This window comes from Lactuca saligna, chromosome 3, assembly GCF_052625555.1.
Source record: "Lactuca saligna cultivar CGN05327 chromosome 3, ASM5262555v1, whole genome shotgun sequence".
Lineage (NCBI taxonomy): Eukaryota > Viridiplantae > Streptophyta > Magnoliopsida > Asterales > Asteraceae > Lactuca > Lactuca saligna.
The window spans coordinates 181,198,992-181,271,080 of record NC_136419.1 but is presented as its reverse complement, the minus strand read 5'-3'; the positions used below and the strand labels follow the sequence as shown (position 1 = coordinate 181,271,080).

Genomic DNA, 72,089 nt, shown 5'->3' with positions numbered 1-72,089 from the left:
ACCACTACGAACTTCATTATCTTCCAAGCTTCAAATCACAACACCAAGGCCAGATCTTTGCTTAAAAACGGATATGGTGGCTAGGGTTCGATGTTCTGGATGAGGGGAGCTGTAAAGGAACCCTAAGGAAGAGAATGAGGTGCTTAAATAGTGCACAAAGTCCCGGATTTAGGGTTTCCCTCTTCAGACCGGACTCGCCGAGTCCATTCTCCGACTCGCCGAGTCGGTCACTTACTCCTCGACCCGGATCCCGCTCGGACTCGCCGAGTTCCTCCTTGGACATGACGAGTTGGCCCTCTAACTTAGGGTTTTCATTCCTTTCTTGGCCTTTCTAATTTTGGGTGTTACAACTCTCCCCCACTTAAACTAAACTTCATCCTCGAAGTTTCTTGTCGGCCAATCGCACTGCAATTTGCTTTCAACACTCTGTTAGGTAGACCTAACATCCGCTAACTACCTTCGCTGGCCTTCCGCTCGATCATTCTGACTAACATTAATCCTTGCGGATAATAATCTTTGGTCAACCCTGACCCTGAACATTCTGGAAACACAACTTACTCAACCGACAATCCTTCTGGTACTCTCCGAGTACTGCAACTGATCCCATAGGGGTTCACCCCCTCTTTCCTTGTGCTTTTTCTTGCCTTCCCAAAGCAATGTTCCATAACCAAGTATTTCCTTTGTCACTATGAAGGTCCTATCCTTCACTAAATCCATTACTCCCGCTACCTCCAGTACGGGTCATTACCGCCAGTATCCACTGGGCATTTCTCTCTACAATGATTTGGTGTCGAGCACCCCACGATCAACTAACTGAATTCCACCATAGATTGCTTACCAGCACTGCTACTGACTGAAAATTTCTGCTATACCTTATCTGCCTTCCGGATAAACCGAGACCACCCTGGTCCCTACCAATCTATCAATATCTGGATTACCGGATCCCACCGGTCGCTAGCCCCAACACAACTCCTAGTCGCTCCCAGCGACTTTCGAAGAAACTTCGACTACCTATAACTACTCAATCTATTCTGCCATTCTGGCACTACAATCCTAGGATCCTCGATCCCCTATCTTGACACTAAGGTCCTTACCAGGTCCCACCTGTGCTACTAAAACTCACGGGCCTCACGCACGGGTCTCACCCGCCTCTATCCTTCTAGTATCACTTGTTTAACCACTCTCGCGCGGGTCTCACCCAACCATACTACTGAGCAACCCTGCTCCCTGGTCTCACCTATACTGCTACTCTCATACAGGCCTCGACCACGGGTCTCACCCAACTACATCCTGGAGCGGCCTCTCCCAAGGTTTCACCTCTTTATGGGCTATGCAGGCAGCTCCATACTATTCTCATCCACTACCCATTCCTGATCCCAATCTGATCACTAGGAGATAAGGGCCTCTCCCCAACTCTGCTAATGAAGCTACTATGGAATGCTACGGCTTACCCGTAGTCTTACAATGTAACGCCCGTAGATCCGGGCTACTCAATTTAGAGGCAATAAGTGTCGAAAATGACTTTTTGGCAAAATATTATTTAGAATAAATAATCTTAACCAAGTTGTAGTATATGTTACAAGGTTTCCGTACATATAAAGACCGACGAAATATGAGTTATAACGAAGAAGTTATGACCCGTCGAAGTTTAGCGATGGAACCAACACGGCATCGCGAAGACGTAAATAGTAAGTTTATGATAGAGCGGCTTTTAGCCTTGGTAATCTAAATGAAAGTCGTAGAATATGTTAACTTGAGAACGTCCATAAAAAGAAATCCCAAATCTGACTTCGTATGAGGAAGTTATGATTTTTCGAAGTTTCGTCTTAGCAGTGTACAGCCCGAAGTTCAAGTATTAGATCGAGCGGTTTTGTGACAATCGTCAATCTTGAGTCAAGTCAAGTCATCAAGTCAAACCGGTCAACTTGATTAATCCTTGTGTATTAGGGTTTGTGTTATGTTCATACTGTATAACTTGCTATATTAATGGGAAAACATCACTTGGGAAAAGTCTTGTGTTAAAATTTCCTAAGCCTTAATGCTAATCAATGAACTAAACTGATAAAAACCATGTTGCATACTCATCGGGAGTGTGTAGGACCCTTAATCATGACTTAACGGGGCTCAAGAACCTTGCATTGCGGGGCCAAACACTCACAATTGTCACACATGGAACCTCTCTCAATCGTTTTCACTCTATCTCTCTATGACAAATCTCTCCCAAATCTCTCCAAGTATGTGAAATCTCTCCTAAATCTCTCAAAGTATGTGAAACCTCTCTCAAATATCTCTTTGTATGAGAAATCTCTCCAAGAATGTCAAATCTCTCCCAAATCTCTCCAAGTATGAGAAATCTCTCCCAAATATCTGTCAAAAAGTTCCCGTAACTTTTTAGAATCATTCGGGTCATTCTGACCCTTAACTATGTCAAAAACAGCTTAAAACGGGGTAAAAACGAGAAAAATGGACCTTAGAAATCGAAACCCTTCTCAAGGAGCCGAAGCTCCTTAAGGCCGAGACCTAGGATCGAGAGTACCAGACCGAACCGAGCCTCTGTTGGTTGAACCCGGAGGACCGAACCGAGCCTCTATTGGTTGAACCCGAAGGACCAAACCCCTGTAGCTGAGACCGAGCCTCGGTCTCTGTCGCCTCTCTGCTTCTGTTCGCCTCCCGCCTCTCTGCTCTCTCTTCTCTTCTCTCGGTCTCTGTCTCCTTCTCTCCTCTCCGTCTCTTCGCGCCTCTCTGTTCTCTCTTCTCCCCTCTCGGTTTCTGCTCCCTCTCTCTTCCCCTCTCGGTTTCTGCCCTCTCTCCTCTCGGTTTCAGCATCAGAAGGCCGAACCTCGGCCAGAATTTGGAATATTGTCACTTTTAGCCCATTTTTGATATTTTTAACATTTTAAGCCCGTTTTTCGTGATTTTAAAGCGGGATTTTCTCCAGAAATTATATTTTAATATAATAAACCCTAAATATTCATAATTTAAATATATTTTGATGAAAATCATTATCTAATTAATAAAGATCTAATGGGGGATTTATTTAAGGTAGAGTGTTGACCTTGCTTTAACTTATGTCACAAGCAACCACCCCACACCCACTGTATGACCAGCCACACCTCCCCACCTTACCTAGGTCACTCAATGTCCCTTACGCTCAATTTACACTCATTCCCACGTTTTTAGAGCTGGAACAAACATCCACGCTCCTCATTTCTCTCATTTGCTCTCATTTCACTAAGTATCAAACACCACTTTTCTCTCAAACTTTTTCTACACCAATTTCCAGATTCAAGGCTGATTTTCAAGTGTTCTTCCACTCTTAGTAAGTATAATTCATCCTCCTTATGATTATTTCACTTCATTCTACTCAAATCATTGATTTCTTACACAAACTCCATAACTATGATGTTAGATTCTCGAAAATCTTCAAGGCATCTCCAAGTGTTTTTGAGTTAAACACTTCCATTCTTCAACAATCATCTACTGAAATCACTTAATGTGAGTTCATACCCCTATATTTTCATGTTTTCTCAAGTTTTTAAGGGGGGGAATACAAGTTAAAACACCAAGAACATAACTAAAATTTTCTAACAGCCTTCATCAGAAAAATTCAACTCCATTCACAGACTGTTGGGCATCTTAAACATTTTTGTTTGCAAAACTGTACAAGGTGCAAATACTTCAAGTTCTTATCTTTAAAATGACTACTTGCACATCTCCATACGAGTTTTCTACAATTTATGGTGATTTTTATAAAACTGCCTATCATTTCAAACAACAATCTGGACCAGTCTGTGATTATGGACCTTTTCACCCAAGTTGGAGGTCATTAAAAATCGTGATAAAAATTATGAGTAAACTAGACACATTTTTTGAACTCTCAAAATTTACAGATCTAGTTTTCGACTTCGTATGATTTTTCTATGATTTTTCCAAAACAGTGCAGAATGGCTAAAGTTAGCCAACAACATGTAAATATCATAACACTTTGTATTATGTTGAGCAAAGTGTATAATCATAAGTTCTAATTATTGAATGTGTTTCTTCGTTAGTTTATCATCATGAACTGAAACTAAGTCATTCATAATAAATATTATTCATTCATTTTAGAACACTTATATTAAACTATAAAAAGTATAGTTTAATAAATTCATAACACTAATACATTTCCATAAAAGAGTTCTTACATATTACAAACGTTTTAGATAGAATATAATAGGTATAGTTTATGATATATTGTATAACACACTCGTACTAAAAGAGTACATTCATACAGAAAAGGTTTACACTCACACACATTATACGTAAACTTGTTACCCTAAATTGTGAGACATTCTCTCTTTCCGTACGTCCGAGTGCGGAATATAATTCATGGTAGTTATAATCAGAGTCTCCTGGAGGAAGAACGTGATACTTGTATATAGATCTATATTGGGTTTGACACCCCACACCTTGCTGCTAGCTACAGTGGGACCTGCAGGTCTACGGGTGACAAATGTCATTTCATTTTCGCGACGCCTGAGAAACGTCGTGGCAGGTTCACATAGTCATAGTATGATTATAGCGACTCACATAGGGAGATAACAATTCATAAAGTTTAGGGGATTTCATAAAACCTAAGTAGGTTTTAGGTTGATTTAAATTCACTTTTTATATCAATTCAAACTTATGACATTTCTACTAAGTAATAATGATTTCTTATACATTTTGGTCTTTGGTCATAAGGCTACATTATACGGATTTTAAGGAAAATATCTGATTTTTCTAAAACAAACGCGACATTTACATGAGAAAAGACTTCTATTAAGTTTTATAGCAAAAACTTATGAACTCACCAACCTTTGTGTTGACACTTTTCAAACAACTTGTATTCTCAGGAAATCACTAAACAGGCAATCAAGTGCTTTTGAGGATGGGACGTTAAGGCGTCAAACTTTTCATATTTTGTCAACATATTGTAATTGATTTTGAAACATGTAATTCATACAAGTGATGTAACTTTTTCAATTATATATATGTTGGTTGTGTTTGCTTAAATTACTATTGAAATTGTGGTTATGATACTATACATGAAGTCCTCCACCCCTGGACGTTTCCGACATCCTTTGTTTGGGGGTGTGACAAGTTTTTAGCCGACACAACCTAAACGAGAATCGAAGATGTCGTTATTATTAGTGTAACGATAAAAAGACAGACGAAAATGGACATCAGATGAAGAAGTTATGAGATTTTAACAGACCAATCTTGTCCCGGCCTGTTAAAGATATAACTTTAAAAATAAAGTCAAAATTAGCCGACGGAGTCTAAACGAAAGTTGTAGAGTACGTCTCCACCTACGCGTGGATATAAAGAACGTAAAAATTTGAGTTCGTATGAATGAGTTACAAATTATAATAGCATATTTACGTATTAAAATAAAGTATAAATCATATATACGTACACATATATATACATATGTATATATCATTAGAAAGGTATCGATGATGCGGTCATTATAAGACTAATGTTGAGTTCTTTCAAAATTATTTTAGTACAAATATCAATAAATCCATTTAAAACAGTATTATAGAGGGGTGTTTAGTTGTTTATATAACTAAAAGGTCATTAAGTAATTATGGAGGGTAGTTTTTGAAAATTCAATTAGCATAAATAAGAGTTTTGGGCTCTCATATTTCTTGCACCATTCTCTTGTTTCAAGAGTCTTTCTCTCCTTATCCCCCGAGCATTTCGGTCCCTCGTGATTCGACTTCTCTTTCTGTAGTTTTTAGTATAGTAAGGTGAGCGCTGAAGCGCTGCATGAATCTCTTTTAGAAAGATTCAGCGACGAAGTTCTGCCCCTGCAGAGACCGACTGCTAGCTAAAATCCCCTTGTAAGTAAGTTATGCTTACCCTATTTTAATATAGCTTATATTTAAAATTAATATTATTATTATGAACTTATAATAAATATTTGAGTTATTATTATGACTTATATAAGTGTCGTTATAATATCTTTTTAACTACTCGCGGTATGGGGAATCTGGTTTAAAGGGCCGTATAGGTTGTTGAATTTCAGAAGTGCTATACGCCAAAATGGTCCTGCCCTCCGGTGTTTTATGTCTGGCCCCTGTCTGTACATAGTGGTTGGAAAGTATTGTTTAAACGCTTATATAATAATAATAATAAGACTAATAATTAGTCACGGTAAATATTAGACTAAAATCTAGTGGTAATAATACTAGGTTTCGTCGAAGGAAATTATTTTAAAGTAAACAAAACGTTGTCCGAGTACCGAGTCACCACCTTCTCAGGTGAGTACATAGTTACTTTCATTTTACACATAGATATGAAATATTTTATATAAACTACGTGCTATGTGTGCATATTATCTGAATACTTGTTGTCTATGCTGGATGAACGTTTTTTTATACATGTTTTAAATGATTTAAACTGTATACGTATTATATATATATATATATACAAATATGTGGGCATGGCATGGGTAGATGAATGATGAGAGATAAAAGATGATGTGAGTAAATATTGGCAGCTATAGACTTAGTGTATAACAAATAACATCGACATCTATGGACTTAGTGCCTATTGGACAAACACTAGTAGCTATGGACTTAGTACCTGTTAGGAATTGGTAGCTATGAACTTAATACCTATTAGATAAACACTGGTAGCTATGGATTTAGCACCCAACAGCTATGGAATTAGTGCTTTACGAACGAGCATTGGCAGCTATGGATTTAGTGCCAGTCCTATAACTCTGGAAGCAAAGGACTTCAGAATGAACGAATGCGGGATAGATGACTCTTAGGATAGATCTTTAAGAGTAAAGAAGATAATGGGGATGGGTAATTGTGTTGATTGTTTAAACATAATAATTATATTATTGTGGGTTGAAAACCCTATGTACTCACCAGGTTTCCCAACCTGACCCACTCAGTTTATTTATATTACAGGTGTTGAGATGAAGTCACATTACACTGAGAGATTAAAGAGACGTAGATCACTAGTGTAAATAAATGTAAGTTTTGTTTATGCTTATGTTTCTGTATTGACGATGACATCCCAAATGTTTTAAAACGAATTAAATATACTTTTCTTCGGAAATGTTTTGATAACGTATTTATCATGTTTTACTGGGAACAAATTCCGCAACATTTTTATTAAAAGAGGTACTCTGATTTTTATAAAGCATAAACAAAATCGGTCTTTTCTGGCTGTGAAAATGGGGATGTCACATACAACACCTTCCATTTCTGACTGCTAGTGAATGCTACGGCTTCCCCGTAGTTTTATAACACCTTCCATCTCTGACCGCTGCTGGAGGAAGATGCGACTCTCTCGCCGCTCTACCATGCTCTACATGTTGCCTCTGCCACTGTCTACTAACATGAAAGCATCCCATGCTATCTGTCCTCAAGCTCTTCATTCCGACTCACTTGAGTCCTACAGATGATCCTCCAACATGAATTCCTAACCATGTACTAACCATCACCATTATACGCACTAACTGATGGGGAGTTTCTCAAACTCCCAACCCTTAACTCCTCAATCCATCAAACGTTGTACTACTTATTTTCCTTCTCAGAGATCGCGTACTCATTCTGGATCTGCGTGCTCTTACCCTTGTACACTCGGGGGATTCTCCCCCACTTCGATCCTGCTTACACCTCGCTGCTCAATGCTTGAAAAGAAATCCCAATCCTTGATACCATTCCATAATCAATCTGCTGAGGAACCCCAAGCTTACCATAACTAGGGATCTAACCAGTCCATTTCTAAAACTGTACAACTCCGAACTAGCGAGACATACCAAGTCCCTCCCAGGCATGCTACAGTTACTGCATCCTAAGTAACCTTCTCCAATAGAGTACATCTTAACTACCATTCAAATATCCAAGGTATGCAGATAACATATAACTTGATCACAAGCAAGCCGCATAAAATTAAAATACTCATACCGATAATGATGCAGAACCATACCAATATAATCATGCACAAATAAAAGAACTATAAACGGAAGTCGCATACCTGCAACGTCCGATGTTGCTCGTGTCTCCAAGGTAGTCATCTGAAAAGCCTTGCCTCCTACCACAGGGGCCTCTGCACGGCCCTGACGGCCATCTGTGATCCTCAAAGTTGCAGGGGCATGTGCCATCACCCGTCCTGCCGGAAGCAAACTGGGGCACTGGGCCTTCTTGTGGCCCCGCTGATTGCAGTGAAAACATATAAAGTCTGATCCCTGTGTGGTGGTAACAATATAATCCCTGCTAAAATGACCAGTCCGACCGCACTTGAAGCAGCCAAATTCACCACTACTACCACTCCTGCATGCGCCCCCGTGCGCCCTGCCACATTTCCCGTACCGGCTGCGGTCCTGACAATCCCTCAATCTCGAATCCGATCCCTTGGGCCTTTTGCCCGAGCCTGTGGCTACCTGAACCTCATCCGACTTCCTCTTCCGAATCTGCTCCAAATCAATCTCTCTCTCTCTCTCTCTCTCTCTCTCTAGCCCGAGAGATCATATCTTCCAGCGTCTTACAGCCGGACTTGCTCACGAACTCCCTGATGTCAGCCCTCGACATCTCGTGATATCGGGCCTTCTTCATCTCCTCATCCGCGACATACTGCAGAACAAGAAGGGCCCTCTCCCTGAACTTGGCGGTGATCTCCGCCACAGTCTCGGTGAAAACTCAATAATCGGTGAAAACTCAGCCCTTAACCTGGCTGAAAAATCACTCCATGTCAGCGTGTCCAATGCGGCATCATCACCAATTGCATGACCAACCTCCTCCCACCAATCCCTCGCTATGTCCTTCAGAAGACAGGAAGCGAGTCTGACCTTCTCCCCCTCGGGGCACCGGCTCGTATGGAACTCGTTGGCAACATCAGCCAACCACCTGCTGCTAGCAATGGGGTCCCTAGCCCCATGATAATTTGGTGCCCCGCAAGCCCTTAACTCTCGGAATGTCAAAGTACACGCTCCCATCAAAGCCATCATCTTGGTACGGAAGGCTCCCAACCTCTCATCCAAGATCTCCAGTATGCTCTCCTTGATCGTGCCAAATATTACAGGAGTCTGGTCTAGTATGTTGTGCGTAACCTTAGCTGATATCAATTCCCTCATCCGCTCCTCGAGCTGCTCGACTCCTGAACCCGAGCCTGATCCCTCTCCGGCGCCTGATCCGCCCACTGGTCTCTCTCGCAATGTCACCATGTTGCAAATATAATACATCCACTTATCAAAATACTTATCACTATTGTGAGACCAAACACACGCACTACCAGTTTCCCGGTCTCGTCTCGGCCTTTCCCGAATCGAGTACGGATCCTCTGCTTTCAGTAGTACGGGCCCATACTACCTTCCACATTTATCCGTACTTTCCTCAAGAACTGCTTCGACTCCACCAGGCCCCTTTTCCACTACTACTGCTCCCAGCACTACCTCATCCTAGGCTTGCCCTAGGGAAACCTCTGACTCAAACCAAACCAGTCCTCAGCCGCTGAAGGCCTCCTTGTGATGCCAATTAGCCATCACCTGGATACCATCACATGTGACGAGGCTCAGATAATCCTTCGAGTAAAAGACTCGTCCCTACAACGGTTGGACTCAAACAAGAGCTGCGCAATAGGGCCAAATCCAGCACTCTGAGATTATTCAACCCTTATCACATGTGACGTGCGTATCCACCTAATGGCTAGCTCCCATCACTCAAAGTCCCACAATGCACAAAGTTAGCATCATTCAGACAAGGGGAAATCTAACCATAACATACTCAAGCAATCATAATCTCATATCAGGAATCTGTACTAGCATGCAACACAAACTCATAAACTCAGGCATAACCTAAACATGCTATCTTACTACTGTCTAACCAGCACTATCATTCAGCTCAAAAGCACATATAACAGGCACATAAGGCATCCTCCCTAGATACTTAGTCCTAATCTAGCATGTTGTTCTATTAGCCGATAATCATAACATAACTTGCATGGGTATTTTGGGGTACTTACTTGAGCTCGGCTGATTGCATGCACCACACCCTTTTCTCTTATCAAAATTCTTTTCTTTCTGAATTATTTTCGCTTTTCTAAAACTGTTTCATTTCTAAAAACTCTTTTTTACAAAACTGTCTTTTCATTCTGAAAACTTTTAGACCAATCCCTTAGTTTGAGTCCAGACACACCCGAGAGTATGTCCGAATCCCTCAAACCAAGGCTTTGATACCAACTTGTAACGTCTCAATTTCAAGACTAAAATTTTCTTTTATAAAACATTACTTAAAACACATTTATCTATCCATAACATAATCAGAGTATTAATTCCAAAACGTATTTTCATTATCAGAGTAAAACATTCCCAGGCTGTCTAATCTATGGTGTGTGCCATGCGATCACCCCGAGCTCTTCCCTCTGCTACCGGAAGTAACTGAAACCAAAACTGAAAACCATAAGCACGAAGCTTAGTGAGTTCCCCAACCTACCACATACCATGCATAACCACATACTGCACATATTGGGCCACGTCCGCTATTCTGGGCCTCTCCCCTACCTCGGGCCTCGTCCGCTACAACGGCCCTGCCGCTCTAGGCCCTGCCAGGCTTCGAGCCCCGCTCGGACACAAATCTGTTTTACTTAGGCCTCGCCTGCCCCTGGGCCTCGCCCGCTAGCATATACTAACACATAAGCATATCACAACACATAAGCTAACATGTACTAATAAATCATGTCTTGAGGCCTCACCTATCTTGGGCCTCGCCCTTGTCCTGCTACTGAAGAGTCATGGAACCCCGTCCATGCTCCTACTGATAGTGAGATACGGGCCCAGCCCATACTCACTCTTTCCCTAACTTGGGCCTCGCCCATGTTCTGCTGCTAATGAGATGTGGGACACCATCCACACTCTGCTATTGGTGAGATACGGGACCTCGCCCACACTCACCTCCCTACCAGGCACATACATGTATCACACAGACGACAAGTATAAACTATCATATAAACCATTCCTTGGGCACCCGCCCGCTATCAATGGACCTTGGTCCTAAATATCATACTGGCATAAAGTGCCTAGGGCTAACCCCTGGGTCTTCCTACTCATATCTACATGGGCCGACATTGTGGCCTTAGACCCATTCACACAAAGGGAAACTCACCTGCACTTGCTGAAACCCCTCTGCGGCTGCCCGACAAACTCTTCTAAACTGCAGCTCCACTAGCTCCCCGAGCTATCAATACTAATATAACACTTAGTCTAACTGATAGTTTCATTTTATTTACTTTTTTTTATAGTTTATTTTAACATATTTCATTCATAATTTAGATAATTTCCATGCATATTTTCCTTTTTGTTATTTTATGGCCAATTTCGGGTACTTTCCAGTTTTGTGAGCTTTATTGCAGATTTCATGGAGACTAGTGGAGAGGGAATGTTCGAGATGTATGGAAAGCAATTGGAATAAGAGGACGTCGAGGATTTTGGGCTTGATGGGTAGTGGAGATGATGCATGGAGTGATCTTGATGATTATTTGAAGGCTTGGAGAGAAATAAACTTTAAATTTTCAAGATGCGGGGGAATATTCAAGCCTACGTAGATTATTAATCGGGCGAGTTCACGAGCTTTGGAGGATTTGGAGAGGTCAAATTGGGCTTAAAATGAAGAAAAACTTGAAGAAAATGGGCTAGGAGGTGATTGGATTCGATCTGGGCCAAGTGGGCTAAGCTATGGAGGCCCAAAACCTAAAAGATGCTACATCCAGGGACCACCCGCGCAACAGCATGCGGGTCGCGCAACCTCCTGCATGGGCAGTTTCGGAAATTCTTCTTTTGAGCTATTTGAGGAAGGTTGGTGCCCATCTTTTGCATACTCTTGGACATCCGATTTTTGGAGATTCTCTCTGGAGTTTTGAAGACTTCTGAAGGCCAAGAACACTTAAAGAACATCATCTTTTTACATCTTGATTCTTACTTAATGTTTGATATAATCTTCTCTAACTTTGTTTCTTTGAGTTTAGCCATGCTTGGCTAAACTAATCTTGGTTGACTTTTTGTTGAATCCTTTGAACTTTTGTTGAATGTTGAAGAATCCATGAACTTGTTCTTAAATCTTTATGGAGATGTTTTGTGTTTTAACATCTTATCACTACTTGTATGTTTTATCTCATGAGTTTAAATGTGTTTGTGGTGATTAGTTGACTAATTTCTTGATTAAGTAAAGGATCCTCAAATTAGCAAGCAACAAATGATTTTTGTGTTGTTTTTGCTTCACACAATCATGAAAACATTTCCTCCAACATGGTGGTGAAAGCATTTGACCCTCTTGGTAGGGCTGTGCATGGGTCGGTTTGGGTCGGTTTTGGACCCCAACCCAACCCAACCCAACCCGTAAATGATCGGCTTCTGGTTTTCAGAACCCAATAGGGTCGGTTTCTGGTCGGTTCAGTTTCTCGGTTTCTGATATCGGTTTGGGTGGTTTCTCGGTTACTTGGGTTCAACCCATACACTTACAGTTTCTGGGTTTAAATCCATGGGTTTTGGGTTTGAACCAATTTTCCAGAAATGTAACAATTAGTTAAATAATTAAAAAAACACCTAAGCTTCTTTTATATATATATATATATATATATATATATATATATATATATATATATATATATATATATATAACATAAAATAATCAGTAAAAAGCATCGGTTTGCGGGTTTGCTGGGTCGGTTTCTCGGTTTTAAAGAGGGGTCGGTTTCTCGGGTTGTTGGGTCGGTTTCTAGGGGCAAAACCGAAACTGAACCCGAAAAGTCGGTTTTTACAAATTTAAAACCCACACCATCGGTTTTGATTCGGTTTCGGTTTTTTCGGTTTCGGTTTCGTTGGTTTTTGTCGGTTTCTCGGTTTTTTGGTTCGAGTTTGCTCACCCCTACCTCTTGGATTTGGTGACTTTTTGGTTCTTAATGCTAGTTGACTTTCACTAATTACATGCTTGATGGAAATTGTGACTTTGACTAAGGAAATTGCTATGAGCTTCTCTAACCATTTTAACAACTAATAAAAGTCTAGGTAATCTCAAGCTTCTTGGATTACTATAGCCAAATTGAGGATTTAAATCAAAGTATTGCACCATTAGATTCTAATGATATGATCATCAGAAGTTAAAGTGAGGAAACTTTAAGTCAACCATCTCTCCCTTATTGATTTTACATCAAACTCTTATTTTTATTGCAATTGTCTATTTAAATCATAGTTAATTCTAGTTTGTTTCAAGTATTTCAAAACATCAAAACCCCCATTTTTAATTTATTGTCATATTCCAAGTATTTTTACAAAGAGATTTTTCATAGAGTTATAAATTGAACCAATCTCCGTGGATTCGATCCCTTTACTACTATACACTATTTTAGTTTGTATTATTTAGGGTTATTATTTTTGTTGGCCTCGACAACCACCACTAACTGTCCTCCGAAAGTGAACTAAGTCAACTTTGGTCAAAGTCAAAGTCCTGGTCAAAGTCAACCTTCTAGGTCAACCCTACTCGCCGAGTCTGCCTACTGACTCGCCGAGTTCATATGCTCAAAGTCATTCCATTCGCGCACTCGCCGATTCAACCCATGACTCGCCGAGTCCACCGATTTTCGAGTCCTGTCCTGTCCAACTCACCGAGTCTCTACTCGACTCACTGATTCGAGTCTTAACTCGAAGGGTTTGGGATTTCGCGACCTGACTCGTCGAGTCCAAGAATAGACTCGCCGAGTCCAAGGCAAACTTCAACAGACTCATCGAGTTGTTCATCCAACTCGTCGAGTTCCTCCTAATCTTCATACTACTCGTCGAGTCCACTCGAAGGACTCACCGATTCTATTCAGTCCTTCATGCATTCAGAGGCTTTGTGAGTCATGCAGGGACTCCAAACTGTAGATCCACTCTTCCAAGGCCTATTCCTCACGTAAAGTTGCAAACTTTACGTGTAGCTAAGGAGATCTAGGCCCAAAACACTCCATACTCGGGTTTAAGACAACCATGCTTCACCAACACCCCCAAGACTGATACTTTATGACTCTCTAGGCCAGAATACACTTAGATCTGAAGTAGCAACATCAGATCTGGACTTCTAACTCCAATTGGCTCTAGGACATGGCATAAAAGCCCCAAATCTCATGACAAAAAGGAAACTATGAGCAAAGGAGTGAAGGTAATGATTTCTTACATTCAAATGCTCTGAAAAGTCACACCAACTCTGGATCCAAGGCTTCCTCTTGCACTACTATGAACTTCATTCTCTTCCAAGCTTCAAATAACAACGCCAATGCTAGATCTTTGCTAAAAAACGGATATGGTGGCTAGGGTTCGATGTTATGGATGAGGGGAGTTGTAAAGGAACCCAAAGGAAGAGAATGATGTGCTTAAATAGTGCACAAAGTCCCGGATTTAGGGTTTCCCTCTTCAGACCGGACTCGCCGAGTCCATTCTCCGACTCGCCGAGTCGGTCACTTACTCCTCAACCCGGATCCCGCTCGGACTCGCCGAGTTCCTCCTTGGACTCGACAAGTTGGCCCTCTAACTTCGGGTTTTCATTCCTTTATTGGCCTTTCTAATTTTGGGTGTTACATAAAGTCAAGAATTAACAATTTAAATACTACATTCACAGTGCAATAAAGCCTATTAATTAAATCGTTTTGAATTTAATGCAAAACAATTATAAAAAATAATGGATTTTTACAAATTTATACAATAAAAAAATAAATATATTCATAAGAAAATTAAAAAAAATTATAGATAAATCATTCATATTTTAACACATAACAAAAAATTCACAGCAAAATGCAGTAAATTCACAGTTTAAACACAAATTCATAGTTTAATGCAGTCAGTTCATATTTTTAAACACAAAATCACAGTTTAATATAAAAAAACTCACAGTTTGATATAGTGAAATTCACAATTTAAATAAATATTCACAGCTTAATGCACTTAATTCAAAGTTTAAAATACAAAAAACATAGTTTAATACGTAAAATTTATAGTTTATTACAATAAATTTACAGTTTAATACAAAAAATATAAATTCACAAAAATAATATCGATTTAAGACTCTTAATACAGACAATTCACAGTTTAATATACAAATTCACAGCTTAATATAATAAATTCATAATTTAAGACAAAAAAAATTATATTTATAGTCATATTTTCAAATTAAAACTTATATTTAAGAGTTAATATATGAAGACATTTATATGTATTAAATAGTGAATTTAATATATAAAGTCGTGAATAAAATTTACAACGTAACACACAATTCATAGTTTAGTATACAAAATTAATCAGATACATGTGTGCACCATATAAATTCACAGTTTAATAGAGTTTTGAAGAACTCTCATTCACAGTTTTATAATCAGTTTAGGACTCTCGTTCATTGTATTTATAACATAAAAACATATTAATTCACACATTCACAGTAACTAACTTAAATAGAACTAAACAATAGTTGAAACATGAAAACATCACAATTCAAAGCTTAAAAAAATTTAAATTCATATTATTTGAGAAAACACTAACATAGTAACACACATTTTAAATTCAATTCACAACTTAACAACAATAAAACATAAAGTGAATAAAAATTTGATGCAAACATTATAAAAACAACATAATAAACATGGATTAACAACTTAATAGTAGAAAAAACTATGTTTAACAAAAGTAAACAATAAATGAGAGATTAGAACATTAAATTACAACTTAACAGAAAGAATAAAAAAAAACTATGTTTAACATACCTGATGCAAATATGGTTTTGTTTTACTAAAGATCAGATAGAAAAAGATGGAGTTAAGTTGGCGGTGCTACACCAGAGCGGCAAGGCAGTAGTTGTGGTGGCCGTTGACATCGATCTCAAATCTAGTCCGTCAATCTCGTCATAAATTGTAGATCTGAAGGCATAAATCATAGATCCATAAGCTAAAATCATAGATCTGCTGTCGGAAATCATAAATCTAACGTCGGAGATCATAGATCTGGACGGAACCACTTCAGATCTGTTGAAAACAAAGGATTTTGGAGGTTGAAGACATACATCTAAGGTTGGTAGAGGTGGTGGTGGACCAGATCTGGTGGTCTTTCATGGAGATCGAGAAAAAAAAAGATAGAGGACACCAAATCTGATGTAGATCTGGTGGTGTTTCACCAAAAAAAAATGAGGAGAAAAAGATGATGCTGGAATATGATGTGGACAATAGCCGAAATTGACGTCGGTATGTGGTGGCGATGGTAGGTGGCGGCGTTGGTAGGTGGCAGCAATGGTGGTAGTTGATGATGATAGATAGAGGGTGTGTGTTTGAGCTGAGTGGGAGTGTTTGAATGCAAAAAAAAAAAAATAATAATAATAACTGAGATCTTATTTTGTAGTTTAAGTTAGAGGTTCTTAGGGTTCTTAACCTTTAGGGGTTCTCATTTGAACTTTTACATAATATATATATATATATATATATATATATATATATATATATATATATATATATATATATATATATATATATATATATATGGGAAAAAGGAATATACATTACAATCCCACCTAAGATTAGATACTAAACCTCTTGAAAATACATTGTTTTACTATATAAAGATTACGGTTAATAGATTCACGATTAATATTTCAAGATGTAAATTCAAGATCGACACAATAGGGTTTAGGGTTTAGGGTTTAGGGTTTAGGTTTATGTTTAGGGTTTAGGGTTAGGGTTTAGGGTTTGGTGTTTAGATTTAGGGTTTAGGCTTTAGCTTTAGTGTTTAGGGTTTAAATTTAGGGTCTAGGTTTAGGTTTAGGGTTTACTAATGTTCACTTGGATGAAGTAATAAACGACAATTGAGGAAAGAAAACAGAGATGATAAAACGATAATGAAAGAAAGAAATGTTGTGGAGAACGATATATTTACCAAGTGAAACCAACCCGAATATATTTAGCATGTTAAAACGACATATTTTAGAGGTTTAATACTTAAGTTTAGCTGGGGCTGTAATGTATATTCCTTATCCCCTATATATATATATATATATATATATATATATATATATATATATATATATATATAAATTTTTTTCTACTGTGATTAAATAAAAAATAAAAACTGTAATAAGCAATTTTTATTTTTATTTAACGCGTTAATGGACATCCGCTAACAAATCATCACCTAATTGTAGAAAATCTAAGTAGTTATTCTCCCAGATCCATGAGATTGGGGAGAAAATTTCTATTGCGTTAAGAATCGAAACAAAGAATGGAGAGTGGAGGGTTTAGTGCGGAAGATCTATCAACAATCGGTGGAATAGCGACCGTGTCGCTACTGCATTCCTTCATCCCAACTCATTGGCTCCCTTTCTCCGTTGTTGGACGTGCTCAAAAATGGACCCTCTCTCGTACCCTTCTCGTCAGTACGTTTCTTTCCTTCTGTAATTTGATCAGATCTAGCAAAAGGTTCGATCTGATATTTCTACCTCTGTAATTGCGTATACAAATGTATAATTATCTCGTTAACAGTAAAAAGAGGGGCGGGGGGAAATTAGAAAAGGGTTTCAGTTTTCTAGAAGTTCGATGAGAATGGTAAACCAATAATCACTCCGAGGGATGATTGTTTACTCTATAAGCTATTGTGGAGGGTTAGATTTTTATTTTGTGGGAAATGTGGCTGTTGGATTAAATTAGGGTTTACTTATAATCATACGTAGCTAATTCATATCTAAAGTTAGAAATAAGCTTGTTTGATACTACCTGTGAGATTTGCAACTTGGAGAGAATTTGAGAGAATGTTCCCTGTGTGTTATCGAATCATACCTTTGATATGGATCTACTACTATGTTTTTTGTTTTTGGCTTTTTGCAGCTGCATTTGGAGCAGTTTTGCATGTGTTATCCACATCCCTTTTGGGAATCACTGCAATTACAATATCAAACACGATTGCTGGAGAAGAAACTGTTCATAAACTTGCATCACTTCTTCTTGTTTTTCTTGGTGGAAGCTACATAATATTGTTCATGCGTGGAAAAGGAGGCCACACACATTCACACAATCAACCAATGGAAAAAATGGCAGTTGCTGGACTTGTTCTTGTTCCTGCTTTGTCTCCTTGTGCCACTACACTCCCTGTGTTTCTTGCTGTTGGAAACTCCTCTTCCATGATGGTTCTTGCTATTATTGTCTTGCTTTTCAGGTAATTTTAGATCATGTTTTATTTTTTCTGGATAAAAAAAATGTTATTTATTAATTAATTTATGTATTTGCAGCACTGTAACTGTGATGACGTCATTGGTGGCTTTATCATTCTATGGAGCAAGCAAGCTCAAGTTTCACTGGATGGAACGATACGATAAGCTTCTTGTGGGAACTGTGCTCTGTTTGGTTGGAATATTGACACTTCTCTTTCATCATCATGACCATGATCATGCGCATCACCATCACCATTCACATATACATACATAAGAGCGTTTGGATTGGAAGCTGTTCTCACTATGAGCATCATTGTTACCGTTTTAACCCTGACGTTTTATAATATTTTCATCAAGCTTTTAGTACTATTGCAAAGCTTTTGCACCTTCAAATATTTTATGCTGTTTGTAGTCCCTTAGTTTTCTGGCTTATTGTTTTTGTTGTTTGCTATATAATAACTCTCATGTATCCATGTAAAAAGTTCCTTAATATCTAATAATTCTATTACAATCATGTTGCTTGGTGCTTTGAATTTGAGGATGTGTAGTGTTTGGTACATGGGCAAGGCAAAACTTTTTAGGGTTATTTTGGATGATGAGGATTAGAAGGATATTTATGTCTTTTGCACATATAGAGATTTGCACATATAGAGATTAAGACTAAGAGCAAGTCTAGGGTACCACAACCAAATATGTATATTAAAATATATGCAAAATACACTAGTTGAAATATATGGCAAGATGTAACATGAACCCAACAAAATATGCTGTGTAAGGATCATGCACAAGAACATCTTCATAAAAAAAGATTTTTTTATGGAGCTTATTAACACATAAATAAAAATAGAAGGAAAAATCTTTATATATTCATAATATGAGAACTAATTCAATTTGCTTATTTATAAGACCATTAATTTTGTTTTTGTCATTTTATTGTTGTTGTTTGTATAAGTTATCAATTTGAAAACTTATGTGATCTGCCACCCGATCATTGAAAAAATTATGGCAAAAGATTTATAAATCTACAAGCTGTTTGAAAAAAAAAAAGTTAACTATATATTAAATTACTAGGTGTGAGCCCCGTGTATTACACGGGTTGATTTAAAAAAATATTAAACATTAAAATGTAAACAAAAAATATTTTTTAATGTAAAACTTTAAAATAAAAAAGAAACATATTTATTGTAATTTAATATCATATATATATGATATTTAATACTTTACATATATAAGTATATGATTTTAATTTTAAAATTGAAACAAACCAAAAATTGACAAGTGGATAATATTTATTTTAAAAATACCACAAAATGACAAGTGTCAAAACTCATGAGAGATTGATATGTGGCAAAAAAAAACCTTCATTTATTAAGGAGGACATGGATGGATGTTTTTACCTATGTTTGCAACACTCAACTTTCAGTAATTACATTTTTCATCTTTATTTTTTCTAGACAAAACTGCAAAAATGATCCATGTGGTATACATTTTTTCTGAGGTTTAGTCCAAACTTTTTGGATTCGTTGTCCTTCTGAGCTAGTTTTGTTGCGAATTTGGTCCCTTGCTAAACTGAAATGACTGTAATATCTTGGGGTATTTATTTTCTATTTTTCTTTCATTTTTCAAATCTAATATTTATTTAAATAATTAAAAAATAAAATGACCCCATCCTCTCTCTCTCTCTCTCTCACACACACACACATACACACAGATCCGAATCTCTTTCTATGTTATCCCCATGTCCTTTTCTTCTTCCTATAGGAACCCAAACACACACATACACACTCTAAAGCAAAACATCCAAATCGATTTCAAACCGACGTGTAGCGGCTTTATTTACTTCCACTGTGGCTTGACTTGCTGGGTTGCCAGAAAAGATTCAGCAGCCAAATTTGAGTTCTTCGACGATGTGACAACCCGAAATTTCCATTTTGTACAAACCATATCAAGTCAATAGAAGTTAGAACAGTTACAGTGAAGTTCCAGACTTTTGGGTATAAGTCTGACAATTTTTCAGGATTTACACTTAAGGAGATATCAAGAGAGTGGATGCACTAGGGTTATGTGCAACACTATTATTCCAAAACTCTATGATATTAGAGTTCATTTCGGGAATAAAAAATTATGAAACGATAGAGAACGGAACCCCATGGCGAGCAACGATCTCGTGAATATACACATCAGTCGACTTCTCAGCCGATGAGCTCTCCCGAATGGTCAGAAAATGGGCACTCCTGGTCAATCGGTCCACGATGACCCAAATAACGTTGAAATCCCTTGCCGTTCTCAGCAACTTGGTGATGAAATCTGTCGTGATCTGCTCCCATTTCCACATGGGAACATCCAGAGGCTTCAACTTTCCATGCGGCCTCTGATGCTCGTCCTTGACCATCCTACAGATTAAGCACCTCTCAACGTACCAGGTGATCTCTCTCTTCGTACACAACCACCAGTAATTCAACCTCATATCCCAGATACATCTTGGTGGCACCTGGGTGAATAGAGAAGCGAGACTTATGAGCCTCCTCCAGTACAATCTATCTGGCCCCACCAGACATCAGAACCCATACCCGACCGCAACGGGTCAATAATATTTGACTATCCTATATGATTTTGGTGATCTCACCCTTGATCCTCTCAATTTTCCAATTCTCCTGCCGTACACCCTCAACCTGAGCTTCCCTGACCAAGCTCACAAGTGGAGAATCCACATATATCCTCATACACGATGCCGGAACAGAAGATCCAGCCGACTTGCGGCTCAGGGTGTCTGCCACAACATTCGCTTTACTCGGATGGTAAAGGATCATGTAGTCATAATCCTTGACTACGTCCAGCCACCTACGCTACCTCATGTTCAGGTTCGGCTGATCCATGATATGTCTCAAACTCTTGTGGTCCGTGTATATGGTACATCAGATCCCATAGAGATAATGTCTCCAAATCTTGAGAGCGAATACCATCGCTCCCAGCTCCAAATTGTGTGTGGCGTATCTCCTCTCATTCAGCTTCAGCTACAGCGAAGCATATGCTATCACTTGTCCACTCTACATGAGGACTGCCCCTAATCTGGTGATGGATGCATCACAGAACACCATAAAATCCTCAACTTCCTCAGGGAGTGTCAAAACGGGAGCCTCGCAGAGTCGATATCGCAGAGTCTCGAATGCAGTCTACTGCGTAGGGCCCCATCGGAAATCCACCCCTTCCTCGTCAGACAAGTGAGAGGTAACGCAATCTTCGAGAAGTCATGAATGAATCTCCGATAGTACCCTGCTAATCTCAAGAAGTGATGGTTTTTATGCATAAGAACAATCCTGTGTGCTCATAAAAACCTTAATGCTTGGACCTAGGTTTCTCTATTGAACATGCAATGAATCCAAGACTTGCAAACCCTAATCTAGCATACATAATTTCAAAATTAGATAATTACATCAGATCTAGATGTTTACCTCTTCAAATAGTGGCTTGAATCTTCTTCTCTTGAGCTTAGATCACAATTATAACCCCTCTAGTGGATCACAAACACCACAAGCAAGAAGGCAGCTTTGAGAGAGGAGGTAGGATGCTAATTTTCAGCCCTAGGGTTTCTCTTGGAAGCAAGTGGTCGAAAATTGGAGCCTTGGGGTCTTATTTATAGTGCATGCTGCTAGGGTTTCAGTCTAAACCCTAATGGATAACTTAGCCACCAAGTAGCCCAATGAACCTTCTGGATAAGGCCCTTGGATGAAAATATGATGATCTTTTATCATAATTTTGTTACCCCTTAGTCCATTAGGTTTCCCGGCCCAAAACTCAAATATCATACATTTAACAGTTTATGCCCCTTTATTTAATTAATCTCTTTTAGTCACCAAATTAATTCCTAATTAATTTATGACCAATAATAATTAGATAAATATGATTTATACTTTAATATATTATTCTAATAATATATTAATAAACCATAATATCCTCTCTCTCCTCAAATTACCTTGTCAAGTTGCTTTGTTGAAGGCAACCCAAAAGGACCATGCACAACTGGGTCAAGTACATACCAAATATAGTTACAGATTTAGACACTAATCCAACAATCTCCCACTTGGATAAGTCTAGTAACTATATCTCAGTAATGACTTCAGGATTCGATCAGCAATCGTAGCTCTTATATGCTTCTGTCAACTCTGATCAAAACTAGTCCTTCAGATAAGGGATCATACAATCCTCTGTTCTAGATATCATGTTGTCAATACTTATTGTCCATCATTTGTTTCTCGATCTCTGATTTGTTCGATATATAATTTAGTTGAACACATCAACTTCATCCTGACCGGGCCCAGCACATAATTCAAACCAAATCATCGAGTGGCCAAATATCGCTCTTACCCTCTTAGGATAAAAGGAACATAAAAACTTCGACTTATATGCTTTTATCATTCACCAACTAAGTCACACACAATAATGTGTTTTATAACATCAAGTTATTGATGCGTTTTCACATTATCAATGTACAATCAACTAGAAAACAATAACCATATATCTAGGTTCAAAGATCATATGATATTATCATCTTGCGATCACTCGTTATAAACGTAGTGATACCAGCAAGCGCGGGTTTATTCCAATGCTCAAATCATATTCATAAGAACTCATGAAATTTGTAGCAAACCTTTGTTATGCCCAAAACCTTTTATACAATCTAGAAACAAAATCATGACAGTCTTCATTCACATTTACTTCCAAAATATGAACGACTATGGACTGTTCGAATAATCTTATTATTCAGGAAGTCAAAACATGCAAAATTGAAACAATACATAACTAACTAACACAAGATAGTAGTTTTACTCATAAATAACACAACTTTATTTATTCATCAAATGTCAAGTACAAATCATCTATTACACGTTTCTTATTTATCTAATCTAAACTTATATCGTCCTTCAGCCCAATGCTCATAGCGTGCTGCAAGTGTTTGACCCTACTCAGTCCCTTTGTAAAGGGATCTGTTGGGTTTTCTTCTGACGATACCCTCTTTACAACGAGGAGTCCTTCTTCTACCCGATGTCTGATAAAGTGGTATTTTTTGTCGATATATCGAGATCTTCCATGATCTCTCGGTTCCTTGGTTAAGGCAACCGCTCCTTCATTATCACATAAAATTTCCATTGGCTCCTTTATGGATGGCACAACTCCACGGTCTTCAATGAATTTCTTCAAGCATATAGCCTCCTTTGACGCTTCACTTACCGCAATGTAATCTGATTCGCACGTTGAATCAGCTACAGTCTCCTGCTTATAACTTTTCCAAGTTACTGCTCCTCCATTAAGGGTAAAGACCCAACCCAATTGCAATCGGTAATTATCTCGATCTGTCTGAAAACTAGCGTCATTGTACCCTCGTACCATTAAATCATCACTCCCACCGAGGGCTATAAACCATTCCTTGGTCCTCCGTGGGTACTTAAGAATATTCTTAATTGCAATCCAATGAGCTCTACCAGGGTACCCTTGATATCTGCTGACCATGCTCAAAGCAAAGGCCAAATCAGGGTGAGTACAAGTCATAGCGTACATGATAGAATCGACTGCGGAAGCGTAAGGTACTCGACTCATAGCTATTTCTACAATCCATCCTTTTGGATTTGGGCTATGCATTTCTTGTTGACATGGCCAAGGTGACAATGCCACAAGCATGCTTTGTCTAGACTATTAGACGAATCAATATGTAACACATCATTTCCTAAATTATCAACAACCAACACAGATTCATAAATCCCATTACAAGGTAATGCATTGAAATACAAGACACGATTCAAATAAACATTAATAGAACCATTACTATTATCAAATGAGAGTCTGAAACCTTGTCTAAACAATCCATGAAATGAAACGATGTTTCTTGCCATATCTGGCGAATAGCAAAAATTATTTAAATCTAACCGTAACCCATTACTCAACACTAAAGAATAAACTCTGATTCTGGTCACAGGCGACGATCTTCTGTTTCCCATAATCAAGTTTATCTTCCCATGTTCCACCTCCCTACTTCTTCTTAGGCCCTGCAAATCAGAACAAATACGGAAACTACATCCTGTATCAAGAACCCATGAAGTAGAAAATGATGAGTTGTTAGATTTAATAGAATTCATACCTGCAAAGGTGAACTTTATCTTCCCATCCTTTATGTATTGCATATACTTAGGGCAACTTCGTTTCCAGTGGCCCTTCTCGTGGTAGTAGTAGCACTCTGCTTCTTTGGGGTCAGGAGAGGGTTTGACTGAACCAACTTTGGTTCCACTAGAAGAGGAACCATCATGGGGCTTACCCTTTTGGTGGCCCTTACATGGAGACTTTCTCTTCTTACCCTTTCCTTGACCAATTGCCAACACAGGAGCAGCCACATAGAGGATGATGCAATAGATTTTTCCTTGAGGTTTCTCTTAGCAGTCCTTAGGAGCCCTTGGAGTTTGCTCAAGGTGACTTCTTCTTCATTCATATGGTAGGTCATCCTGAATTGGTTGTAGCACGAGGGCAAGGAGTGGAGAATGATGTCGATAGCCAAATCTACCCCAAAGGTAACATTTAACTTGCAAAGACGATTAACATACCTCTGCATCTTCTGCAAATGCGAGGTTAAGGACTCTCCACTCCCCATCTTAACGGTGATCATGTTGGTGATGATCTCATAACGCTCTTGCCTTGTGCTTTGGTGGTACCTCTCCAGCAAATCTTGATGCATTTCATATGGATACATGTCCTCATAGGACTTTTGGAGTTCAAGATTCATGGTGGCCAACATAATGCAATGAACTTTCGTTGCATCACGCTCGTGGGCCTCAAAGACAGCCAACTCTTCGGGAGTAGCGACTTATGGATTGATCTTTTCAAGTTTCTCGTCGAGGATATATTCTTTGTCCTCGTAACGAGCAATCATGCGAATGTATCTCATCCATTCGTTGAAATTCGATCCATCAAATGTCACCTTTGGACATAGGCTCATTAGCGAGAATAAACCAGGAGCAGTGTTGTTTGCGTTTGCATTAGACATCTGAAAATAGAAATGAATAAAGTTTGATTAGAATTGAATCCCCAATTAAACACCCAAATGAGAAATTAGGGCTAGGATCCAACAACATTATTTACAGCTTAGAAAGGCATGTCGTTCTCTAAAAGAAAATAATTTGAAGGTAAGTGAATGATGATTCGCTAATTTTCACCACGAAAAACGAAAAAAAATTAAGTTTTAAACGTATTTGAAAACTCCTAGATCTTTGAGATTCATTGAACTTTTCAATGGCACGTTTAAATCTCGATATGCACTTCAAATTTGCGACTGGGATGCCGAGGATTGTAAACAAGTTGTGAATAACCATGCGAATCAACATGGCGCACTCAATGTCTCTATCACCTAATCAATGTGCCGGTTAGTCACGCACACTAGATTGATCTATGACAAACATCGAGCCACCCTTTGCCACCAATGTCAATCCCAAATTAGTGTGCCGGTTAACCACGCACGTTGTGACAACCCGAAATTTCCATTCTGTACAACATATCAAGTCAATAGAAGTCAGAACAGTTACTGTTAATTTTTAGACTTTTTGGAATAAGTTTGTGTATTCTAGGATTAACACTTTAGGAGATACCAGGAGAGAGGATGCCCTAGGGTTTATTGTGCAACAATAACATTCCATAAATCCAAGAAATTGGAGTTTACGGCCTAAACAAAGGTGTTTACGACCGTAAAACCTAAAAGGGAGTATATATATGACACTTAGTCATTATTTACATTTTTTTTTCACAAACTCAAGATCCAAAATCCAATTCTCTCTCAAGTATCTTCGGGTTTTCCTTCTAGATCTTCAACTTGTAAGTGTTTCTAACTCTTTTAAGTTGATATCTACCTTAACCTAGTGATCTAACACACTTCCATCCGTGAAATCATTCCAAAAGGTTAGATCTTCAAGTTTCACCAAGAACACACACTAGTGTTCTTGACCTTTTGGTACCTTTTCTAACTAGTAAGTACTCCTACCCTAGTGTATTTTAAATCTTGTTACACTTCATTACATCAAGAAAAACACCAAGAAACACCAAGATCAATGTGTTTACGATCCAAGATGTTCTTGGACCGTAAACCCTACAAATGGTGCCAAAATGTCCCTAGCCCTTTCCTAAGCCTAGGTAACTTGCATAGATCCATTCCTTGATGTGTTAAATACTTGAAAACATCAAATAACCAAAACCCATAAGGTTTTACGACCGTAAACCCAAAGGGAAATGATCCAGGGACCGTAAACTCCACTTAGGAGTGAAATGGTGCCCTAAACACTTCCATAGGCTTAAGCATGAAAAGGGGATACTTCCAATGGCTTGTAGAGCTTCAAAACAACATATGGTAAAAAGAACATGAGTTTAGGGTCCTAAACTCATGTGTTTACGACCGTAAACCCATGGGGGTTATGGTCACAAAACCGTAAACTCCAAGGGAGTTTTCCCTTGAACCCAAACAAAATAGCAAGGTCCTACAGCACTTAGATGCAATCCTTATGACTAGTAGCACTTATATAAGGTGTTTTACATGTCTTATGATGTCTTAACTTTGTCAATTAGTAGTTTAAAGACTAATTGGATACATATATGTTTGATTATATGTTAACTACGATCATTGAGTGTGTACAAGTCCTCACTTGACACCTAACATCCTACCTTATCCGTTCATCCAAACCACCAACTGCAGGTGAGTTCATACCCCTTAATCAATGTTTTACATGATTTTAAATGCTTTAATGAGGGAATACAAGTAGAAAACACCATGTTATAGATGCAGTCACATGTGATTTATAACCGTGTTTTCAACCAACTGATTTCACATACTTCAAAATGTGATACATGAAATAGTTTTCAGTCTTAAAATACTTTGTTATCAAATGAATTACTTTTAAAATGGTTTATAAAATGACTTCAAGTCATTGTTGTTTATTGTTCAAAACTCTTAAATGTTTTACAAAACCTCTTTCATCTTCTTGATCAAAACAATATCTATACACTTATGTTCATATATATATATATATATATATATATATATATATATATATATGAGAGCATTCAATCTTCGTTCAGTTCCCACACTCTTGGGTAGCAAGGGTGTATAAACTTTCTTGGACATCTATTACATACCAGTAAACTACTATAGGGATAGTTTAGGGGATACAAAACATTATTCCTATTACAAGGAATTACACCAAAGTCAGTTCATTCATGAGTCTATACTAAATGCTATATGAAGAGATACACTTACATGGATCCTCTTACATGTATACACTTACATGGATACTTTTACCTAGATACTATGTGATGAGATACTATTACATATTATACATGTAGATTAGATCTGTCTATCCTAGTACAAAAGGATATTAGACGGGACTAACCATTATGAAACCCAACTGTTAGCAATAGAGGTAAATGCACATCTACGGATGCCTACGGTTAATACTTTACAAAGGTACCTTTACGGGACTAACCATTCCGACACCTTGTTATTAGCTACAGAGGACAATGCACATCTACGGGTGCCTACGGTTAATTCTATTCGACATTTACTATGTCGTGTTTATCCTAGTACCAAAGGATAATACTTAAATGTTTATATTTTCCCTATTACTTTTATTTTGTGATACGTTCACATAAACGATGAGGTAGACTATATATTGTTAATAGTAGTCATTTAGGGGAAAAACCATCTTTGTTACTTTCAAAACATTCAAGTCTTGGTGGAAGACTACTTTTATACTAGTAGGAAATATGGGATTTTCTAGGGTTTTCACACTTATATCAAACGTTTTATTCAAAGATTTACATGGCATTCATAACAGCTTTCCAAAACAGAGTAATGACACTTAGATACTTATGAATTCACCAGCTTTATGCTGATCTACACTTTCAAAATAACTTGTATTCTCAGGTCACCAGTAGACAGGTACGATGACCTGGTTTTGAGAAGACAGAGCACAGACAAGACTCGTCTTTTATTTTGATTACATATTTTGGTGTCTTATTACTATGAAAGAACACATGTATTAAAACTTTACTTTTAATGCAATGGATGATGTTGTTGCTTCTTTACTACTTTGCACTGTTATGATACTTCACATAAAGTCCTCCACCCCTGAACGTTTCCGCCGTTCTTCGTTTTGGGGTGTGACAGATTGGTATCAGAGCATTGTTTATAGTGAATATAGTATATCAACCCATAAAAATATACTAACTATAAATACATTGGGATTAAAACACTCTGACTAAGATTTTATACTTTTAAATAATAAAATATTTAAGTAAGTATGTAGCACCTGGTTTCCGGTATGTGAATTTTATTTGAGCATTGCCCTAATTTAGCCTTAGACTCGGCGAGTCATAGGGTCCGACTCGCCGAGTAGGGACGAGACTCAGGACACGTCTTAAGTAGGCGACTCGACGAGTCCACATCCTGGACTCGGCGAGTCACCGCTGCGGGATGAAACCCTAAGTTTCAAGGGTTTGCACCCTATTTAAACTCTCATTCCGCCCCAACTCGTCCCCATTCACCCCCAGAACTCCCCCTACATCGTTTTCCCTTGTTACCTTGAGAGTTTGAGGTGTTCTTGGTGTGTTCTTGAAGGTTTTGAAGAGTAAGAGGAGTAGATCAAGAAGAGGAGAAGGAGATCAGCCATCTTTGTGTCATTTCAACATTTCCTTTGAGGTATAACCCGTTTTCCCCTTGATTCAATGCTTAAAACTTCATTTGAGTCCTTCTTGGTCAATTCCCCAAGTTTTTATGTGCATTATATGTCGTAATAAGGCGTTTGGCCTTTGGATCTATGCAAGATTGAGCTCCAGGAGCTCAGATCTGTTAGCTTTTTGGCCCCATGAGGCTTGTTAGCCCTAGATCTACCCTTTTGAGACATTTTGAGCCTTATAATCCACATTGGTGAATATCCACACGTAAAGTTGGAAACTTTACGTGTGATTCGTGTCCTAGAAGTCCAGATCTATGAATGGCATGGACTGGAATCGAGCAAATCGGTATATTTAGGGAGTGCATGGCGACGACTCGACGAGTCGCATAGGTGACTCGGCGAGTCTGGTCGCGAGTCACCGGTTTGGTCCCTTCTTCATGTGTCGAGTTGAGCCATGAGTCACAGGGGGTGACTCGATGAGTTGGGAGCTGAACTCACCCATGTTAGGACTCGGCGAGTCAATGCCCTGACTCGGCGAGTCCAAGGCAATCTTCATAGATCAAGAACAGACTCGGCGAGTTGTTCATACAACTCGGCGAGTCTTAGCATAAAGTGTTCATCGGATGAAGATGAACTCGACGAGTTGTTCATACAACTCGGCGAGTAGGATGAAGGTGTTGAATGACAGTTAGAAAGTGAACTCGTCGAGTCATAGCCCGACTCGACGAGTAGAACCAGGGACCCAGGACATCGGTTTGCTAGGGACTCGGCGAGTGGTGATCCACTCGGCGAGTCGGGTCAACTGAAAATTGACTCCAGCTTTGGCTTAGAGCTAATCCAGGGGTAAAATGGTCATTTTACCTAAAGGACAGTTAGCAGTGTTTGATTGAGTATGTCGTGGAAATTGCAGCCGGAGGACTCCCGGAGCAGCAGCAGCCAGTTAGTTCCCGATCAGTTCAGCAGCTACTTTGAGGTGAGTTACCTTCCAGTAGCAGTGGGTCTAAGGCCACAATGCCGATCCACCAGTAGGAGATGTATGATAGATGATTTTCTTTGTGATATCATCTAAGTTTGCTATTACCTGACATGTTATATGCTAGCATGATATATTGTATGTGATAGTAGTAGAGTTTGGTTGTTAGGACCGAAGGGTAGTCAGACACCCCAGATACGTCTGACAGTATGTGATGATATGTATGCGTGCTGGATTGTTACGTTATATGTGATCATAGTAGTAGGGGGGGTGAAATAGTCCCCGAGGATCGGTTGTTAGGACCGATGGGTAGGTCAGCACCCCAGAATGGCTTGACATGGGTAGGTCGGCACCCCAGAATGGCCGTACCGGGTAGTCAGGCACCCCAGAATAGCCTGGCAGTATGTATGTTATGTGTTTGTATGGTATGCGGTACGTTGGGGGAACTCACTAAGCTTTGTGCTTACGTTTACAGTTTTGTTTTCAGGTACCTCTGCATCGAAGGGAAAGGAGCCGGCGCGGTAGCGGCACGTCATACACACACTCTTCGGTTTCCGCATTTATGAGATTTACTGGGATTGTACTCTGATATTTTGATGGGATGTACGGTTTGGCTTTTTAGAACATGGTTGCAATGTGTTATGGTGTGAACAAACAATGTTTTTATTTATTGATGTTTTCTAAAGTAATATCTTAAAAATGAAATTTTCGGACGTAAAAATTGGGTCGTTACAAGTTGGTATCAGAGCCCTGGTTTGAGGGATTCGGACACGCCTTCGGGATTGTTTGGACTCAAATCGAGGGATTGAAAGATTTTTCCAAAAGAAATTGTTCTTTAAAACCCGGAAAAGAGTCACAAGAAAGAATAAAGTGTGTGACGTGCGCGACCGACCGAGCTCAAGTAAGTATTCCCCATAGTACCCATACAAGCTTATGTTATGTTTATCAGCTTTATGAATATTGCATGCTAGAATAGGCTAAGGATCTAGGAGTGATGCCTTATGTGCCTGTTTATTTGCTACAGCTTATTGAATATTGCATGCTAGAATTGAGTATACAGTAGTAGGATAGCCTGTTTAGGTTATGCCTGATAGTATGAGCTTAGCATCCTATGTTAAGTGTCGTTTCTTGTTCTAAGAACAGTTTTGGCTTGAGTCTGTTTTTCCTTATCCGAATGCTGCTTGCTTCGTGCTTGGTGGGATTCCGAGTAATGGGAGTGAGCCATTAGGTAAACACGTCACACCACATGTAATCAGGGTTGAATAATCCCAAAGTGTTGGAACTGGCCCTATTGCGCAGCTCTTGTTTGAGTCCAACCGTTGTAGGGACGGACCTTTTACTTGAAGGATTATCTAATCCTCATCACATGTGATGGTGTTTAGGTGGTGGCTGACTGGCATTATGAGGAGACCTACAGCAGCTGAGGACCAGTTGTATTGAACTTGAGTTTTCCCTAGGGCAAGCCTAGGATGAGAATAACAGAGAGTAGCAGTAGTAGAGGGGAGTTGGTGGAGTCGAGGAATTCCTCGGAGAAGGTACGGATAGATGTGGAAGGTAGTATGGGCCCGTACTACTGAAAGCAAAGGATCCGTACCCGAGCCGAGGAAGGCCAAGACGAGACCAAGGAACCTGTAAGTAGTTGAGATCCCCCAGAAAGTAGCAGTACCACTAATGATTATTATGATGTTTTGCAGAATGGTGGTACTTCGACCGAGACCGACAGATGGCGGGTCAGGAGAGGGGTCAGGTTCGGGATCTGGCACCGAGCCGATTGAGGAGAGGCTACGTGAGTTCATCACGTCGGAGATCACTAGGGGCATCCTTGAGTCGACCCCCATCATCTTTGGGTCGATCAAGGAAGGGATCGTGGAGTTGATGGAGGATCGCCTACGGGCATTCAGGAGCGACTTGGCCTCTAGCCAGTCAGGATCTCGCACACTGTCCTTCAAGGACTTCAGGGGCAGTGGTGCGCCGGATTTCCATGGGGTGAAGGACCCCATTGTCGCCAGGCGGTGGATTGCAGATATCGAGTCTGCCCAGTTGATCAGCTTCTGCCCCGAGGGGTCGAAGGTGAGGTACGCAGCAGGGTGTTTACGGGACCGGGCCCGAGATTGGTGGGAGTCAATGGGTGACTCGTTGGGAGCCTCGGCTATCGAGGCAATGACCTGGTCGGACTTTGTGGCTAGGTTCAGGGCAGAGTTTGCGCCAGCGGTCGAGCTTCAGCAGCTGGCCAGGGAGTTCTTAGACATGAGGCAGACGACAGAGACCGTGGCGGAGATCACCGCCAAGTTTCGAGAGAGGGCTTTGTTGGTGCCCCAGTACGCAGGTGACGAGGATATGAGGAGGACTCGTTACCATGATATGCTACGAGCTGACATTCGGGAGCATGTTAGCTTTTCGGCTTGCCCTACCCTGGACTCCATGATTGCCAGGGCTAGGGAGAGAGAGATAGATTTGGAGCACATCCGGAAACGGAAACTTGAGGATGGTCAGGCATCAGGGGCTTCGGGGAAGAAGCCCAAGGGATCAGATGGGAGGCCGAAAGGCCAGTTGGGACCGAGCCACTGCAGGAGGTGCGGCAGGCCGCACGAGGGGGCGTGCAGGATGGGATCGTCAGGCTGCTACAAGTGCGGCAAGTTTGGGCATATCAGCAGGGATTGCACTGCTCCTGCGACCGTTATTCAGACATCGGAGTTGCTGTGTTTCCACTGCAACCAGAGGGGCCACATGAAGGCCAATTGCCCCATGTTGACAGCTTCAGCGCCAGTGAAGGCGCCAGCTCCAGCGACCCTGCGGATCACGGATGGCCGTCAGGGCAAGGCAGAGGCTCCAGTGGTGAGGAGTCGGGCATTTCAGTTGACTGCCGAGGAGGCACGCGCCGCGCCCGATGTGGTGACGGGTATGATTCCTTCCTTCTATCTTTTATTTTTTCGTTGTTATGATATTGATATGTGCTCCGTGTGTATACATGTGTATTAGGATTGTTCCATGTGAACGACATCCCGGTTCAGGTATTGTTCGACTCGGGTGCATCCCGATCATTCGTTTCTCTTGCTCTTAGCAAGAGATTTCATGAGACTTCAGGCGAGTTAGATTTCCCGTTAGAGGTAGAGATTGCTGACGATCGATCGGTGCGAGCATCGATGGTGTTTCAAGATTGTGTTCTGCGACTGTTTGAGGAGCGTTACCTGGTAGACTTGGTACCCATTCCATTGCGTGGGAACAAGGTGATTATTGGTATGGATTGGTTGAGCCCTAATGGGGCCGTGATAGATTGCGCACAGCAGCTAGTGCGAGTCAGGACCCCAAGCGGGGGAGAGTTAGTGATTCATGGAGAGCGGCCGCAGTGTGGACCCACTGTATGTTCAGCAGCGAGGGCTAGGCGCTACCTTCAGCAGGGATGCGCGGGTTATGTCGCGTACGTGATGGACACCCGGGAGGCGGGTAAGGCGACCGTGAGCGAGGTCCCGGTGGTTCGAGATTTTGCTGATGTTTTTCCGGAGGAACTACCTGGGATACCTCCGGAGCGACAGGTGGAGTTCAGGATTGACCTCATTCCCGGTGCGGCTCCGATAGCTAAAGCACCATATCGGTTGGCTCCTCCCGAGATGCAGGAGTTGTCTACGCAGCTGCAGGAGCTGCTGGACAAGGGATTTATTCGGCCGAGCAGTTCGCCCTGGGGAGCCCCGATTCTGTTTGTGAAGAAGAAGGATGGGTCGCATCGGATGTGTATAGATTATCGGGAGCTGAACAAGGTAACGGTGAAGAACCGTTACCCGCTTCCGAGGATTGATGACCTCTTTGACCAGCTTCAGGGCGCATCTTGTTCTCCAAGATTGATTTGCGTTCGGGTTATCATCAGATGAGGGTCAGGGAGGAGGATATGCAGAAGACCGCGTTTCGGACGCGCTATGGCCATTACGAGTTCGTGGTGATGCCGTTTGGGCTCACCAATGCTCCTGCCGCGTTCATGGACCTCATGAACCGTGTATGCAGACCGATGCTGGACCGGTCTGTGATAGTCTTTATCAATGATATCTTGGTTTATTCCAAGACCCGGGAGGAGCATGAGGAGCATTTGAGAGAGGTGTTAGAGACCCTGAGGAGGGAGAGCTTGTATGCCAAGTTCTCCAAGTGTGAGTTTTGGTTGCGCGAGGTGCAATTTCTGGGACACCTCGTCAACCAGAACGGGATTCTGGCCGATCCGGCCAAGGTCGAGGCCGTGATGAGATGGGAGGTTCCGAAGTCTCCATCTGAGATTCGGAGCTTCCTAGGATTGGCAGGCTACTATCGGAGATTTATCCAGGATTTCTCCAAGATAGTCGTGCCCCTGACGCGGCTGACGAAGAAAGCCGTGGTCTTTCGGTGGGGACCCGAGCAGCAGGCTGCATTTGAGACGCTGAGACAGAGATTGTGTGAGGCGCCGATCTTAGCCCTGCCAGAGGGCGTAGAGGATTTCGTGGTTTATTGTGATGCGTCCATTTCTGGGTTGGGCGCGGTGCTGATGCAAAGGGGGCATGTCATTGCTTACGCTTCGAGGCAGCTCAAGCCTCACGAGGCGAACTACCCGACGCACGATTTGGAGTTGGGGGCGGTGGTATTTGCCCTCAAGATTTGGCGACATTACCTCTATGGGGTTCGGTGTACCATCTACACGGACCATAAGAGCTTGAGGTACCTCATGGATCAGCCGAATCTGAACATGAGGCAGCGTCGGTGGTTGGATGTGGTGAAGGATTATGATTGCGAGATCCTTTACCACCCGGGAAAGGCCAATGTGGTGGCCGATGCGCTTAGCCGTAAGACGGCGCCAATCAGGGACGCCTGTTTGAGGATGACTGTGGTGACTCCCCTGTTGGAGCAGATTCGGGAGGCTCAACAGGAGGCTATCAAGGAGGAGCATCGGAAGAGCGAGCGTGTAGTAGGTCAGGTTTCCTCCTTCGATTATGATAGCCGAGGGTTATTGACACTACACCATAGGGTGTGGGTGCCGTATCGCGGGGGCGTGCGCCAGATTTTGATGGAGGAGGCGCACAAGTCCCGATTCTCTATTCATCCCGGGGCGACGAAGATGTATAGGGATCTTCGTCTAGACTATTGGTGGCCCTGCATGAAGCGGGATGTGGCATGGTATGTCGAGCGATGTTTGACCTGTAGGAAGGTCAAGGCCGAACATCAGAGACCGCATGGCAAGATGCAGCCGTTGGATATCCCACTGTGGAAATGGGAAGATATCACGATGGATTTTATCACGAAGCTTCCCAGGACCGCGCGTGGAGTGGATTCGATTTGGGTCATCGTGGATAGATTGACCAAGAGTGCTCACTTTATTCCGATTCCGGAGAGCATATCGGCCGAGAAATTGGCCGACATCTATATCAGGGAGATTGTGGCACGGCATGGGGTGCCGGTATCGGTGATCTCGGACAGGGATGTGCGTTTTACTTCCAGGTTTTGGAAGAGATTCCATGACGAGTTGGGCACTCGTCTGCATTTCAGCACCGCCTTTCACCCGCAGACAGATGGACAGAGTGAGCGGACCATCCAGACTTTGGAGGACATGTTGCGGGCGTGTGTTCTGGATTTCGGTGGTAGCTGGGATACCTATCTTCCTTTGGCTGAGTTCTCCTACAACAACAGCTATCACGCGAGTATCGACCGCCCTCCCTTCGAGATGTTGTACGGACGGAGGTGTAGGACCCCGATATGCTGGGGTGAGGTTGGCCAGAGAGTTATGGGAAGCACCGAAGTGGTGCTCAAGACGACTGAGAGGATCCAGCAGGTCCGGAGCAGGCTTCAGACTGCTCAGAGTCGGCAGAAAAGTTATGCCGACAAGCGTCGATCCGATTTAGAGTTCCAGGTCGGGGATATGGTCCTCCTGAAGGTGTCGCCATGGAAAGGCGTCATCCGATTCAGGAAGCGGGGCAAGTTGGGCCCGCGATTCATCGGACCGTTCAGGGTCCTAGCCCGGGTGGGCAAGGTAGCATATAGGCTGGATCTGCCAGCCGAGCTTAGCCAGATCCACAGCACTTTCCATGTTTCGCAGTTGCGGAAGTGCCTAGTGGACGATTCTGCAGTAGTACCTTTGGAGGATATTCAGGTTGATGACAGCCTGAACTACATTGAGCGCCCAGTCGCAATCCTCGACAGGAAGTCGAAGGATTTAAGGAACAAGAGGGTGGAGCTAGTGAAGGTGCAATGGCAGCACCGCAAGGGTTCAGAGTGGACTTGGGAGCCGGTAGACGAGATGATGGAGCACTACCCCGAGCTGTTTCAGGACCAGGCAGCAGACTTCGAGGATGAAGTCTAAAATAAGTGGGGGAGATTTGTAGCACCTGGTTTCCGGTATGTGAATTTTATTTGAGCATTGCCTTAATTTAGCCTTAGACTCGGCGAGTCATAGGGTCCAACTCGCCGAGTAGGGACGAGACTCAGGACACGTCTTAAGTAGGCGACTCGACGAGTCCACATCCTGGACTCGGCGAGTCACCGCTGCGGGATGAAACCCTAAGTTTCAAGGGTTTGCACCCTATTTAAACTCTCATTCCGCCCCAACTCGTCCCCATTCACCCCCAGAACTCCCCCTACATCGTTTTCCCTTGTTACCTTGAGAGTTTGAGGTGTTCTTGGTGTGTTCTTGAAGGTTTTGAAGAGTAAGAGGAGTAGATCAAGAAGAGGAGAAGGAGATCAGCCATCTTTGTGTCATTTCAACATTTCCTTTGAGGTATAACCCGTTTTCCCCTTGATTCAATGCTTAAAACTTCATTTGAGTCCTTCTTGGTCAATTCCCCAAGTTTTTATGTGCATTATATGTCGTAATAAGGCGTTTGGCCTTTGGATCTATGCAAGATTGAGCTCCAGGAGCTCAGATCTGTTAGCTTTTTGGCCCCATGAGGCTTGTTAGCCCTAGATCTACCCTTTTGAGACATTTTGAGCCTTATAATCCACATTGGTGAATATCCACACGTAAAGTTGGAAACTTTACGTGTGATTCGTGTCCTAGAAGTCCAGATCTATGAATGGCATGGACTGGAATCGAGCAAATCGGTATATTTAGGGAGTGCATGGCGACGACTCAACGAGTCGCATAGGTGACTCGGTGAGTCTGGTCGCGAGTCACCGGTTTGGTCCCTTCTTCATGTGTCGAGTTGAGCCATGAGTCACAGGGGGTGACTCGGTGAGTTGGGAGCTGAACTCACCCATGTTAGGACTCGGCGAGTCCAAGGCAATCTTCATAGATCAAGAACAGACTCGGCGAGTTGTTCATACAACTCGGCGAGTCTTAGCATAAAGTGTTCATCGGATGAAGATGAACTCGACGAGTTGTTCATACAACTCGGCGAGTAGGATGAAGGTGTTGAATGACAGTTAGAAGGTGAACTCGTCGAGTCATAGCCCGACTCGACGAGTAGAACCAGGGACCCAGGACATCGGTTTGCTAGGGACTCGGCGAGTGGTGATCCACTCGGCGAGTCGGGTCAACTGAAAATTGACTCCAGCTTTGGCTTAGAGCTAATCCAGGGGTAAAATGGTCATTTTACCTAAAGGACAGTTAGCAGTGTTTGATTGAGTATGTCGTGGAAATTGCAGCCGGAGGACTCCCGGAGCAGCAGCAGCCAGTTAGTTCCCGATCAGTTCAGCAGCTACTTTGAGGTGAGTTACCTTCCAGTAGCAGTGGGTCTAAGGCCACAATGCCGATCCACCAGTAGGAGATGTATGATAGATGATTGTCTTTGTGATATCATCTAAGTTTGCTATTACCTGACATGTTATATGCTAGCATGATATATTGTATGTGATAGTAGTAGAGTTTGGTTGTTAGGACCGAAGGGTAGTCAGACACCCCAGATACGTCTGACAGTATGTGATGATATGTATGCGTGCTGGCTTGTTACGTTATATGTGATCATAGTAGTAGGGGGGGTGAAATAGTCCCCGAGGATCGGTTGTTAGGACCGATGGGTAGGTCAGCACCCCAGAATGGCTTGACATGGGTAGGTCGGCACCCCAGAATGGCCGTACCGGGTAGTCAGGCACCCCAGAATAGCCTGGCAGTATGTATGTTATGTGTTTGTATGGTATGCGGTACGTTGGGGGAACTCACTAAGCTTTGTGCTTACGTTTACAGTTTTGTTTTCAGGTACCTCTGCATCGAAGGGAAAGGAGCCGGCGCGGTAGCGGCACGTCATACACACACTCTTCGGTTTCCGCATTTATGAGATTTACTGGGATTGTACTCTGATATTTTGATGGGATGTACGGTTTGGCTTTTTAGAACATGGTTGCAATGTGTTATGGTGTGAACAAACAATGTTTTTATTTATTGATGTTTTCTAAAGTAATATCTTAAAAATGAAATTTTCGAACGTAAAAATTGGGTCGTTACAAAGTATATGTGCCTGCATTCATACTAAAATCAGTGTCACAATGACAAGAACAAAAATATTACGATTGTTGAATATCACAAGTAAGCTTGGGGATGTATGGTCCGTCTTGGGAGTGGCATAGCCTGATCAACTATGCTGGTCCGAGGAGTGATTAGCATGTGCCCAAGAATGGTTGTGATGTGGCAACAAGTCTATAAACTTACCAACAAAACCACAAAGAAATACCATAGGGGTATTTGGTCTTACTGTAGTTACTTATTTGAGAACTAAATAGATTTTTATTAATATGTCAATAGTTGCTTAGTGGATACACTAAGGTTATATGTACTAGGATTTCATAGACTTAGAATTTGTGAATCTTTGCCTTATGTCCTGTCCTCGTTGGGTTGGGGGCTTAGGGTTAGGGCCACTTATTCGAAGGTCTATCCTATCCTAACTACATATAACTGGTATGCACTAAACAAGTATTGAAGCAACGGATAAAGGTCATCTTATAATTATCTTAGTTAGTTCGTCTATTTAGTTATTTCTTATTTCCCTTTTCTCGCGTAGATATCATGGCTGGATTCTATCCCCACAGCGACGCGTACTTCCCAAACCAAGGCAATGCTGGATGGCTAGAAGAAGAACCAGAAGATGATCACCAAATCCATTTGGATGATCGCCATGCCGAAAGCTTCTCTGATAGTTTTGACTCGGAGCCTGAAATCAACAACCTACCTCCAGTTGCTCAAAACCCAAACCCTCGCCCAACATTTCAAGGACCCACGCCTCTGTGGGGCACAAACTTCGATAGATGGAGCTAGGAACAGGGTCAACCTATCGCCTACAACGGAGAGAGAAGCTTCTACAACCTCACTGAGGGAGGTTCAGCTGATAGGGTCATACTCATCATGGTTCGTAGGATCTCTCGAAATGACATACAAGGTCGAGCAGCTATCAATCGAATTGTGGAGATTAACGCCAACTCTGGCATTAACACAGTCTGCATTTACCAACTAGAGTCTGCTCAGGAAAGGACTATGGTCTGTAATGCAGCTCTACAGAGAGAACTTGCGGAAACCCAAGCTGAAGTCAGGGAACTACGAGAACTCCGAGCTCAGCAAGTAAGAGCTGACAGGCGTATGAGGGACCTAGAACGCGTATTGTCGGGATCAAGAACTCATGCTAGTATTTCTCGTCACCGATAGAATCTCATCGACTTCTCTTTTGGATATAACCTAGTTATGTAAAAACTCTGTTCTACTTCCCTATCTTTGTAGATCTTAGACCTACTAGGTCTTGATACTATCATAGTTCTATCAAAATTTTCCAATCTTGGTTGATGTAAGGCCTATTTCTAGGCCATTTTCCCCCAAACTTGTTACATCTGTAATTCCAGTATTATTGACAGATATCTAATCATATGGAATCTATTATCCAAATGTTATCATCTTCATTCGGATGTGTTATTAAATTGTGTTGTTGGACTATGGAGAGTTAGTCCATGAGTCGTTCTCATAATTCATTCATTCTTACCGTGTTATTATCTCTTTTAAACTTATAGTTAAAAGATGCCGCCTCGCAGAAGTACAAGGTGTAACAATGGTAACGAAACACTGATACCACCACCTCCTTTCGACGCCACTATGTTCCAGGCAGCTTTCACAGCAGCCGTAGCAGTGGCCGTGTCAGCGATCAATATTCCTGTCCCTAGTGGATCGGGAACGGGTGCATCTCCTTCTCACCATGGCGAGATCCATGGGCATCCCAGGGATTGCACCTACAAGGATTTAACGAATGCTAAACCTCGAAATTTCAATGGAACTGGTGGGGTTATGGTCTTAAGGCAATGGATTGAAAAGACAGAAGCAGACTTTGAGATCTGCGCCTGCCCGGAGGGCAACAAGGTCAAGTTTGCTACTTGTACCTTTTCAGATAGAGCGTTAACTTGGTGGAATGGCCACGTCAAGTCTCTTACTATTGTGGTGGCAAATTCTATCAACTGGGAAAACTTGAAGGCCATGCTGATGAGAGAGTACTGTCATCGAGGGGAAATTCAAAAACTCGAGCAGTAACTCTAGGGTCTGGAAATGGTTGGTTCCGACATATCAACCTATACTAATAGATTATGTGATCTGGCAATTCTATGCCTTGACATGGTTGCTCTGGAGAGCAAAAGAATAGAGAGATATATTTGGGGATTGTCGCCCCAGATCCAGTCAAGTGTGTTAGCATCCAGGCTTGTTACTTTCGAAAATGCCAAAGAGATGGCACAATCTCTTATAGATCACGGAAAACACCAAAACCCAACAATCCCTACACCCGGGCCACAAAAGGACAACAACAACAAGAAGAAAAAGGTGTGGAACTAGAGGAAAAAGCGGGGCTTCGCAGGAATCCTCAAAGAGGCAACAACTTGTGGCAATCAATGCTACCACGGTAACCCCTGTTGTCCCTGAATATCCTATAGCAACAAAAACATATGCCGGTAATCTTCCTAGGTGAAAAAAATGCAACTTCCATCACCATGGACATTGGAAAGAAATGCAGTGCTCTTATTGCAACAGGAAGGGGCATACCTCCCGTTTCTGCAAGATCCCAGCAAAGCCGACCGCCTAAGTTCCTAACACAGGTGTGGGCCAAGTTTGCTACGGTTGTGGCGAGGTAGGCCACTACAATAGGAACTGCCCTAAGGCGGGGATGGCTGGCGGAGTAGGAAGAATTTTGGACATAGGCCATGAGGAAGCCATAGCTGATCCTACGATAGTTACTGGTACGTGTCTCCTCGATAACTCATATGTAAGCCATAAATTTGCACACCTACTTAAACAAAAACCTCGTGCCTTAGATAAATCATTCATTGTAGAGCTTCAAAACAAGATATGGTCAAAAGAACATGAGTTTACGGCTGTAAACTCATGTGTTTACGACCGTAAACCCATGGGGGTTATGGTCACAAAACCGTAAACTCCAAGGGAGTTTACCCTTGAACCCCAAACACAATAGCAAGGTCCTACAACAGTTAGATGCAATCCTTATGACTTGTAGCACTTATATAAGGTGTTTTACATGTTTTAGGATGTCTTAAATTTGTCAATTAGTAGTTTAAAGACTAATTGGATACATATATATATATATATATATATATATATATATATGATTATATGTTAACTACGATCATTGGGTGTGTACAAGTCCTCACTTGACACCTAGCATCCTACCTTATCCGTTCATCCAAACCACCAACTGTAGGTGAGTTCATACCCCTTAATCAATGTTTTAAAATTTTAAATGCTTTAATGGGGGGAATACAAGTAGAAAACACCATGTTATAGATTCAATCACATGTGATTTATAACTGTGTTTTCAACCAACTGATTTCACATACTTCAAAATGTGATACATGAAATGGTTTTCAGTCTTAAAATACTTTGTTATCAAATGAATTACTTTTGAAATGTTTTATAAAATGACTTCAAGTCATTGTTGTTTATTGTTCAAAACTCTTAAATGTTTTACAAAACCTCTTTCATCTTCTTGATAAAAACAATATCTATACACTTATGTTCGTATATATATATATATATATATATATATATATATATATATATATATATATTTATGTATATGTATGTATGTATTGATATGAGAGCATTCAATCTTCTTTCAGTTCCCACACTCTTGGGTAGCAAGGGTGTATAAACTACTATAGGGATAGCTTAGGGGATACAAAACATTATTCCTATTACAAGGAATTACACCGAAGTCAGTTCATTCACGAGTTTATACTAAATGCTATATGAAGAGATACACTTACATGGATCCTCTTACATGGATACACTTACATGGATACTTTTACCTAGATACTATGTGATGAGATACTATTACATATACATGTAGATTAGATTTGTCTATCCTAGTACAAAAGGATACTATACGGGACTAACCATTCTGAAACCTAGCTGTTAGCAACAGAGGTAAATGCACATTTACGGATGCCTACGGTTAATGCTTTACAAAGGTACCTTTACGGGACTAACCATTCCGACACCTTGTTATTAGCTACAGAGGACAATGCACATCTACGGATGCCTACGGTTAATTCTATTCGACATTTACTATGTCGTGTTTATCCTAGTACCAAAGGATGATACTTAAATGTTTATATTTTCCCTATTACTTTTATTTTGTGATACGTTCACATAAACGATGAGGTAGACTATATATTGTTAATAGTAGTCATTTAGGGGAAAAACCATATTTGTTACTTTCAAAACATCCAGGTCTTGGTAGAAGACTACTTTTATACTAGTAGGAAATATGGGATTTTATAGGGTTTTCACACTTATATCAAACGTTTTATTTAAAGATTTACCTGGCATTCATAACAGCTTTCCAAAACAGAGTAATGACACTTAAATACTTATGAATTCACCAGCTTTATACTGATCTACACTTTCAAAATAACTTGTATTCTCAGGTCACCAGTAGACAGGTACGATGACCTGGTTTTGAGAAGACGGAGCACAGACAAGACTCGTCTTTTATTTTTATTACATATTTTGGTGTCTTATTACTATGAAAAAAACACATGTATTAAAACTTTACTTTTAATGCAATGGATGATGTTGTTGCTTGTTTACTATTTTGCACTGTTATGATACTTCACATGACGTCCTCCACCCCTGAACGTTTCCGTCGTTCTTGGTTTTGGGGTGTGACACACGCTCCACTAACATTTGACAAAGGTACAAAGTGTAATTCAATGGAATAACATAATTTTCACATTTTACCCTAAAGTAACTAAGATTGGGAATTTGTAAAAACATGTTAGTTACTTTGCAGTATTCATTATACTTACAATGATGTATTAAGTGCCCTATCCTATACGTTCGGGTAACAACCCTCCACCAATCAAGCGAGCGGTGGGTGTGAGTGTACACCCATTGAGTGTCATTTAATGGGAAACAACCTTATACCACCTTATAGATCGGTTTCGTGAATGAGACCTACTACTGATAAGACTAGCTTATTCTTATACATATATATTAATCTTATAATAAATAAAGTATAAAGTTGATTTTTAAACTTGTGAAAATCTAACGGTTGAAATTTAAAAGTTCTATATAATTAAACTTTTAATCAAAATTTTAAATTTTAAAATTTGAGGGTAAGTTTTGAACTTTTCAAAACACAAGGGATCAAATAACAAATAATGTAAATCTAACAATTAATTTAGTGATTATCTATATTTGACCTAATTCAATTTATTGCGAGATAAGTTACCCAATTAATTCAAATAATCAATTTTAATCATATAAGGAATTTATTATCTAATCAATTGGTAATTATCTTGTGTTTTCGCAAGGATAATCTTTCAATAACTATAAAAATCGAATCTTATCAGTTAAAAACATATAAGGCAATTATCTTTCAGCAAAACAACAATAAAATCCAAAAATTCCTCTGTCTGACGCTCTGACTTTCCGAGTCACTCACTAGACTCGCCGAGTCAGTTCGAATAGAGGGCCATAAAACGATTTTTAGCAGATAAACAATCATAGCATCACATACAACATAAACAATTCAAGGCTCTGATACCACTGATGGCTTTTATGCATAAGAACAATCCTTTGTGCTCATACAAACCATAATGCTTGGATCTAGGTTTCTCTATTGAACATGCAATGAACCAAGACTTGCAAACCCTAATCTAGCATATATAATTTTGAAATTAGTTAATTACATCAGATCTAGATGTTAACCTCTTCAAATAGTCGCTTGAATCTTCTTCTCTTGAGCTTAGAGTCACAATTGTAACTCCCATAGTGGATCACAAACACCACAAGCAAGAAAGAAACTTTGAGAGATGAAGGAGGATGCTAATTTTCGGCCCTAGGGTTTCTCTTGGAAGCAAGTGGTTAGAAATTGGAGCCTTAGGGTCTTATTTATAGTGCAAGTTGCAAGGGTTTTAGTCTAAACCCTAATGGATAACTTAGCCACCAAGTAGCCCAAGGAACCTTCTGGAATAAGGCCCTTGGACGAAAATATGATGATCTTTCATCATAATTTCGTTACCCCTTAGTCCATTAGGTTTCCTAGCCCAAAACTCAACTATCATACATTTAACAGTTTATGCCCTTTTATTTAATTAATCTCTTTTAGTCACCAAATTAATTCCTAATCTCTTTTAGCAACCAAGTAGCCCAAGGAACCTCCCACTGCATCATCGCCTCGATTTTGGCCGGATTGACGAAAATCCCATCTTGGTTAACGAGATGTCTAAGGAACTGGACCTCTCGCAACCATAACTCACATTTCGAGAACGTGACATACATCCGTTCTCGCCTCAAAAGCCCAGAAGCTCGCGAAGATGCTCATCATGCTGCTCTCTAGTATTGGAATACACCAAAATATCATCAATGAACACAATAATCAAGCGATCGAGCATTGGTATGCATACCTGATTCATCAAGTCCATGAATATTTTTGGTGTGTTGGTGAGCCCAAACGGCATCACTACAAACTCGTAATGTCCATAACGAGTCCAAAATGCAGTCTTATTTGCGGCCCCCTCCCTACCTCTGACCTGATGGTAACCGGACCTCAAGTATATCTTAGAGAACCAAGACGCTCCATGTAGTTGATCAAAGAGATCATCAATCTGTGGAAGTTGATAACGGTTCTTTACCATTATTTTTTTCAACTCTTGGTAATGAATGTACATCCGATGTGAACCATCCTTCTTCTTGATGAAGAGAATTGTCGCTCCCCATGAAGAACTGCTCGAACAAATGAACTGCTTGCCTAGCAGCTCTTGCAACTGAGATGATAGCTCATGCATCTCATATGGTGCCAAAATGTACGACGCCTTGGAAATAGGGGCCACACCTAGAACAAGGTCGATCCTGAACTCGACCTACCTCTCCGTAGGTGTGACAACCCGAAATTTCCAGTTGGTCAAACCCTAAAAGTCAAACACTTCGTATCATAAATTAATCTCATTATTTCTTATTTTTAAGAAATATAAAGTTCGTTTGATTATTTTAATTTTATTTTTAAACGAACGGGTGAAAGAAAGTGTCATCTCGGATTTTGATTTTTAAAAACCGCAAACACTTCACGTATTAGAAACACCTTGGGTTTAAAATTCACCCAAAAACCGTGAACTCATACATATGTATGAGTTTACTCCCCAAAAACTAGTAATTTGTGTTTACTCCCCAATAGTCAAAAGTGTAAACTCCAAAAACTCTCTCAAGTATCATCCAAGATTTAATTCCAAATCTTCAACCTTGTAAGTGTTCTAACCATTTCAAGTTAGTAAAAAACTTAATCTAGTGTTTTTGCATCTATTCATCCATTCATTTCCGGTTTTTGTTTAGATTTTCCAAAACACCAAGAACACCAAGAACACACACTAAGTGTTCTTGGCCTTTTAGCTCAAATCAAGCATTCTACTAGTAAGTGCTTCCATCCTTGAGTGATTTTAAGCTAGTATTACATTTAAACATCAAAAATTTATGCCAAGAACACATGTTTAAAGGTGTTCACGGTCCAAGGAGATGCTTGGGTCGTAAACACCCTAAAATGCACCAAAGTGGGCCTAAGTCCTTATCTAAGCCCTAGTTTGATGTATAAACCATCCTTGACTTGTTTAAACCTTCCTTTGTTGTGTTTAAGCCTTGAAAAAACATCAAATGCCCACAAAAATTAGGTGTTTACGGTTTGGGGATCTCCCAAAACCGTGAACACCCAAAAGCATGTCTAAATGGGTTATTTTCCTTCCTTATGCTTATAAACTAGCTTATACACTTACCTAATTGTGTTAAGGACTTGAAAACATGGCTATACACTCTTCCATATGGGTTTACGGTTTCTAAACCCAAAAGGAAAAATCCATGAGGCCGTAAACTCCTCAAATGAGGTGTTTTGTTGCCCTAGTCCATTCCAAAGGCCAAACCACTTAGTAAAAATGCTTCAATGGCTTGCTAAACCACAAAACAACACTTGGACTTTAAGACTAGAGCTTATGAACATAAACTCTAGAGTTTACTACCGTAAACTCTCTAAGTCTTGACCACCGAAATCGTAAACTCCAAGGGAGTTTACCCTTGGACTCCAAACACACTAGTTTTGCCCTACCAACACTCGGATGCAATCCTTGTGATCCTTAACACTTGAAACAAAGTGTTTTCATGTTGTAGGGTGTCCTAACTTAAATTATTAGTTATAATTTGGCTAATTAGTTATATATATGTTCATTATATGATAACTAGGCTCGTGCGTGTGTACAAGTCTTCATTTGTCACCTAGCACCGTACCCGACATTTCAACCCAATCCACTAACCACAAGTGAGTTCATACCCCTTTAATTAACCTTTGAAATACTTTTAAATGTTTTAAATGCTTTTATGGAGGGGAATACAAGTTGAATACTTATAGTTATTACATAAATCACATGTGATTAATAACTACAAAACCAATGATTTTACTACTATTCAAACTGTTTATCACAGCTATTTTACTTCAAACTGTTTTTACAAACTCTTTTACTTATCAAATAATTTTACCTAAACTTTGTTATACTTATTATAAATTGCATGCCCGTATATGTATAGTTATATAATAAATGTTTAAAAGGCTTAGGAAGGCCGCACGCCCTATTTCCTTTTCCTAGATTTGGATGTGGTCTGGTGGGATATCGAGTAGCCGTCCGAAGGTAGTTTCAATATTAATTATATATCATGTGTACATATATGGTCATAAAATTTCTTCCATGTTAATACATACTAGTTACATCATTTGTAAGTTACCATCGGGGTAACACAGGATCATACACATACTATTGTTAGATCAATGAGTCAGTTCATTCATGAGTCAATACTTATTACTATGAGAACATATACAACTATACTAGAAAGAGAACATATACAACTATACTATGAGAACATATACAACTATACTAGAAGGAGAACATATACAACTATACTGAGAGAACATATACAACTATACTATGAGAACATATACAACGATACTAGAACGAGTAACAATACGTTACATATACGTATATACATTGACAGAATTGTGATCCACTGTATCATAGCATGCCTTAAATGACATGGCCTGAGTTGTTGCCGAAGTCTCTTGGAGGGAGAGCGTGAGTTTGCGTATAGATCAATATTGGATTGACGATCCTACGCCTTGCTGCTAGCTACAGCCGGACCTGCAGGTCTGCGGGTGCCAAACGTCATTTCATTTTACGACCTACATTTGTCGTTGTTTCTCTAGTCGATAGTATGGTACAATAAATCACATGATACCTTAATATAAATCCGGTTTAAGGTAGTTAGTACAGCAGTAGTTCCTATAATACAACACTACAGTACTACATTTATTTACCCTTTACATATTTAGTGATCTTTTCACTTAAACATTAATGTACAAACTATATTTTGAGAATGATAGTTACACTTGGATAAATTACACACTTTTACAGTAAACGAACATACAAAATAGTTACGCCTTGGTAGAAGGCTACTTTTAATAGAAAATATAGGTTTTTCTAGGAGATTCAAACATTTACCAACACTTACAAACGTTTACAAATTCATACTTATAACTACGTTCAAACATTTTGATACAACCATCGACACTAAAATACTTATGAACTCACCAGCTTAATGCTGATAAACTCTTTCAAAATAACTTGTATTCTCAGGTCATCAGTAGACAGGTACCGAGGCCAGCTTTTGAGAAGATGGAGCGCATTCAAGACTCATCTTATTATTTTGATTTACATTTTTGGTATCTATAACTGTACAGAACACACTTATAGTAAAATTATATATTTAATGCAATGGATGATGTTGTTTGCTTATTTACTGTTATACTGTGTTGTGATACTTTACATGACGTCCTCCGCCCCAGAACGTTTCCGCCGTTCTTGGTTTTGGGGTGTGACAGATTGGTATCAGAGCATTGTTTATAGTGAATTGAGTATATCAACCCATAAAAGATATACTAACTACAAATACATGGGATTAAAATACTCTAACCAAGAGTTTATGCTTATAAATACTAAAATATTTAATTAAGTATACAAGTTTGCATTCATACTAAAATCAGTGTCACTAGGACAATACAAAAGAATTACGATTGTTGAACAACACAGGTGGAATTAGAGACATATAGTCAAAACTGGGAAGATATAGCATGATCAACTATATTATTCGAGGGTTGACTAGCATGTGCCTAAGTATAGTTGTGTGGTTGCAACAAGTCTAAAATCTTACCAACAATACCATAATGAGAACACTAGAACATAATATTACACTTCAAATACTATAGGAGTATTTTGTGCTACTACAAGCTATTTATACACTAGATTCTTATACCCCTCTTATCGCATAGATTTAATGGTTGGATTCCATCATGGCGACCCATACTTTCTACCCAACAGAAATGCTGGATGGCTTGAGGTAGAGTCTGATGATGAGCACCAAATCCCTTTAGATGATCATCAAGCAGAAGGCTTTTCTGATGGATCTGACTCTGAGCATGAAGTCAACAACCTACCGTTAGTAGGTCAAGCCCCAAACAACAACCCCCGACCAGCTTTTCCAAGTCCTACACCCTTATGGGCAACCAACTTGAATCGTTGGAGCGATGAACAGGGTCAACCCTTACCATACTTTGGGGATGAAGCTTTTACAACCTCAGCGAAGGTGGCTCTGCGGATCGAGCTCTACCCGTCATCATCTGCAGAATAGCCCGTAATGATGAACAAGGTCGAGCAACCATTGAACGCGTCATGGAGATTGATGCCATTTCTGGTGTCAACATCGTCCGCATCCGTCGTCTCGAAGAAGAAATGGAAAGGACCAGGAGAACCAATGAGACCCTGCAGCAACAGCTGGCTGCCTCTCAAGCCGAAGTTTTGGAACTTCGAGCTCGTCAAAGGGCTCATGAACGACACCTTCAAGAAGTGGTATGTCAAGTGGGAGATCTCAGGGTTCGCCCTAGGAATTCCCATCGCCGTTAGAAAATGTCTAGTACATCTTTATCTTTTGGGGTTAAGGTTTAGCCTTTAGTATCTGTGCTCTAAGTAGCACTTGTCTGTAAAATATCCCTAACTTTCAGTACTCTAACTATGAATCTAGGAACTGTCAAACTTTCCAAATGGTATGATGTAAGACCTACTTTTAGGTTGATTTTCCTTGAACTCATTACATCAGTAATACCAGTATTATTGACAACTACCTACTCTGTGGGAAAAATATGTACACGTGTTTTCCTACTAATCTTCCTTGTTGTGATCTCAAACACTCATTCAACTGTTGGGCTATGATTAGTTAGTCCATGTGTCACTCTCACCTCTTTTACAATTGATTCTTACCATTGCGTTTATCTTTATAAACTTATAGCTGAAATATGCCTCCTCTCAAATCTCCCAGGAATAATCTTGCACCTCCACCTCCTCCTCCGGTCATCGATATTGTAGCCATGAATGTTGTCGTAGCTGCAGCAGTGGCAACTACCATGGCACAGTATCACTCTACTGATGCCAGCAGAGGTGGTACCCCTGTTAACTCAATTCCTGTTGAAACCCTTGTGCGCTCGAGAGAGTGATCCTACAAGGATTTCACCAACCGTAAGCCGATGTCTTTCCATGGCACCGGCGGAGTCATTGCCATTTCCTAATGGTTCGAGAAGACTGAATCAATCTTCGAAATATGTTCATGCCCTGTTGCGAGCAAAGTCAAATATGTCACATGCACCTTTGAAGGAAAGGCCCTAACGTGGTGGAACGGCTACGTTAAAGCGCTAACTCTCATAGTGGCGAATGATATGGGCTGGGAAACTATGAAGGACCTCATAATTGAGGAATACTGCCCGAGGGGCGAAATCCAGAAATTGGAACAGGAATTTTGGAGCCTAACCACGAAGGGCACCAACGTAGTCACTTATACTGCCAGATTCAGCGAACTAGTGGCCCTCTGCCCCAATATGGTTCCCACTGAAGGGAAAAATATTGAAAGGTACATATGGGGGCTAGTGCCTCCGTATAAGGGGAATGTCCTATCATCAAACCCCGCTACCTTCGACAGTACCAAGCGATTGGCACAGCGACTCATTGACCATGGAGTCAAAACCCCTGCAACAACAACCACCCTAGCCATCCCGGAACCCTCCAAACCCGTTGACACTAAGCAGAAGTTCTGGGAAGAGAAGAAGAGACAACGAGCTGCCAAGAAGCAGCAAGTTGTGGCTGTGCATGCTGCAATAACCCCTGCTACTGCTACTGCTCCTGTGAGATAGTATGCTGGAAGTTTGCCTAAGTGCAACAAATGCAACTTCCACCACAACGGATACAATCGGGTCCTACACTCCGTCGAAATTTGGGGGCTTTGTGTTGTTGAAGTCCCGATACTGGAAAGCCCGACCAGCCGTAGCAGCTGTACCAGCCCCACCACCAACAGCTGCTACGGTTGTGAAGGCTACAACGACAACCGTCTCAGCAATGGCTGCATAGCGCTCGTCAAAGTACTCGTGTTGGGTCAAAAATATGGTTTATACTTTATTTTTCTAGAAAAATATATTTTTCTATCTTGAACCGTAAACTGCTTAGTGTTTACGAATGTATACGTGTTTACGGTTGTGTTTACGGCCGTAAAACCATTTACGACTGTAATGACAAAGAACATGGTTTGGCATGCAGAATTAAAGTTTGCACAATTTGAACATGGTGATTTGGGCGCTAAAAGATATATTCGATCATAGTAAATGAGTACAAAAAGGGATATAGTCTAGAGCTTCATAAATATCTCACTCACTAATCACTATGAGCTACATCTCTCAAGCACACCTCTACAAGTTGACAAACCCACCTTATATAGAGGTGTTTACATGTCTCTCTCTCTCACTCTAAAATACAAATGGGTCTAAAGGCTAATGCACCACATGCAAGTGGGTTTTACAAAAGTCAAACATTTACAAAGTCATTCATGAAGAACTTTTCACCCCAACATTCTCCCCCTCAAAGTTAGGAATGAATGACCCACTTCAAATCTTCTAAAATCAAGCACTACGTGGTTCGAGCCTCAAAGGTGACACATGTTGAAACGAACTTCCATCTTCAATTCTTCCATGATTCTTCAATTTGGGCTCTAGGATGTTAGACCATACGATCCGAGCAGCAACACATGATCAAGAGTATTTCAAACTCCAAATAATCACCTAAAAGTTGCGCATAAAAACACACCCTAAAAATCTTCAATAAATCCAAATCCATTTCGAATACATCACTTCTGAACTTCCAATTGCATCATCTCGTGGCTTCAAAACTTCAAGATCACTTCGGTCTTCAATCCGCGTAATATGAAAAATTCAAGTTCGAATTTCCATATAAAATTTACCCCCCTTTTTATAATTGAAATTTGATTATAAAACTCCAAAGGAAAAAGAACGTGCTCTATTCAGAATTTTTCATGTCAAAACTCCCCCTTAACATGTGGCATAAACTTTGTGCTTCAATCCGGAAAACCTAAAAAATAATCAATTTTTATTGTCGTTCACGGATTTCCTTTGACAAAATTTCTCAAAACCAAGATATCTCAATTTTGTATCATTAAAGAAGAATAAACTTCTTTATTATCGCATCATCAGAAAGTTAGGACAGCTTAAAACGATTTAGATGAAAACGATTTTGAGATACAAAATTCAAATTGAAAACTTAAATCGTGATGAAAATAAGAATCATGAATGAAGATTACAAGCGATTTTGAGAAAATTGATCTGATGAACAACAATCATGAATCAGATTTGTCGCAAGAACATTTGAACCGATTCAATAATCGATACCAATCACAAATTCAAGAATCGGCGAAAGAAATTGGACTCAGATCTAGTTTTGATTCAATCGATTTTGACTTTTAGTCAACACTTCAATTCCAAGATTGATGAGATGAGAAGTAATATATAAACATCGATTATCAAACCATCGAATCACAAGAATTTGATTTTAACCATTAGCGTTTGATGCCGATGAAGAACAATGGAACAATAATGATGAACAGACAATAAGAACTGAATAATACCAGTTTAACCTTTTAATATGGGCTCAAGAATCGAATTATTGAACAGTGACAATTCAATTAAATTGGATAAGATGAACTATGGGCTTAATATTCGATGAACAGTAACATATTGCGAAACTTGGATCAAATAGTCTCATGGACTTCGAACATTAACATGTATATCAAAATTGGACTCAATTTTTGAACAAGATATGGATCAAAATTGAATTATTACAAATTTAAAATCAAATCAACCAAACGAAGATGAGATTGGATCGGGCTTGATCAAAGAAAAAATTATTGGATCATCAATGGGGTTTTTCAAGAAAAATTTGATTCAACGAGTCAAATGATTCAAAATTCATCATCTTCTTTTGATTGATACACAAACATTTTGGGGACTTACAATTGGTATCAGAGCAATGATTGTATCAATCAATTTATCAGATGTGGAGCTTATATTATCTTATTTTTGAAAACGAGTTTTTGATCGAGTTTTGGAGCAAAAAAGGTGAAAAACGTCGTTTTTTCGCGAATCTGTTTAAGGTTTACGGCCGAAAATAGTTTATATTCGGCGGCGTTTACGGCTAGGGTTTCTCGGAGTTTGCAGCCGGCGGTGAGCGACTTGGTAGATTACGGCTCGGCTTGTGCGGCTCCGTTTGCGGCTCAGCAGCGGTCGGCTCGATGATCGGCTAAGGAAATCCGTTCAGTAGCCGCGCTTTATTAAAAAGAAAAGGGGTGCGAAATTGTGGACTCCTGGGATCGAACCGGGGTCTCCCATTCTTTCCTTCTTCAACACCTTACCAGTTGAACCTACCTGCATCTTGTTTCATTACTCCCAATTTTAATTCATAAAGACTCACTTTCGCACCTACTTTCGCATTTTTTACACTTTTAGCCCAAAATTCAAATTTCTTTTAATCTTAAATTCCATTTTCAATAAAAAATAATAAATAAATAAATAAAAATAATAGTTTTTAATTTTTGACTTTTGACATTAAAAAAATTGACTTTGACTTTCAAGTTTGACCCTTGACTTTAAACTTTGACTTTTATGTTTAATTTTAAAAATTTTCAAAATTAGCTTTTCGGTTTGACTTTTAAGTTTAATTTTTCAAGTTTGACTTTTGAGTTTGACTTTTTAAGTTTGACTTTTAAGGTTTACTTTTGAGGTTTGTAGTCAAAGAGTTTGATTTTTAAGTTTGATTTTGGCTTCTAGTTGTGTTTTAATGACTTTTAAGGTCAATGAAGGAAATAAAGACATGAAAGAGAGTCGTCATGAGATGTTAAGACAAAACATCAACATGTTCAATTATATTCCCGGAGAAACCCTAGAGGCTCAGCTGCAATGATTCACCACTCTCACTACTGAGATGAATATGTCTGGGATCTTCTTGACGAAATCTGAGATAGACAAAAAGCTACTGAATTCATTTCCGAAATCGTGGGATATGAACATAGCAGTCATCAAGAAGACAAAAGATCTCAATCGTCTTAGTATTGTTGATGTAATTGAAGAGCTTGATGCTTTAAAATGTGGAAAAACAATGAGTTCTAAAACACTCCAATCAATGAAGTCTCATGCTCTCAATCATGTGAAGCTACGATTAAACTTCTTCGTGAACATAATGATTTGCTAAAAAGGGAAGTCGAGGACCTAAAATACGAAGGATATCAACTCAGAAGAGGACAGAAACCCCTAAAGGATGAATTAGTAGCGAAAACCAAAGACTTTAGGAAGCTTCAGGAAGAGTATAGCAACAAGAGTGAAAATTGTGACTACATTAAGAGACAACTTGCTGCTGTAACTTAAGAACTTGACACTTTGAAAATTAAGTGTGGAAAAACATATGTTAGTTTCAAAAATTATACTGCGTCAAGTCAGACAGTCGAGTACTTATTTGAAACCCAATTAAAATTTAAAAATAATCAAAACAAGGGTTTAGGGTATGATAGTGTTCCTCCCCCTTTCAATCATAACTAAACATCCATCCCTGTGACACGGGAAATTGACAGGGAGGCACATCTTCAATATGGAAAACCAACTGGCTTTGTGTCAGGAGGTATTCAGGTTGAAAATACTAATGTTTATACTTCATGTGCAGGTAAAGTAGCAGAAGATAAGAATAAGGAGAACACTAATGAACAAACCAATGACTCCTTGAACTCAGAATTCGTTGCTTCGAATTCTATTACTCGTAACAAACCTGCCATTGAGAAATACATGCCTCCAATTCTAGCGAAACAAAGTGCCTGTTGTAAATGTGCTTATGGGAACAATAAGAGACAAGGCAAGGATATGTCACCAGGGGCAGGAAGAAACAACTTCACAATGAAGAAAAAGACTTGTTTTCACTGTGGAACACCTGGACACATTGCCAGAAATTGTCCTAATCGTGCATACGTTCCTTACTATGCACAAGGCTGGCAGAACGCGCCAAGAGGGAGATACTTCAAAAGAAACCCCTCAAGGTCACGTTCAGACCATGGTGACTGGAAAGCACAGAAGGCCAAGAATCCGAATCCCAAAGGCAAGAAGGAAATGTCGGCCAAGAAGCCTAATACAATAGATGCTATAGTGAAACAAAGACCGGTTAGGTCAAAGTCATCTCAACGGCCGATATCAAGATCAAAAGCAAGCACTGAGCCACCCATCAGATCGAAAAAGAAATGGGTTAAACCCGAGTACAAATGGGTTCCAAAGGTTCAATCTCTCAAATCAATTAATGATTCTAATATTTCTACATATTCTGTTTGTGATAAGCAGGATATGTCATGGGAGAGAGTACCATGCATTGATGACAAAGGTCGACCTAGTTTCAAATTGGACTAGGTTCCAAAGACCAACTAATCCCGCTTTGTGTCGGAGCAACTATGGAGGCATATCAATCAGATTTCGGTTTGTTGGTAGTGGTTATTCCAGGCACATGATAGGGGACATCTCTCAACTGTACAACGCTCAGACTTTTGTTTGAGAGTATGTGTCCTTTGCGGGAAATGAAGAAAGGAAGGGATCACATGGGGTTTGTGCTTAACGACATGAAGAATTTTTGGATCTGTTCTGAGATTATGCGTGTTGTTCTCATACCTTCTGGATGCAGATTCAATTGGTGAATTACGGTTTGTGGTTTCTTCTTTATACTCTTGAATTTATCTTACTATGATTCGTTTTAAAGACAATTTTTCATTTTCTTAATAGTTTTTTGTTAGTAGGTATTGTTTGGGAAATGATATTAGTAAGTGATAACGGGAAATCTCAATCTGCGTAACGTACCTAAATTGAATCATCTACGCTCTATGCTCAATGCGCTGGTAGGTACGTAAGATTTTAAATGGACTTGACTTGCGAGAGTTGAACTTAATGAATTCAAGGACTTGACAAACATTAACCTAGTTAGATCCATTTAGCCTGACATCACGACGCTCAGATAGGTTGAGCAGGGAGATATTCATGAGAATCTACCGGTCACATTAAAATAACACATATCTAGAACTGTGGATTAACTTTTCCTCGATGTGCGGATTCTATCCTTAATTTCAGTTTTGATGGGGTGACTGGCGAATTCCGATAAATTAGGTCTGTAGAAGGTTATTTTCTTGCTTTCTGTCTGTCTGTCATATGTTGCCTCTTGTGCATGATCGAGAGATCCGACCTCGATTGTAACATATGCAATTCTATCTCTCTGCATCTTCTCTATGTGCAATTCTTTCTATTTGTTAGCCACATACGGGCTCCTTTGCGTGAATCATAATTCGACCTGGTACACAGTATATACAACGTTCTCTTCTCAATCCCTCTAAAACTTCAGTCAGTCATATGTGTCATCCTTTGCGTGATTGGAAGAGATTCGACCTTGATGTACAACATATGCATTCTAAATCTATCTTCTCTCTTAATAATTGTATGATCACCCAATGTAAGTAGTATTTTGGAAGTCCTTGATGATTGGGGCATATTAGGAAGCGGGAAACACGTTCTAGTACAATTAAAAATGAAAACATACAGATTGTTTGTAGATCTCGCTGCTCAATTTAGGTGGAAAACAATATCCCTGGTTGTAGTTAGTTAGATGGTCATAGGGAAATTTTATTTAAGAATAAGGGCTAATAATAATTAAAATTATATATATATATATATATATATATATATATATATATATATATATGTGTGTGTGTGTGTGTGTGTGTCGTGTTATTGGTAAATTGTCCAAATTTTGTCACAAATGTTTCGTTCTTAAGTGGACCACAATACTGGCGATCGATCAGACGAAGACATGAAAATAAGGGTACTGACAAGTGGAATAGGGTTGTCTAACAACTTTGATCTCAAATATTTTTCTTTTTGTTAGATTTGTTTATAGTTTTCCTTTATGCACAAATTTAGGGGGAGAATTAAAGTAAAAAAAAATCAAAAATCATAAAATTAAAAATCCAAAAATACTTTTGTTTCTGTTTTATTTTTCAGAAAATATGAAAATTCCAAAAAAATATTTTTTGTGTGCTAAGTTTTCCTTTAGTTTTGTTTTGTCTTTAAAAGTGATTTCATGTATAGATAAGACTCATGCAGACTGAATCGAGGATTCATGAGCCAAGGCTTCATCCATGATCATCGAAGAATTTTCATTCGAAGGAGCAAGAAATGAAGATTATTCTTTCAAATTCAATTATTCAACCCCAGAAGCAAGGCGAAGCTAAAATTTATGATTATTTGACGGATTACATTGAAGCCTCCTCAATCAGTCTGCTGTCATCTTAAACCTGCTGAAGTGATCAAGAAGATTTGTTCTCTTTAATGTTCTCTCCGAAGATTCTCAAACTGAAAGCGCTATCTTTCAAGAATCGGTACAAGAAGTCTCATCACCCAATGTGCGTTCAATGTCAAACTCTGAAGAAAAACCCAACTGCTCAAGATGAAGCCATTCATTGAAGATTAATCAAGTTCATCTTGAAGTCGTGAAGAATTTGAAGATTAATGTTAAAGCCAAGCTCTCGATGAAGATTGATAAGAAAAGCCAGCTACTTTTTAGGGGGAACTTATTGTGTCATTTAGAAAAGAAAGTTATAAACCAAGGGGGAGATTGTTGGGTCAAAAATATGGTTTATACTTTACTTTTCTAGAAAAAAATATTTTTTTGTCTTGGACCGTAAACTGCTTGGTGTATACGGCCATATACGTGTTTACAGTTGTGTTTACGGTCGTAAACCCATTTATGACCCATGTTCACCAAGCCCATATTCCTTAGTATATATATAGGTGTTAGGGTTGAGGAGTAGAGTGATGAACGTGAGAAGAGAGAAACTAGAGAGAATAAGAGAGCATTACGTGTGTAAATCTATTATAAGGAACTTAATTCTAATCATATCATTCAAGATTCATCTTCTTCTTATCCTTCTTTTCTATTTTGATATGGTATCATCCGTTTGATTGGGATTCCGCACCATCAAACGGATATGATTGATACACATGCATTTTGGGGACTTACAACTCGACCATGGCGGTCTTGATAGACCCAAACATCTCCGATAACTGTCCCCAGAAAAAGAGCAGCAACCTCCTCATGCAGGATCTCCCGGATCCTGCCATCCGACTCATCTGACCAACGGTTCGTGGTAATGTTGGGCCACCCTGACTGTCAGCTCCCGATCCCGACTCGGATCCGGTCTCAAGTCGCCTCGTAGTCACCATACTGAAAATATACCAGGAAGATATTAGACATTCCATATAAATAATAGGGAACCAACTCCCAACAAATCCCTATGGGTTGTGACTTTCTTGCTACGCATATGGGTCATGTGCTTTCAGTAGTACGGGCCCATACTACATTCCACACCTACCCATATTTGTCTCAAAGATCATCACAACGCCCTAACAGTATACATAAGCATAGGCGAGCGCTCAATCCTCACTCCTAGAGGAAGGCGAAACATCTTACAGCTGGCCGACTGACCCCGCACAACTCATCCATGAAACTTCCACCAACTCTACAACACTCGTGTATGCTAGTCATATATAACGTTGGAACCTATAGACATTTGAATATCAAATCCTACCCTAAGCCCTTTATCAGAAAAGAACATGAAATAAGGCCAAACCAAACATTCTCAGGCTATAATATCTTAATTATGTAAAACGATGATGCATACACTAAGCAACTACAGTAACGATGTCAGTTTCATAAAAGTAAAGATCCTAGGCTATCAAGCATCATATAATCAAGCAATTATATCTTGTTATTCCAGAAGATCCCTAGCCTATCACTAGCATATTGTTCTAATGTTAGATCGAAAAGATTTAAATAGGTTAAAGAATAAGAACACAATGAATGGATCAAAATATGCTTAATGCTTAATGATTATAAGCCACAACCTCAGAAGAACTCGATGAAGAATTGCTATTGTAGAGGCGTGTAGGGTTACAATACTATTGCCAAAAAAATACAAAACACGGTGCATGCATGCACCTTAAATACTATAACCCTAATAATGAATAACAGATGGACATGCCCAACCCGGTTACAAAATGGACTATTCTATTAAGTACAATGGGGCATCATCAATACCCAAAAATCTCCCCCTTTGTGTCAATTGAGGCGGGAGGCCCTTCACATATGAATCTTCTCCGTAGTCTTGAAGAGCTTCGGCATAACAACAAGGAGAGTGTTGTGAAACGCTATGTACCAACGAATCATGTCGGAATATGCCTTCATCGCAGCAACATCGTTCAGCTTGCATTTATTTGTAATCTCCAAAATAAATTCCAAGCAAGTCGTGGAGAACAAGTGTTTGTCGGGTAAAGCAAAGAGATCCCAAAAACCGGGAACCCATAAGTCCAAACTATAGAAGCGGTACCCTAAAACTGATGATCATCTTTTCGAGGTACCTACCCCTAGTCGTCGACTAGGAATGCCACCAAGCATGCATGACGAACATGAAAAAACCTAACCGTGAATTCTCAATTCTCCCCCACTTAGAGTTTGAACCATCACCGACTGATGCCTACCATACCAGAGCCTTAGGCTGACTCAACCATATACATACTAACCTTGACTCTCGGAATGCAACATAACATATGACGATTCCTGTGGTTTCCTAAAATGTGGACTTTTTTGTCTTATGGAAGGTACATGTGGTCTTAAAAATTTATCTTGGTTAGTCCCTTGCCCACATAAAAAAAATTATATGTCATTTTTATTTTTTGTTACATTTTTATTTGATTAAAACATTTTTAAAAACAAGATATAAAAAATAACAATACCACCTCACATTATTTAGCCACCATCTTCTTCGTCTCTACCCTCATTTTTCTTCTTATAGTCCTAACATCCCATCAACCATTATCTCTTCAACGATGTTGTCACTACACTCTATCATTCTCTCTTACCAATATGTCATCCATCTTGGTTCGTCTTCATATCATTTCCTTCTTCCATTAACCCTTCTAGATTCCAATCACCCTCTTTCCCTTACTATATCTCTTCCTATATTCATCTATTTACTCTGCCTTTCTTGTTATAAATTGTCGCCGACAATATCAATTTTTAAATAACTCGAGATTAGAACAAATGGAGACGTGCCTATATTTATCTTCAAATGGTGCATCGGCTACAGGTAAGACTTGATCATTTTATTCCACGCATTTCCGAGATTTATTTATGTTATCATTTCTCTCATATTCAATACCAAGAGTTGTATATCACTATCGACGCATCCCGCCATTGCCCACAACAATCTCAATTTTGTTACCACCATGAATCAATTTTTCTTGACATGAGCTAACATTAAAAAATTCGATTTTGTAAAGAAAAACGAGGCTTTCTGTTGGATGGTATATGTTAGGAGAAACACACAAATATAAATTGATTTTATGGGATTTCTTACATATGCCCAGTTGCAGATTGTGTTCAAGATAAAAAATGATGTTTTTCTTCTTGAGGGTACATCACACGAGAAAGATAACATAATGATTCAATTGTTGAGTTGAGGATTTCTTATTGTTTTAGAGATTTTTTCTAGAATTAGGAAATAAGAGGAGTTTTTTGCATTTGTTTTGCCATAGGTATGCCATGTATCTATCGTGGAGTTGGGTTGCTACTAACGTATAATCCATTCTTCAACCTTTTGAAGTTGTGTTATATAATGAAATGTTGAGTGAACGGAATGGAATCAATAAAATGAATTGAAATCTAAAGAAATTTATAAGAAATGTAATTGAATGGAATTCGTGGTGGTGATGGTGGTAGACAAGTAGATAGTGGTGAATAATGGTGGTAATATTGGAAGCCTTTTTTCATTTAATAATAATACAAGTCTTGATATAAATTCTAAGTTAATCAGAAAGAAAAAGGTAAAATAAAATAAAAATATATAATTGTTTTTTATATGCTTAAAGACCAATCACTATAGAAATTGAAATAATATGAATCTTCCATAAGAACAAAAAAAAAATAAAGAACTAAAGCTTAAATTCTAGAAAATCACATGGATCATTTATGATGATTGTTATCAATTTTCATATATTTTTTATTTTTTTGAAAAAAAAAACGATTATATATATATATATATATATATATATATATATATATATATATATATATATATATATATATATATATATATATATATATATATATATATATATATATTAAAAGTGGAAACAAAAAGGAATATTAATTTTTTTCTTTTCTGAATTTTGCCATTATTGTCTGAGGGAATGACAAGTTTAAACCCTCAGCTTGTTGTTTGTTTTAATAGTAATTTTTGCAACTTTTGATTTTCGCTACATTGGTTTTATTTGCATAGAGACCAATCATTATAGAAATTAAAATAATATGAACATTCAATAAGAACTAAAAAAATAAGGAACTAAAGCTCATATTCTAGAAAATCACATGGACCGTTTATGAAGATTATTATCAAATTTCATATATTTTTTATAATTTTTGAAAAAAATAAACAATTCTAATTATTTTGTATAATTGATTCTTCCTTAATAAAGTTCAACTTTCATTTTTGATAGAATACATGGATTAATTAATTAAAAATAAATGCCCAACTTGTTATGGGTATACCAAACATGTTGGAGGGGTTTAAGAATTTTTTTATTTTTTTAATATATTTTGATCAAATGATTTCTCAATAGTGATAAATCAGAGTAGTAAGGAGGATAGTTCAATAATTTAAATGTGTAATTTAATAAAAATAAACTAACTTATAAGTTATCTTATTGTAATTTAATATTTGATAAATTCATAAAAATATTAATTTTAGTTTATAAATTAATTTATAAGTTAGTTTTTATTAAATTATCTTTAAAATAACTTTTGTTCAAAAATATTCTAAATATAACATATAAACTATTTTTTAACAAACAAGCTATAGCTATTATTTACTATTATTATAGTTAAAAACTAAATTTTCAGTAAAGCTTATTTTTTTCATCTAATCTAAAGTTTAAAAAAACCATTTTAATAATTTTTTTATCAAATTAAAATTAGCGGAAAAAAATATAAAAAATGAAAAAAAACTTGAGTTTAACACATCTTAAACTATCGGGGGTTATAAGAAGTGAAAGTAGCGACTGACGCACTGAGAATAGGAGCGCGTGAGATAAACATTTATTTTTGGTGAATGTTTATTTAGAGATGATGACGCAACCACATGGACACGCGTGGGAAGAAAAAAATTTGTTGGAAAGGTCGCCGTTCCCATTGTAATTTACTACCCCAATAAACCCTCAACTCCACTCTCCCCACGAGTTCCTCATTTCATTTTAGGGTTTCTACTCCTACTTCATCATCGTTGTTGGTTAATTTGGTGAGATAAATTGAAATTCTTGCTGTGTTCGTCTTTTTCTTCAAAAATTTACATTGATTTTCTGCATCAGGTGTTTCTTCTCTAGGCTTTCTGGCCAAATCTTTGAAATCCGTGTAATGTTTGTATTTTCTAGGATTTATTTAGCTATTTTAAAAAAAAAAAACGTTTTTCTTCACTTTTGTGAATGTTTACTCTATTATCTTCTCCTCGAGGATGTTTTTGAATTTTGTTAAGTGTCTTGTTTTCTGGTTGAATTCAAACCTTGTAAACTGTGAAATGTTATGTGTCTTTTGGGGGATTTCGAGAGAAATTTTAAGAAAAGTTTTTCGGTTTTTTCTTCTGAAAATTTCAACTTACTTTACTCTTTTATGAAGCGGTGTTCCGAGTATATTTTCTAATGTAGGTTTTATACTAAAACGTTTTAATTAAGATCAGTAAAATGTGGCTTGTTTTTTGGGGGTTTCGTAATTTCTTTGGGTTTTTGGATCACTTAGTACTACTATGTGATTTTGTTTTCTGGTCATTTTTTTTCAGATTTTAGGTTGGTTGTCTAGATTTCAAAACAAGCAGTAGTTTAGCTATAATTACTTTATTATTTTGAAGGATTTTTTTGATAGTTTTACTCTTCAAAATTTCGACTTATTTTACTCTTGCATGAGTGTTTTCTTTGACTAGACTGGTTCTGTTTCACTTTTACTAATTTTATCAGTTATTTTAATTTTGATTTTTCTGATTTTACTTTCCATGGTTCCATTTTTTGGGTTGATAAACTAGTTTTCGGTCTTAGGCCTCTGTAATTTCTAGAGTTTCTTGATTTTCCAGGTAGTTTATTGCCTTATTTGCTGTCATTTGTTGATTTTTTAAAGGAGTTTCCTAATTTGTGGTTTATATTTTTGTGTACCTTCATCTTTTCTGAAGGAGTTGGTGGTATGAAAGTACGATGTACTTTTTTGCCATATTTTTTTGATATTTTGAAAGGGTTTTTCTTATTTTGGCTCTAATTATGTGCACGCATGTCATTTTCGGTGGATTAGAAATAAATTCGTGTTTATACTCTTCATTTTGTATTAAGCAATATGCATTATTTAGTCTCCCCCTTTTAAAGATATTGCAATTAGGTAGATCTTACAATATATAACGTTGCGATAATAATAACTTAAAGTATGTTAGTTATCTCTTGCATTCAGTCCAATTAAAACATGTATAAATTGTTCATCCAACATAGATATCGTGGAGTTGGGTTGCTACTAATGTACTATCCATTCTTCAACCTCTTGAAGTTGTGTTATATAATGAAATGTTGAGTGAACGGAATGGAATCAGTAAAATGAATTGAAGTCTAAAGAAATTTATAAGAAACATAATTGAATGTAATTTGTGGCGGTGATGGTGGTATACTAGTAGATAGTGATGCATAATGGTGGTAATGATGGAAGCTATTTTTCATTTAATAATAATACAAGTATTGATATAAATTGTAAATTAATCAGAAAGAAAAAGGTAAATAAAATCAAAATATATAAAAAGAATTTATATGCATAGAGATCAATCACTATAGAAATTGAAATAATATGAACCTTCCATGAGAACAAAAAAAGTAAGGAACTAAAACTTAGATTCTAGAAAATTACATGGACCATTAATGAAGATTATATATATATATATATATATATATATATATATATATATATATATATATATATATATATGTGTATGTATGTATATATATTAAAAGTGGAAACAAAAAGGAACATTAACTTTTTTCTTTTTTGAATTTTGCCACTATTGTTTGAGGGAATGGCAAGTTTAGTCCCTCAACTTTGTTGTTTGTTTTAATAGTAATTTTTGCAACTTTTAATTTTCGCTACATTGGTTTTATATGCATAGAGACCAATCACTATAGAAATTAAAATAATATTAACATTCCATAAGTACTAAAAAAGTAAGGAACTACAACTCTGATTCTAGAAAGTCATATGGACCATTTATGAAGATTATTATCAATTTTCATATATTTTTGAGTAAATTATACGAATCGTTCCTGGTCTAAGTGCCAAATTGCACGTTCAGTCTCTATTTTTGAAAATTAACTCGAACCGTCCCTCATGTATTTAAATACTTCCAACCTAGTCCCTATTGTCGTTAGACGTTAGTTTTCTCCGTTTGTGTGTCCCACGTGTCTTGCACGCAGGGGTATTTTCGTCATTTCATGTCGCGTGTAGATTATCAATTGTGTATGGCGCCATATCCAGTTCACCCAAACGTTGCATACCCTTTCCCAGATCAAAATCTTTCTCGTCGTACAAAAACCCTAGTTTTTCGTCAAGAGTAAAGATGAGTGGGTGGCGAATACGAACACAGTTGGATGAAATCGATTTGGAAGCAAGTTACGGTAAGGAAAGCCAACCACTTTATTGTGACAATAGTCAACTTCGGGTCAAGTCAAAGTCAAACAAAGTCAACGAGTCAAACCGGTTGACTCAATTAACCCTTGTATATTAGGGTTTACGTTATGTATTTACTGTACAACTCGCTATTTTAATGAGAAAACATAATTTGGAAAATGTGTGTGTTTAATTTTCCTTGGCCTTGATAGTGCTAAACAATGAACCAAAGCGATAAAACATTATTGCACACTCATCGGGAGTATGTAGGACGCTAAAACACGGCTTAACGGGGTTTACGGACCTTGCGTTGCGAAGCCAGACACTCAAAAAGGTCATAAACGGAACCCCTCTGAATCTCTTTCACTCCACCTCTCTCTATTTCAAATCTCACCAAGAATGTGGAATCTCTCCTAAATCTCTCTTCGTATGTGAAATCTCTCCAAGTATGTCAAATCTCTCCCAAAACCTCTTTTGAGTTTTATAATCATTTGGGGCATCCCGACACTTGACTTGGTGAAAACCCACTCAAAAAGGGGTGATATCTTGGAAAATAGCCTCTTAGGGCCGAAGCCTCTCTATAAGGGCCAAGCCCTCCTGGAACCGAGGCCACAAGAACCGAGGCCGAAGTCCCCATGAGAAGCCGCAACCACCGGGTCGAAGCCACCGAACCCAGAACTAAGCCCCGCATCCAACCCTTGTCTCAGACCATCCTGACGAGTCGCCTGCAGTCCACTTCTCCTCGGACTGCAGTCCCCTCCCCTTCGGATCCAACCCACCAGCCAAACCCTCACTTCGGTTCTAAGGCTACTGAGACCGAACCCTCACCCAAACTTCGAATTTTCCATCTTTTTACCCGGTTTTTGACCACGACTCCGTTTTAAACCCGTTTTTAATTATTTTAACGGGGATTTTCACCCAAACTTACATTTTGACATATAAGGTCCCATATATTCATAAATTTAGCATATTTTTAAGGAAATCCTTATTTAAGAATAAAATCCATTAAATAAGATTTTGTGGTGGAGTGTTGACTCTTCCACAATGTTTGACACAAGCAACCACCCCCATACCCACTCCATGACTAAGCCACACCCCTCCCCACCATAATTGGTCATTCAAGAGTACTTTCCTACTCATTTCTCAGCCATACTCACATCCTAAGAGCTGGACAACCCCCTTTATCTCCTCACACTTCATTCATTTTCTCATTTTCCACCAAGAATCACACTCCAAACTCTCTCATCTTTCTCCCTCAATTTCGAGAAATTTAAGGCGTACTCCAGGATTTTCTCCTTCATTTTATAAGTATCATCATCTTTCCTATGATTATTACACATCCTCCTACTCAAAATTATAGACTGCTTACACAAATTCCATCTCACCGGGGTTAGATTCTCGAATCTTCAAGACAATCTTCTAAGTGTTCTTGAGTTGAACACTCCTTTTCTTCAATATCCATACACTGAAATCACATAAGATGAGTTCATACCCCTATATTTTCATGCTTTATTAAGTTTTAACGGGGGGAATACAAGTTAAAACACCAAGAACACAATTAAAATTCTTCTAACAGCTTTCATCAGAAAAGTTAGGCTCCATTCACGGACTGTTTTGATCAACTTAAATATTTTATTTTTCAAAACTGTTTTAGGTTCAAGTATTTATAGTTCTTAGACTTAAAATGGTTACTTGCACATCTCCATACGTTTTTTCTACAATTTATGGTGATTTTTACAAAACTGTCTATCAGTTCAAGAACCAATCTGGACCAGTCTGTGATTATGGACTTTTTCGCACATGTTGGAGATCACTAGAACTAATGAGAAATTTTATGAACAAACTAGACACGTTTTCCAAACTCCTGGAATTTACGAATTCTGATTTGGACCTGTTATGAATTTTCTATAAATTTTCTAAGAACAGGAAATGGAGATGCTATTACTAGAAAAAATGCGGTCATTTCATTTACACCTTGTAACTTATTGAGCAAGGTGTATATCATTATGTGATTATATGTCATTACATTATATGTTATTTTGTCATGGTAATTAGACATACATCAGTAGAAAAATGGATTTTTGCTACATTAGGCATGCTAAATGATAGATCGTTTTAACAAAATGTTTACATCTATTATACACGAACATTTGGTAAACTATGACAACCATAGTTTATGAACACTACTACTACTCTTGTTGTGACAAACTAAAATAGGTATAGTTTGTGAAACATTTACATAACGAACTCATTACTAAAGGGTACATTTATAAATAAAAGGGGTTTTCATCACATTACATGTAAATTCGTTAATGACTTTTGTGAGACACTCGTTTCACTTTATAGAAGTAAGTCTTGTATTGTAACCAGAGTCTCCTGGATGGAGAATGTGATAGTTGTATATAGATTTATATTGGGATTGACAAACCCACATCTTAGCTGCATGCAACAGCTAGACCAGCAGGTCTGAGGTGACAAATGTCATAACATTTCCGATGCCTGAAGAACATCGTTTCAGGCCAACTAGGTCATAGGATGGTTATAATAACTCACATTAAGTATTAATAAACATAGAATTTACGGGAATTTCATTGAAATCAACTGAGTTTATGTCAATTTAAACTTTCATTGTTTTACTATAAATATGACAAATTATTTGTACATTCCGGTCTTTGGGTTTTAAGGCTACATTTACACATTAAGGAAAATATTGGATTTTCTGGAACAAACACCACTTCTAAAAAAAAAAAAAAAAAAAAGTATTCATAACTACATACAAAAACTCATGAACTCACCAATCTTTGTGTTGACACTTTCAAACAGCTTGTATTCTTAGGAAATCACTAAACAGGTAACCAAGTGCTTTTGAGGATGGGATGTTAAGGCGTCAAACATTTCACATTCTGTCAACATATTTTAATTGATTTGGAAAAATGTAATTCATACAATGATGTAGCTCTTTCAATTATATATATGTTGAGTTTTTTTACTTTAATCACTATTGCAATTTTTGTTATGATACTATACATGAAGTCCTCCACCCCCGGACGTTTCCACCATCCTTGGTTTGGGGGTGTGACATTTATGCTCTGTTCTTGATCATTTTGTCTCTGATTTTGAAAATATAGTTGTTTTTTTTCTTGTGAAGGTGGGAATCCAACTGTTTTTAGTATACGCTTGCACTGTGGATGAGAGTTTACCAAATTTACTGGGAGAAAATACATCAAGGGACAACACAAATTTGTGGACTTGATCGATAGTGATTTGTTCTCTGTTCACGACATTGATGATATGATGGAGGAGTTGGGTTGCGTTGAAGAAGGTAAGGTTATGTATTATCACTTTAAACGACCGTTAGGGGATTTAGATTTTGGGTTGTTTGCGTTGGGTAGTGATCAAGATGTCAACCACTTAAGGTCCTACGTTGCTTCACACAAGCTTATAGAAGTGTGCACAGAATTTTGGTGTACCAACTTGCATACATATGTTATGTCACCTAACCCTTCAAAACTCAGGATTGAAGAGATTGTTAAACCCCCTTCTTGTTCTATAAGCTTGTGTCTCAAATGGATTGACACAAACATAGTTGAACTCCCTGTTTTAGAACCAAGCATGCAAACCCCTACAATGGAACCTAACATGGAATCCCCTAGTCATATTGATGTTACAAATGTTTCACCCCTAGAATGGAATCCCCTATTGAAGTTGAATATCTGAAAGAACCAAACATGGAACCCCTTATTATGGAACCCTTTAGTGAAGCCCTAGGTGGATCTAGTGATAGCGAGGGTAGTGGAGATTCAAGTGATAATGATGATAGTGATTTCATTGTGGATGAGGATAACTTGTTGGATGATCTTGAGGTGGATATGCATGATTTCTACCTCAACACTGATGATAATTTGGAGTGGGTTGGTGATGCCCCTATTACAACAGAGAATGTAGCAATGTCTGATGAAGAGATGGAGGTGATCAACACTTATGTTATGCAATATGAGTCATCATCTGATGATGGGAAAATAAGTAAAAGAAGAAATAAAATTCGGGCCGCTGAAAGGGCACAGATAAATGATGCAGCTCAGGTGAGTGACCCTTTCTACATACTTTGGACATTCTCAAGTTCTCAGGAAGCAAATGGCAGAATTTACTTGCATGCAATAAAGATAATAAGAGAATTGGATATTATAAAGAATGATAAAAACAAGGTCAGGGTAGTATGTAAAGGAACAATATTGGATATGGGGATACTTGAGACTTCTTGGAAAGGTGGACCGAGTAAAACTAGTGGGAAAGGTGGGCCAAGTCAAAGGAACATAAACGGTGGACCCAGTCAAATGGGTGAAAAAGGAGGACCAAGTAAAAAGAAAAGTGCAGTGAAAGTAGATGAAAACAATAAGTGCCCTTGGAAACTTTTAATAAGTAAATGGAAAAAGGATGATGATTGTACTGTGAAAACGTATGAAAATGAGCATAAATGTCTCCAAACAATAAAAATCAAAGCTTGTGATTACAAGTTTCTTTCCAAACAAATTCTTGAGCAGTTGGAGTCTAACCCAGAAATACCAATCAGGGCTTTAAATGAGCAGCTAGAGAGGGAATACCAAATTCAGATATCTGACATGAAAGTGTTTAGGGAAAAAGCAAAAGCCCTAGAAAGTATTAGGGGTCAATATTCTATATTGGGGGACTATCTACTAGAGGTTCAAAGTCGAAACCCAAACACAACAGTCACGCTTCAAGTGGATAATTCTTCCAACCCTACATCAGATACTAGGATTTTTAGACGTATATATATATATATATATATATATATATATGTGTGTGTGTGTGTGTGTGTGTGTGTGTCTTGGTCCACTGAAACAAGGATTTGTAGCAAGGAAAAGGGACTTTCTTGGACTGGATGGTGCATTCATGAAGGGTCCCTACCCTGGTATGATTCTAACTGCAGTGGTAAGTAGTTTTATACATGGATTAACTAATTAATCTTACATATGACTTATAGATGTTAACCTAATTTGTTCTTAATGTTATACGGATTAGATGGAAACAACTGCACTTACCCATTAGCATATGCTGTTGTAGAGTCTGAGAACTACAACTCATGGACATGGTTTCTAAAAAATCTTGGTGATGATTTAGATTTGACTACCAATTCGAACTCCACATTTATATCTAATAGGCAGAAGGTAATACTATACACGGTTTAACTACTTAAACTTTATATTATTTGTACTAATTATATAAAATTAACTGTGTTTATGTTGTAGGGTGTTTTACCTGAAATTGCAAAATTGATTCCATGTGCAGAAAATAGATTTTTCCTTCGACATATCCATCAGAATATGAAGCAAAATTGGAGGGGCAAGGAGTTTAAAGATTGTCTCTAGAAATGTGCAACAACATCAATTCTACAACAATTCAATCTTGCAATGGAGAAACTGAATAAATTGAACAATGATGTATATGAATAGCTTAAAGCCATTCCACCCCAACATTGGTCTAGGCATCACTTCACAGGTTAGTTATACATGTTATAATTCTTCAACATTGTTGAGTATGCATCTTAAAAGATTACTGAAAATTATGATGCAACATTGTTATTCTACAGGAAGAGCACACTGTGATGCATTGTTAAAAAACCTTTGTGAGACATTGAATAACAAACTTGTCAAGGGTCGTGACCAACCAATCACTACTAGAAAAACAGCCTTTTACGACGCTCATTGCGCGTCGTAAAAGGCTCAGACGACGCGCAAATGCGCATCAAGGAAGGCCATGTCATAAACAGAGATGACGTGCATTTACGACACTCATTTACGACGCGCAATTACGACGCACGTTTACGACACGCAATGCGTATCAAGGAAGCCCCTATCATAAAGGAAGACGACACGCATTCGCGTGTCGCAACCTTATGACGCGCGTGTTAATGGCACGCAATACGTATCAAGAAAGCCCCTGTCAAGAAGGGCCATGTCATAAATGAAGATGACACACAGTTTTGTGTATCATAATTTTAAATGTTTAAAAGAAATATTATTTATAGATTTACTAATTTTCAAATTAAATTTGTATTAATGTCTCATAATAGAAAATTAAATATCACATACAAAAAAATACAATCCATTGTATAAAATTTAATGTCATACAAATAATCGTTCCATGTAAAGATAAAACAAATCAATAGTTGTAACAAAATTTAATGCCATACATTGTTATTAAGGGGTTTTCCCTAACTATATAACCTGATACTATATCCCTAACTATATAATCTGATCCTTCATGCCATTAGTTTGCCACCTGGTGTACTACGTAAAATGTTGAACTTGGTGCCATGGGCGGCTGCCCACCGGGCGTGGCTGGAAAGTAATTACTTGCTGATAAGATAACAATGCTTTAATCCAAGACGAGTCAAGAATGCCTAAGAAAAAGAATCAACTAAACAAACAAAATCTTGATTGGATTTTTGTTAGTGTAAGAAGTTAAAGGTACAACCCTTTAAAAGGCAGCTGGTCTCCCAAGTGTGAGGAATGGAGGCCTATGATCCATTGTCACCTAAAACAAAAAAATTCCTGTTAGAAAAAAACTTCACCTTTATTTATTAGTTTTCCCTCCACCACTGTAGGCATGCTTCAAATTCGTTAGATCAATGTTGTCTAAACTGTTAGACAACAATGAGTTTCCAAGTAATCCTAAAAATCAAAGTAATGCTTCAAACTCTTCTCAGTTTTGTTAGAAACAAACTTTCTGTGGAAGATCTTTATGCCAAATACATTGAATTCATGGGGGAGGGAAATATTCAAGCCCAAGTGTTAGAAGGAAAAAATGACACCCTGTCAAAAAGAAAGAAAATATGTCTAAGTTGATTTCAATCTATCCCAATTTTCATTGATCAAACATTCAACTTTCATAGATTCAATTCAAATCAAAAATACACCTCAACAGCCAAATAACAAATGGATCCAACAGTGAAGCTAGTCCATTAGCAAAGCAAAATCCTGGAGATAATTTGAAGAAATTCTGGTCTAATATGTTTAAAATTTCATAAAACCCAAATTCACTAATGAAAATGCAGATCTATATTGGTAAGTTACTATGCATTCCAACCTTGAGAAAAAGGTTAGGCAATATGTTGAAGATGCAGTTGCAAAACCATATTCCAGCAGAATAAGAACTATAGGGAATATAACACCATTTCCAATAAACTGTTCTGAGCCTACAAAGATAGAACAATGTTAAACATAGTTCATTAAAGATGTAAAATACTTCCAATAAACTGTTCCATGCCTACAAAAAAAGGTTTCTACATACAGATACTATTGATGTAAATACTTACAATATACCTTCGAAAATGCATGTAAAATGTGAGTTTGGAGACTTACCAAAGATGTAAAAGAGAATGATTGCAAATAAGGAAGGGATTAAGAAGCTTATGATGTCCTATATATGTGTTGACACCCAATATGACAATATAGATACCCGAGTATTAGTAATGATAACCAGTTAATGGTCAAACTGTGAATCACTTATTGGTTATACATTGTTGTGTTAACAAAATAAAAGCGTAAAGAAAACAAACAAGTT

The 72,089-nt window shown here is 38.8% G+C and overlaps 1 protein-coding gene and 2 long non-coding RNA genes across 3 annotated transcripts; all 3 read left to right on the top strand.

Moving 5' to 3' along the window:
* Positions 1-17,155: 17,155 nt before the first annotated feature.
* Positions 17,156-18,702, top strand: LOC145037565 (Fe(3+) dicitrate transport system permease). Its single transcript, XM_078986252.1, has 3 exons — positions 17,156-17,417; positions 17,866-18,193; positions 18,267-18,702. Exons 1-3 carry the CDS (start codon positions 17,264-17,266, stop codon positions 18,460-18,462), a joined length of 678 nt encoding a protein of 225 aa, XP_078842378.1. The 5' UTR covers positions 17,156-17,263; the 3' UTR covers positions 18,463-18,702.
* Positions 18,703-29,726: 11,024 nt separating this feature from the next.
* Positions 29,727-30,546, top strand: LOC145034067 (uncharacterized). Its single transcript, XR_013677863.1, has 2 exons — positions 29,727-29,861; positions 30,349-30,546. It is a non-coding gene; the product is annotated as an uncharacterized LOC145034067 (long non-coding RNA).
* Positions 30,547-32,599: 2,053 nt separating this feature from the next.
* LOC145034065 (uncharacterized) lies at positions 32,600-38,199 on the top strand. The gene is made up of 2 exons (XR_013677861.1): positions 32,600-32,760; positions 38,002-38,199. It is a non-coding gene; the product is annotated as an uncharacterized LOC145034065 (long non-coding RNA).
* Positions 38,200-72,089: the final 33,890 nt, after the last annotated feature.

Excerpts from the sequence above, each read along its gene's own strand:
- LOC145037565 (XM_078986252.1), top strand. The coding sequence starts at position 17,264 with ATGGAGAGTGGAGGGTTTAGTGCGGAAGATCTATCAACAATCGGTGGA. Across the intron at positions 17,418-17,865 it reads CTCTCGTACCCTTCTCGTCA|CTGCATTTGGAGCAGTTTTG; the intron begins GTACGTTTCTTT and ends GGCTTTTTGCAG. Across the intron at positions 18,194-18,266 it reads ATTATTGTCTTGCTTTTCAG|CACTGTAACTGTGATGACGT; the intron begins GTAATTTTAGAT and ends ATGTATTTGCAG.